The sequence below is a fragment of the Saimiri boliviensis genome, chromosome 3 (assembly GCF_048565385.1).
Source record: "Saimiri boliviensis isolate mSaiBol1 chromosome 3, mSaiBol1.pri, whole genome shotgun sequence".
NCBI classification, from domain to species: Eukaryota; Metazoa; Chordata; class Mammalia; order Primates; family Cebidae; genus Saimiri; species Saimiri boliviensis.
This window is the reverse complement of record NC_133451.1, coordinates 164,966,364-165,037,342: the sequence shown is the minus strand read 5'-3', so window position 1 is coordinate 165,037,342 and position 70,979 is coordinate 164,966,364. Positions and strand designations below refer to the sequence as shown.

The 70,979-nt window shown below is 40.3% G+C and overlaps 1 protein-coding gene across 3 annotated transcripts; it reads left to right on the top strand.

Annotated features, from left to right (window-relative positions):
- The first annotated feature begins 10,883 nt into the window (after nucleotides 1-10,883).
- Nucleotides 10,884-35,684, top strand: SPRY1 (sprouty RTK signaling antagonist 1). 3 transcript variants are annotated; one of them, XM_039479175.2, is made up of 8 exons: nucleotides 10,884-11,410; nucleotides 12,203-12,289; nucleotides 15,585-15,669; nucleotides 24,960-25,192; nucleotides 25,869-26,098; nucleotides 26,277-26,761; nucleotides 27,788-28,059; nucleotides 29,842-35,684. In XM_039479175.2, exon 8 carries the CDS (start codon nucleotides 29,897-29,899, stop codon nucleotides 30,854-30,856), a length of 960 nt encoding a protein of 319 aa, XP_039335109.1. In that variant the 5' UTR covers nucleotides 10,884-11,410; nucleotides 12,203-12,289; nucleotides 15,585-15,669; nucleotides 24,960-25,192; nucleotides 25,869-26,098; nucleotides 26,277-26,761; nucleotides 27,788-28,059; nucleotides 29,842-29,896; the 3' UTR covers nucleotides 30,857-35,684. The 3 variants fall into 3 exon arrangements, with proteins under 3 accessions (XP_039335109.1, XP_039335106.1, XP_039335108.1); XM_039479172.2 differs by having other exon boundaries at nucleotides 25,869-26,761; XM_039479174.2 differs by lacking the exon at nucleotides 27,788-28,059 and having other exon boundaries at nucleotides 25,869-26,761.
- Nucleotides 35,685-70,979: the final 35,295 nt, after the last annotated feature.

Here is a 70,979-nt window from a genome sequence, read left to right as displayed (position 1 = left end):
AATGCAGATTCTTGTGCCTCCACCATCATCATAATCTCTGGGAGTGGGGTGTGTGAATCTCAAACATTCTTATCTCTGCCCTATGGATGTTGGAGAAAATGAATGTAATACTAACAAACCTTCTTAGGAATGATAGTAACTCTCAGCTAAGATTTGCTGAGAGCTCAGTTTATGCTGGGTATTGTCATAGCATGGATCTCGTCTAATTTTTCTAGAGGAGACATTTCTGTAGTACTAAAACCTACATTTAAAAGGAGGTAATAGGCTGGGTGTGGTGGCTCACACCTGTAATCCTAGCAATTTGGGAGGCCAAAGCAGGTGGATCACCTGAGCTCAGGAGTTTGAGACCAACCCGGCCAACCTGGTGAAACTCAGTCTCTACTAAAAATAGAAAAAAATTAGCCAGGCATGGTGGTGTGTACCTGTAGTCTCAGCTACTCAGGAGGTTGAGGCAGGAGAATCACTTGAACCTGGGAAGCAGAGGTTGCAGTGAATCATGCCGCTGCACTACAGCCTGGGTGACAGAGAGAGACTCCATCTCAAAATAAATAAATAAATAACAAAAGGAGGTAATTGCTAAACAAATTTAGGTGCTTTCACATTATTGAGAAATGGAAATAAAACCATGCATGAAGCCTTAGGTGATTTAGTTTAAGTTTAGTTATATGTGTGTATATATATATATATATATATATATATATATATATATATATTTTAAGACCAGGTTTCACCATGTTGGTCAGGCTAGTCTTGAACTCCTGACCTCAGATGATCCACCCGCCTTGGCCTCCAAAGTGCTTGGATTACAGGCGTGAGCCACTAAAGTATATATTAATTGTTCTAAATTTTGGCAAAAGTAAAATGAATGTTTAACTTTTGGCACAAGTAAAATAACAGGTGTTTGTAAATGTGACATTACTAAATAATGTATTAAATTGACTGCAAAATGAAGATCTGTGAAAGTTAGTTGATTAAGGTTAAGAAATGAGAATATAAAATCATCCATTGTTTTTGAATCAAATGAGCAAAAGGAATTAGAAACTATTAACAAATTTCTTTTTTGCTACCCTTGGATAGAATAAACTATTTCATTCTAATGGGCAAAGGTTTATTTCATCTGTCACTTTCTTGGTCACACAGGACTCTCACTCTGCATTTAACAAGTTGAAAGGCCAGACATAGTAGCTCATGCCTGTAATCCCAGCTACTCAGGAGGCTAAGACACGAGGACTGCTTGAGCCTAGGAGGTCAAGGCTGCAGTGAGCCATGTTCACATCACTGCCCTCCAGATTGGGCAACAGTGAGGACCTGTCTCAAGAAAGAAAAAAAGGAAGGGAGCGAGAGAGACAGAAAGAAAGAGAGAAAGAGGAAGGGAGGGAGGGAAGGAGAAAGGGAGGGAGGGAGGGAGGGAGGAAGAAAGGGAGCCTTTCTGTTTAAGTTTAAAGAAAAGAAATAGCATGTATGTTGATATGTTTTGGGTCTGTGTCTCCTCCCAAATCTCATGATGAATCATAATTCTCAGTGTTGGAGGAGGGGACTGGTGCGAGGTGATTGGATCATGGGGGCAGACTTCCCCTTGCTGTTCTCATGATAGTGAGTGAGTTCTCAGGAGATCTGGATGTTTGAAAGCGTGTATCACTTTCCCCTTCACTCTCTCTCTCCTGCCAGCCATGGGAAGATGTGGCTTCACCTTCCGGCTTTCCCTTCACCTTCCACAGTGATTGTGTTTCCTGAGACCTTCCTAGAAGCAGAAGCCTGTACAGCCTGCAGAACCATGAGCCAATTAAAGATCTTTTCTTTATAAATTGTGCAGTCTTAGTATGTTTTTATAGCAGTGTGAGAACACACCAATACATATGTCAATAATTTAGTTTTCTAATTTTGATAAATAATGCCTAAAATTATAAACACAGTGAATATGGAAAAGTTACTATGTGATTGTGTCTCATAGATCAGCAAGGCAGTACACGTGAACATTTTCTATGCATTATAATTTCTATTATAACTTTTTGCTTTTATACCTAAAATTTAGAAATTCTGGTTTAAAAGACTAGAAAGACCACCGTACGAAGACTCGAGAACTGGGTCTCATCCCAGGTTTGATACTGATTAGTTGAGTAACTGTAAGAAAGTTTTATTTTTGCCGAGGAGGGAAATAAGAATTTATTTAACACCTATAATATCTATTTCAGGCAATTTACACATATACCTAATTTAATTCTGAGAAGAAAAGAATGGCATAATTAATCTTTTCATTTTATAAACAAAGCCACGAAGGCTGAGATATGAGTTACTTGCCACAGTCACTCAGGTAGTGGATGCCAGAACTGGGTTCACATCCTGCTCTAGTCTATATGCCCCTAAAGCTATCTCATGTAGACTTTCAGGGATTATGTGTCCTTATCTGTAAAAACCATGAGACTCATGAACTATAACATCCCTTTACCCTGATATAGACTCTCCTCCTTTTTTCTCTTGGCATAGTTTCTTTCTGAAGTAGTTGTGTTATCAATAGTTCATTCCTTTTCGTTGCCATGTAGTATTCCATGTTAAGCATGTACCACAGTTTGTTTAATCAGTTGCCTTTTGAAAGACCTCTGGATTGTTTCCAGCTTTGGATTACTATAAATAAAGAGTTTCTGAACACTCTCATACAAATTTTTGTGTAAAAACAAATATTCATTTCTCTAGGACAGACGCCCGAGAGTATAATTGTTGGGTCACATAGTAGTTGCATGGTTAGGTTTAAGAAAAACTGCTGAACTGTTTTCCAATGGCTGTACCGTTTGACTTTCTCACCAGCAATGCATGAATAATCCAGTTTCTTTGTATCTTTGCTTGCCTTCAGTGCTGTCGCTATTTTTTACTTCAGCCATTACTTTAAGTGAGTAGTAGTGATCTCGTTGTGGTTTTAATTTGCCTTCCCCTAGTGGCTAATGATGCTGCACATTTTCTCGTGTGCCATCTGTGTTCCTTCTCTAGTGAAATGTCAGTTCATGTCTTTTGCTCATTTTCTGATTGGATGGTTTGGTATTTTACTGTTGAGATTTGAGAGTTCTTTATATATTCTAGATACTAGGGTTTTTTTTTTTTGTTTGTTTGTTTGTTTGTTTTGGTCAGAGGAAAATGGTTTGCAAATACTTTCTCCCATTCTATAACTTATCTATTTATGCTCTTATGGACTTTTACAAAGTATAAGTTTTTAATTTTGATAAGGTCCAATTTATCAATAAATCCTTTTGAATCATGCTTTTGGTCTTAAGTCTAATAACTCTTTACCTAGCTGTAGTTCCTAAAGATCTTCTGCTATTTTTTTTTTTTCTAAAAGTCTTGTTTTACATTTAAGTCCATGATCCACGTTCAGCTAATTTTTGGATAAGGCGCGAGGTTTGGGTTTTTTTGTTTTTCACCTTTTATTTTTTGCCTGTGAATGTCTAATCACTTCAGCATCATTTGTTTAAAGGGTTACTCTTCCTCCACTGAATTGCTTTTGCACCTTTATCGAGGTGAGTATATTTTACGTGGGTTTGTTTCTGGGATCTCTATTCTTTCCCAGTGTCTTTCTATTCTTTCCCAGTGTCTATTCTTTCTATGTGTCTATCCCAATGCCTCGCTGTCTTGATTACAGTTGCTATAGAGTAGACATTTATATAAACTAGAGTGATTCCTCTTAGTTTGTAATTCTTTTTAAAGATTTAATCTATTCTAGGACCTGTACCTTTTCACATATATTTTGAAATAAGTTTGCTTATATCTACAAAACATCTTGTTGGAAATATGATAGGAATAATATGAAACCTATAGATCAATTTGAGGAGCATTTTTATCTTTACTATGTTGTGTCTTTAAGTCTGAAAACATAGCATATCTCTCCATTATTTAGGTTTTATTTGATATCTTTCATCAGCATTTTGTAATTTTCAACATACAGATTCTATACATGATTTGTTAAGTGTATACCCAAGCCTTTAATTTCTTTGGAGTAATCTTAAGTGGTATTATGTTTTAAATTTTGCTTTGCACATTACTGTTAGGACATAACAATGCAATTGATTTTGGTGTGTTAATCTTGTGTCCTATCCCGCAACTCTGATTAACTTATTTGTTAGCTCCAGGAATTTATTTGTAGATACCTTAAAAATCACAGACGGGAATCATGTCACCTCAAATAAGGAAAGTTTTAGTTCTTCTTTCTAATCTGCATTTCTAATCTTTCATTTATGTTCTCTTACCTTAATGTAGTGGTTAGAACTTTCAGTACTATGTTGAATAAAAGTAGTGAGAGTGGGCATTCTTGTTTTGTTCCCAATCTTAGAGAGAAAGCATTCAGTTTTCACCATTAATTACAATGTAAACCTTAGGTTTTTTTATAGATGTTCTTTACCAACTTTCTCATCTGTAACTTGCTGAGTGTTTTTGTCTTTTTTTTTTTTAATCACAAATGGGTGTTGGATTTTATCAAATGCTTTTTCTGTATCGATTGATACATTTCGTGATTTTTTTCTTCTTTAGCCTAGATTATATTGATAGATTTTTAAATGTTAAATCAGTCTTGCAGACCTGGAATAAATCCCACTTGTTTCTTGTTTTATTTACAGTATTGATGGTTGTGTGTTTTCTTTTCATCTTCATATTTGGATACCTCTTTTCACTTTTATTTTCTTATTTATAGAACAAGATGATTATATTACTTTCCAATTGCTGCTGTAACAAATTAAAACAAATTTAGTGGCTTAACACTTTTAATATTTTACATTTATAGAGGTTAGAAGTCCAAAATGGATCTTACTGGGCTAAAATCCAGGTGTCAGCATCCTGTATTTCTTCCTGAGGGTTCTAGAGGGGAATCCGTTTTCTTGCCTTCTCTAGCTTCTAGAGGCTTCCCTCGTTCCTTGACTCATGGTCCCTTCTACTTTCAAAGCCAGCAGAGGCTGGTTGAGTCTTTCCTACATTGCATCACCCTGACCTCTTCTGCTGTCCCCCTATTCCATTTTTAAGGATGTTTCTGATTACACTGCACCCTCCCTCCTAACTACAAAACCTAAGATAATCTCCCTATTTTATGGTCAACTGATTAGCAACAGTAATTCCATCTGCAACTCTAATTCTTTCTTGCCATATAACATAACATCTTCACAGGTTCTAGGAGTTAGGACATGGACATCTTTGGGGGTGGAGCATTATTCTGTATACCACATGATGTATGTAAGAGTGTTTTGCAAATTTTAGTGCACTCTTCTAGTATTTATTGAGCATTAACAATGTGCCAGGCACTGTACAAGATGCTAACCTCCGTGGAGTTTTCTCTGCCGCAAATAAGTACTTGTCTTCACTTCAAAAGCTTTTTTCTCCCTGGCAGTAAATCTCACACTTCCTTTCACAAGCAGTACTGGGCTACTTAGAGTTCTTGAAATCTATTAAGGTTTTTCAAATTTGCATGACTTGGACCATGTTGGTTTTTCCCGGATTGTCACTCTCTGGCGCCTTCTGTTTAATCAGGAAAGCCTGCCCCGTCCTCTTTTTCCTCCCTCCAAACCCCTAGCCCTGTGATTCTTATTGCAGATTCTGGTGTCTCCGTTAGGACGCTTTGCACACTGCTAACAATATTTCCACACTGTGCTATAATCTCTGGTTTATTGTACAACATCTCCAGTAGACCAGTAAAGTACATGAAAGTAAGGATTGAGTTTTTATTTTCTTTATAGCCTCAGTGCCTAGTACAATTTCTGGAACAAGCTTGGCACTCAATATTTTGCTGAATATATGAACAGCCCCTTAATCCTAAAGATTTGCATTCAGATTCTCCTGTTCTTTTGTTTCTGCTTCAGGGATTCTGCTCATTTATCCAGCTATCTGCTGTGTGCATAGGGCTAAAACATCACATGTTACCACTTTCCCAAGTTTTTGCTGTTTGCTGGAGAGACCTTCATTCTCATGGAATTTGCCATATAATTTCAGACTCACTGTATGCTAAATATAATTTTAAAAATTTTCCTGCCAAATAAGACCTGTTTAAAATTTAGCTTAACACTGTCTCTACCTTCTATTAGCTCAAAACTTTCTTGCTGCCTTTCTCTTTCTCGAATCACAAATTCAGTCTGTTGCCAAGGCTCATGAATTGCCCTCTCACAAATTTCCTGTTTTATTTCCTCTGGAGTTTCAAGACTTCACCAGAAATTAGAAACGTGTATTCATAAAAATTCTGCTTATTTGATACTTTAGATCGCTTACCAAGATAAAATAATTGTGTACAGAATGTATAATGAGACTTGCAGATGATATTGTCTTTGCAAAATAATTTTTTGCTGCTATTTCAATTTTTTCTTGCTACTACTTCAAACACAAGCAAGATTATATCCGTTTCTTAGTTTTATTATTTGTTTTACTACTATCACAGTTACATTGTTTGATTCTATACCTTTGTGTTGAAGGAAATCAAAATATTTTACCCTAAAATAGATTTCTTTGACATCTTTTGAAATGGCTGCCACATGGCCAGCAGACTGAAGTGGTCTTGCAAAGCTTTCTTTTGCAGGGGGGAGATTTGCATTAGTAGAGAATCTTCGTTAATGCAGCCAGATTTTTCTTTCTAGGCCTTTCCTGGATACAGGGGGGATTAACTAAGAGTCTGACACCTTTAAAACTCTGAAAGAAACCATTTACCATCTGTGTTCTCTGAAGGCTGCTACCTATGAGGCTTCATCTACATAACAAGGCCATCTTCACTAGCCAAGGCTTTTCCTTTCCTCCTTCCATAACCTGTCTTGCCATTAACACCTGTTTTTGGTGATGCTCTGAGCCATCATTCTTTCTGTAACCTCAGGAGGGTATACAAGCTTCTGTACTTCAGTAAACAGTTTGGTCTTCATTCTGAAGCCTCTCATGCATGTTACTACATTTGTTCACCTTTTCTCTTTTCAGTCAACTGACCTCATGGCAGTGATTTTTGGTGAACTGTTAGGGGGCCAGGGGCCTTGGCCCTCCGCAACGTAAAATACCAAGATATAACTATGGAATCTGTGGGTGGTACTAGAGGATATATATCTTTATGTCACTTTGGATTTAGAGAAAATGAAATGAGAAAGAACAATTTTTTTTTTTCTGAAAATAACCCAAGATACTTGACGATAGTTCGCAGGAGGAAATTATATGAAATAGATATTGTAACATGGAGAAAATAATCTGCTATTTCTTCCTGTCTTACTCAGGGTTAAGGAATTTTCATTTTTAAAGGAATTGTTTCTGCATAACTAATAGCTTAAGGAAAATAATTCTCATATTTTAACAAAGAATTTAAGAAAATTCCCTTACAACTCAAACCTAGCTCGGGTGACTTACAAATACAATATGCATACATTTGACAAAATTGCCACTTCCTGTCTTAGTACCAGAAGAAGAAGCAAGATAGCCAGCCAGCCTTGTTGGGAGATGACAAAGAAGGAAATGGGACAAACTCCTGGGTATTAGACAAGCCCTCCCACAGCCCAGCACCACCTGAGTCCCATACATCTATCTCCTTCCCAAACAGGCAAACTGATGTCAAAATAACATAATATGAACTGATTTGTGCAAATGATTGCAACTACTTTATAATTAAACATCTAGGGAATTATATATGTGAAATAGGTATCTCTGTACCTACTAGAGATTTAATTTCATCCTGGATTAAAAGACATTTTGAGCCAAGATTGAAAACAGATGCTCAATCACTTCAGGTTCCGACTGTTGCTTTGTAAGCAAGGGACACTGGATTCTGTGCCTTCAAAATGTTTTCCCCCACCTCATTGTTTTTTGCCAAATACTCATTAAAGAAGAAACACAAAGAACTCCACTGTTAGATTTTTTTCTGGGTTTCTTGAATGTTAGAAATCAACGGGATTAGCAATGTTTGATTGGAAAATTTTCTTAAGCATTTGCTCTTGTGATTTGTCTCCAATCTGGAAGGAAACAGCTGACTTACTAAATCACCATGTTACATCTTATTCTTCTAGCTTGTGAAAATCCCGGGTCTGGAAATTAGACTGTGGTTTGTCTCACTTTCTATCTTTATGTTTTTAACTTTATACAAATGAGAAAATAACGTGTGATGGGAAATTATTAGATATTCCTCCCCTTATTTTGCTTATGGAACAATGAGCCCACGCAAAAAAGACATAAAAATCTATTTGCATGTAAGTGTACTAAAAATTCATGTTACTAGTCTGTTGACTTGATCGTTATAGAAAACAGAAGTGATTTGAATTTCCCCTCTCAGTCCAGGAATTAGAGAGATCCTTTGTTTAATTACACAACATACATGGATTGAGCCTCAGGCACTGTGCTGAGGACTAGGGTATAATGGTGAACACAGCAGATGCATCCTGGAGCCTTATAGTCTAGAAGGAAAGATAGATTTCAAACAAATAATTCTAAATAAATAATTAACTGCAACTGTGCAAGATTTTACAAAGAAGTACAAAGTATCTAAGAATCATATTGAGGGCGGCCTATCACGCAAAGCTTCTGAGGGTAGAAAAACCTTGGCACGTTCTGGAACGTGGAAAACTCCAGTTCACGAGCTGGAAAACTCCAGTGCGGCTGCATCATTAAGAACAGAGACGTGTCTGGAGAGAGAGGCAGGGGCCGGATCACAGTGATCTGTTGGAATTGGATCCCGCAGACAATGAGAAGCAACTGAAGAGTTTTTACGTTAAAGAAAATATAGTGGCCGGGCGCGGTGGCTCAAGCCTGTAATCCCAGCACTTTTGGGAGGCCGAGGCGGGTGGAGCACGAGGTCGAGATATCAAGGCCATCCTGGTCAACATGGAGAAACCCTATCTCTACTAAAAATACAAAAAATTAGCTGGGCATGGTGGCGCGTGCCTGTAATCCCAGCTACTCAGGAGGCTGAGGCAGGAGAATTGCTTGAATCCAGGAGGTGGAGGTGGAGGTTGCGGTGAGCCGAGATCGCGCCATTGCACTCCAGCCTGGGTAACAAGAGCGAAACTCCGTCTCAAAAAAAAAAAAAAAAAAAAGAAAGAAAAGAAAAAAGAAAAAATAGTGATCAGATTTGTGTTTCAGGAAGATCATACCTAACAGCAGTGTATAAACTAGTTTGGCTAAGCATTGATATGACTTGTGGCAATGGTGTTACTGAAGAGCTTGTGAGGGATACAGAAAGTCAAACTGTCATCTCGGTAACTGATGGCCTTTGAGGAGTAACGAGAAGCCTTTGGATTTGAGCAAGTGGGCAGACAGAAAATACTAGAAGAGGAGATTTTAGGGTGTGTGTGAAGAGAGGATATCATGTGTTCTCTTTTGGAGTTACTAAGTTACAGGTGACTGTATAACATCTAAGCAGAATAAGCACTTATTTATAAGGGTCTGATGCTCAAAAGTAAAATCGAGGCTGGAGGTATTTGGTCATCATTATGATAAAGAAGGCACAGGAGTGTTGAGGTCACTTAGGGAGATAGTGTGGTGTGACAGAACAGGATGACCATAGATCCCAGTTTGCCTGGGATGGTCCTAGTCAACACCTATTGCCTCCTCACAATCATTAATCATGTTCCTTGATATAGTTTGGATATGTATCCCCACCAAATCTCATGTTGAAATATAATCCCTAGTGCTGGCATTGGGGTCTGGTGGGAGGTGATTGGATCATGGGGGCAGATCCCTCATGCATGTTTGGTGATAAGTGAGCTCTTGCTCTGAGTTTACATGAGATCTGGTTGTTTTCAAAGTGTGTGGCATTTACATTTTCCTCCTCCCACTCTCTCTCTCTCTCTCTCTTGCTCCTACTTTTGCCATATGATGTGCCTGCTCTCCCTTCACCTTCTGTCATGACTGTAAGCTTCCTGAGGCCTCCCTAGAAGCTGAACAGATGCCAGCACCTTGCTGCCTATAAAGCCTGCAGAACGATAAGCCAACTGAACTTTTCTTTATATTAGTAAATTGCCAGTCTCAGGTATATCTTTATAGCAATGCAAGAACAGCCTAACACAGAAAATTGGTACTGTGAGAAGTGGGGCATTGCCACAAACATGCCTGAAAATGTGAAAGCAGCTTTGGAACTGTGTAACAAGCAGAGGTTGGAAGACGTTAGTAGGCTCAGAAGAAGACAGGAAGCTGAGGGAACATTTGGAATCTCTTAGAGACTGGTTAAGTGATTGTGACCAAAATGCCTTCACCTGCAAACCTCAAATCCCCAAGTGCACCCAGGCACAGACACATGCTCACTTATATCCACAGGCAAAGAAAATTAAGGTAGCAAGGAGGCAAATCTACACTGTATTAATGAAGTTTTCTGTATAAAATTAAATGTAAGGCTTGACTAAGATGCAAATGCATATTAAAAAGTAAAGCCACATGCCCATTTAAAACATTCCCTGACATTTGCTTTTCCTTTATTTTTAATAAACGTTTCACTTGGAAATTTTTTTTTATTAATCAGCATAAATCCCTTGGAGGCAGAAAATGTTTCTTGCTTTACAAATCATATGATATAAGACATTTCAAGGCCAGTGCAATGGCTCTAAATGCTTAAAGATTTTGCTCCTGGTGACAATACGGGAAATTGAAGATGGAGGGAGGACAGTTCTATATTACAGGGGATGCTGAATATTTCATTTCTTTGGTCACATCTTCATAAAGACACCACTAGTAAGTAGTATGGCACAAGAGAAGGAGCATTATACGGTGTACCTTTTAGTCAGAAAAAAAGGTTTCTTATGCATTTGATTGCCACACAGAAAAGTTTTAAAGCACTTCTTAATTTTCTGTGCCTGGTTATCAACACTGACCTATATTTACACTTGACCTTTGTGTGTATGGGGTGGGAGACAAGGTTTCACTCTGTTGCCCAGGCTAGAGTGCTGTGGTGGAATCATGGCTTACTGCAACCTTGACCTTTCCAGGCTCCAGCGATGCTCCCACCTCAGTCTCCTGAATAGCTCTGACTAGAGGCGCACATCTGCAGCTAATTTTTGTAGAGACAGAGTCTTGCTCTGCTGCCCAGGCTGGTCTTGAACTCGGGCTCAAGTGATCTGCCCGCATCTGCCTCCCAAAGTGCTGGGGTTACAGGTGTGAGCCACAGCGTCCAGCCAGGTGAAGAGATTTAATAAGGGGAATATCTCCTTTATTTTTATCTTCATGTGTCCTGATTGAAACTTTCTGATTGTTTTCTGCATTAGGTCCCACAAAAATAGTGTCAAATTCAAAGATAAATCTGAGGCCTTAAGTACAATATTTCAACCACTAATATGCACGTGTGTTATGAGCCCTGACTAGGAATATCTTCAGAAATGTGGGTTGTACTTGGGATCTGCCTCACAAGAAGATTGCATGTGAAATTCTCTGAAGATCCCCTGTGATGCACAAGGCAGAAGAAACGGGTGTACACGAAGAATCAGAAGAACCAAAGCCCCAGGTGTGTGGTCTTTGATGTGAGAGATCTGCCATTCCCAAAGATATTCTTGTTTCTGCTCCGTGTGGCTTAGCAAGCAGGACTTGGAGTGGGGGAACGCTGGCATGACAGTGAAAATCAGTCCCATTATCAGAGGTGAGACCCAGTACCATAAAAATCTGTGCTCTTTCTTCTTAAAATTTGGGACTAGAATATTTAAGTGAACATGATATATTCTTACAGTGGAATATTGAGCATATATTTCAATAATGTTTTAAATATCCATTGTCTTCTCATTCTATAAACACATCAGAAAACATACACAGAAAAAAAAGACATCTACCACCACTTTGCGTCTTCCAAGTTCCACTTCATGTGCAACTAGTTGTAGTTCGTTTTCCAGCCTTAGATATTTGTGTGATTGTCTGCTATGTATTTATAAGAATCCCAGGACGGGCATGGTGACTCATGCCTGTAATCCAAGTACTTTGGGAGGCTGAGGCAGGTGGATCACTTGAGGCTAGGAGTTTGAGACCAGCCTGGGCAACATGGCTAAACTCCGTCTCTACTAAAAATACAAAATTAGCTGGGCATGGTGGCACATGCCTGTAGCCCCAGCTACTCAGCAGGTGGGGGCAGCAGAATGGCTTGAAGCTGGGAGGTGGAGGTTGCAGTGAGCTGTGATCGTGCCATTGCATTCCAGCCTGGGCAACAGAGTGAGAATCCATCTCAAAAAAAAAAAAAAAAAATCCCTCTTCACCTAAACTTACCTTGCAATCTAACCATGACTAAGATACGGCATTTCTTATTTCTCAGTTTTCTCACCCAGATAACCGCAGTGGCTTCCAAGCAACAGAGAGCAATGACCACCTTTGCCCCTTCATCCTCTTTCCTACTGCCAAGGTGAGCTTTCTTCTGTTCCTCCTAGGGCATGCATTTTTATTTATTTTTATTTATTTATTTTGAGATGGAGTCCCGCTCTTGTCTCCCAGGCTGAAGTGCAATGGTGCAATCTCAGCTCACTGTAACCTCTGCTTCCTGGATTCAACCAATTCTCCTGCCTCAGCCTCCCGAGCAGCTGGGATTACAGGCATGTACCACCATGCTCAGCTAATTTTTGTACTATTAATAGAGATGGGGTTTCACCATGTTGGCCAGGTTGGTCTCGAACTCCTGACATCAAGTGATCCGCCCTCCCCGGCCTCCCAAAGTTGGCGGGATTACAGGCGTGAGCCACTGCACCCAACCAGGAGTGCATTTTACCTCTAGAAATGGATTTAAAGCTGTGTTGTGTGCAGTTCCCCCAGTGACCTATCCTTGCTTCCTTCAGTGCAGTTCCATCTTATCTCTTTTATAGTCTAGGTCAGGCGTCCCCAAACTTTTTACACACGGGGCCAGTTCACTGTCCCTCAGACCGTTGGAGGGCCGCCACATACTGTGCTCCTCTCACTGACCACCAATGAAAGAGGTGCCCCTTCCTGAAGTGCGGCGGGGGGGCCGGATAAATGGCCTCAGGGGGCCGCATGCAGCCCGTGGGCCGTAGTTTGGGGACACCTGGTCTAGGTTTTCAAATAGCACTTTTTGAGGGTAGGGGGAAATAGGTCACTGCTAAAGCAAGCTTGAAAACCAATCTACAGAATACTAAACACCTTCTTTACATGGCACATGATCTGATCCCTGCTTCCCTATCTAGCCTTCCGTTTTTCCCTTTTACCTTCTTACTCTCTGAATTCCATATATTCTGTATTTGTCCGTTCTCATGCTACTAATAAAGACAGACCCAAGACTGGGTAATTTATAAAGGAAAGCAGTTAAATTGACTCACAGTTCAGCACAGCTAAGGAGGAAGACTGAGGAAACTTAAAAACATGGCAGAAGGGGAAGCAAACATGTCCTTTTTCACATGGTGGCTGGAAGGAGAAGAGCCAAGCAAAGCAGGAAAAGCCCCTTATAAAACCATCAGATCAGGCCGGGCCCAGTGGCACATGCCTGTAATTCCAGTACTTTGGGATGCTGAGGCAGGTGGATCACAAGGTCAGGAGTTCTAGACCAGCCTGGCCAACATGGTGAAACCTTGTCTCTACTAAAAATACAAAAATTAGCGAGGCATGTCAGGGGGCACCTGTCATCCCAGCTACTCAGGAGGCTGAGGCAGGAGAATTGCTCAGACCTGGGAGGCAACAGTTGCAGTGAGCCGAGATCACGCCACTACACTCCAGCCTGGGTGAAAAAGCAAGACTCTGTCTCAAAACAAAACAAAACAAAACAAAACAAAACAAAACAAAACAAAACAAAAAAACAAACATCAGATCTCATGAAAACTCACTGACTATCACAAGAACAGCATGGGGGTATCCACTCTCTCATGATTCAGTTACCTCCCCCCAGGTCTCTCCCACAACACTTGGGGATTACAATTCAAGATGAGATTTGGGTGGAGACACAGCCAAATCGTGTCGTGTGCCATGACTCTTCTGCCTCTATCCATTTGCACACTCAATTAGCTTTTAGAATGTCCTCCCTCTAGCCCCACCCACCACCAAGGTTGTCTGCCATCCACCAAACCTAAGCTCAGTGTGCCCTTCTCTGTGCAATATTCCCAATTCTCCCAGACAGACTTTGATGCTTATATTTATCAGGCTTATTGCTTATTAAAAAGCAGAAACTGAATCAGGCCATCAAAGAGGATAAAAGAGAGATAGGAATTTCATGAGAATCAACCAAAAGAAACCATATGACTGCACCACCTGAAGCATCAAAGAGCTTTAGAGACCTCAGCCGTAGGCTGGGGGGGATCTGCAGTGGAATGTCCTGTTAATGTCAGAGTAGTTCAGCTATCCTTTTCTGTCAACTTCTCTTTTTTCTACCAAATAACTTCCTTACCCTCTACTCTATATACCTGGTTTCAGGTCCATGTTTTCCCACATGCCGGCTCTGTAATCTTGGGCAAACTACTAAACCACTTTGTGTGTCATCTGTCCAAAGGTGAGATAGGAAAAGCGTTAAGATTATTGAAGAAGAGCATGTTGGCTACTGTATTCCATCAGTTCCCAAATGCACATTTCCGTTCACATTTTAATACCTCTGAAGTCGGGTTGCGTTTTACAATTGCTGTCTGGCAGACAGGAGTCAAGTTGTGAGGTAGTTGTTACTGCCTGCCCATGTGCGAATGTGGTTGTTATTCCTGGCTGCATGACGGAGCAACTGCAGCCTCTCCATGTTTGACTCAGAAAACTATTTAAGGACCATTTGAGGCAGGACTATGAGTCCTGGCTCCTGTCTGAAAACCTTTCATTGACACTTTTTGATAAGATCAAGAACATTCCAGTATCAAAACACAGAATAGGTTTTGGAAAAAATCCAGAGAACAATGATGCAGCACTCTTAAGAACTGCTACATCTTTTAAGAAATGCTGCCCAGAGCTTTTGATGGCCGTAGGATTATCTTGTATAGAAAAACACAAGCATTGATGTCTGAGTTAGAAAGTAATTCAGAAGAATCAGACTTTGAATGTGAAGTAGTTTCAGGGACCCTTATAAATTTATTTTGCTTACATTTTTCTTTTCAGGTGTGCACAAGAATGATATGTAACAAAATCTGTGCATAAATCAGCATTAAAAAGCCATTTTAATAAGATTTAATATAAAACTATAAGTGATAAGGAAGCATTGTGTTATGGATTAATTAGCAGCATTTAAAAAAAATTTCATAGCAGTCCATAAAATGCATCATACAACTGACATCTTAGATCTGATGAAATGTGATATTTTGCTGGGCATGGTGGCTCACACCTGAGATTACAGAGAAGTTTGAGAACAGCCTGACCAACATGGTGAAACCCCGTCTCTACTAAAAATACCAAAATTAGGCAGGTGTGGTGGTGTGCTCCTGTAATTCCAGCTACTCAGGAGGTTGAGGCAGGAGAATTGCTTGAACCCGGGAGGCGGAGGTTGCAGTGAGCCGAGATCGAGCCATTGCACTCCAGCCTGGGTGACAGAGCAAGATTCCATCTCAAAAAAAAAAAAAAAAGAAAAAGAAAAGAAAGAAGGAAATGTGATATTTTGGTTATTGTTTTACCTAAGGATTTTTGTTTAGTCATCACTTTTACGGACCCATGGTCTCTTGTTGCCCTTCTCTTCATGACTTTGAAGATTCTATTTCATAAAATAACTACCTTATTCTCTCCATAATTTTCAGACTGAACCAGCTGTTAGACTGATGGATGTATGAACCAAATGATCTTGCAAGCAAGCGAATTCCATGACTGACTTACCCCATAGAGGTAGACGATGAATTGTAAATTTTAAATGTTTTTTTCAAATTACAATAGCATCCTTACCTTACTTGCTATTAAAAATATTTGATCTCAATTTTCAATAAATGTAGTATTCGATATTTTTCATGGATTAAGGTTTTCTACTATCTATACATTCTCTTGGCTTGGTGAATTTTTCAGCAATCATTTCGATGATCTAATTGATTAAGGCTTTAATAGAACGTAAATACTGCTTGATATCTCTGTGCTATAGCAGCAAAATATAATCAACATTCCATTATTCCTTGAGTTGGCCAGACATAACTATAAAATATTAGTGATCTCTTAGGGCAGGGCATGGTGGCTTGCACCTGTAATCTCAGCACTTTGGGAGTCTGAGGCAGGCAGATCACAAGGTCAGGAGTTCTAGACCAGCCTGGCCAACATGGTGAAACCCCGTCTCTACTAAAAATACAAAAATTAGCCAGACATGCTGGTGGACGCCTATAATCCCAGGTACTCAGGAGGCTGAGGCAGGAGAATAGCATGAACCTGGGTGGTGGAGATTCCGGGGAGCCGAGATTGTGCCACTGTACTCCAGCCTGGGCAATAGAGCGAGACTCCTTCTCAAAAAAAAAGAAAAAAAAAATATATATATATATAGTGATCTCTTATGAACACTTTTCTCCCTGAAAATGCATTTTTTTCTCCTCTTCCTTCAAAATGGAACAGATGTGAATGAAAGAGACTAGCAATACCTCTAACTTTTCTGATGAATTCCTTCTTTTACTCTAAAGATGCATATCATTGAGAAAATTCTGATCCTCAAACTTTTTGGCATCAGAGACTGATTTTGTGGAAGATAATTTTTCCACAGACTGGGGTCAAGGGGGATGGTTTGGGAATGATTCAAGCGCATTACTTTTATTGTGCACTGTATTGCGATTATTATTACATTGTAACATATAATGACACAACTAACCATAATGTAAAATCAGTGGGAGCCCTGAGCTTGTTTTCCTGCAACTAGATGATTCCATCTGGGGGTGATGGGAGACAGCGACAGATCATCAGGCATTAGATTCTCATAAGGAGCAGGAAGCCTTGATCCCTCTTATGTGCAGTTCACAATAGGGTTTGCACTGCTATGAGAATCTAATGCCACAGCTGATCTGACAGGAGGTGGAACTCAGCTGGTAATGTGAGTGATGGGGAGTGGCTATAAATACAGATGAAGCTTCATGTTTGCTCATCGCTCACCTCCTGCTGTGCAGACCAGTTCCACCAGTATAGATCAGTGACCCAGGGGTTGGGGACCCCTGCTTTATATGTTTAACTTCCTTATGTGACCGGTTTTTTCCTGAAGTAAGCCTCTTTAGGTGTATTTTACCATTTTTTAAGGATCTGTTAAAACCTTACAGGCAAGACTTCAATCTGTTGTCATTTCATCATTTGATGGAGGGGCATGGAGTGAATATTCAGACTTACCTTAGATCTGGCCCTTTCCCTCCTTTTCTACTGCCAACATCACCCTGTCCAAGTTCTCCCTGTCACCCACTTGGATTACTATCCTCATCTCTAAGCCAGCTCCCTAACACCAGCCTCTCTTTGCTGCAATCTGCATGGTCGGATGAATCTTCTGAGAAGAGACTCTTTCATAAGGTTAACTCATTGCACTAAAATTTTATTGTCCTTGGGATCAAGCCCAAATCCTCATATTGGCATTAAGGTCCCTCTGTAATTTGTCCTTAGCTTACTTATCCAGTTTTGACAAGAAATCTTCCCTTCCACTCATGCCAGTTTTGCAAACTGACCACAGTCATGATGTCCCTATCACCTATTTGCACCTTCCGGTGTTTCCTTGTGTCATGCACTAAGGGTAAGCTGTCTTTTTCTTTTCCTCTTCTATGAATCCTATTTATTTGAGGATAAGGTTCAAGTTCTTCTTCCTATAATGATTAATACTTTATATTTTATAGCAATATATAATATCTGCTATGTGTTAACATAAATATTTCCCTTTGCTTTTAATTCTCCCTATAGAACCCTTTTAACATTTAACATAGCACATCTTTCATAGCAGATCTTTTTTTTTTTTTTTTTTTGAGATAGAGTCTCACTCGGTCACCCAGGCTAGAGTGCAGTGATGTGATCTCGGCTCACTGCAACCTCCACCTCCCGGGTTCAAGCAATTCTCCTGCCTCAGCCTCCCAAGTGGTTGGCATTACAGGCACCCACCACCACACTCTGTTAATTTTTGTATTTACACTGAGATGGGGTTTCACCATGTTGATCAGGCTGGTCTCGAACTCCTGACAGGTGATCTGCAAGCCTCAGCCTCCCAAAGTGCTGGGATTACAGGTGTGAGTCACCACAGCCAGCCCACAGCAGATCTTTAAACATTTTGAACAGATAACCATTAGCTGCAAAACCTCTTATGACTTTACCTGGAGTCTTTATAATGAGCTACAAGGCTCTAAAGGACATAGCTGTAGCCTTCCTTTCTGACCTCCTCTTTACCTTGTTTCCTCTCCCTAGCTCCATGGGATTTTCCCAAAGCTTTTGCACTGGCCGTTTCTCCTGCTGGATTACTGCTTCCCCAGTTGTGGCTCACTCCCTAACTCATCATGGCTTTGCCCAAATTTTCCTTCCTCAGAGAGACCCTTCTTGGCCACCCTCGCTAAAACAGTCATCACCTCTCAACCCCTATCACCCAGCCAAACTCCATTTTCTCATGGCAGTACTTACCATTACTGTCACAAAATATTTGTTTGTTTATCGCCTGTTTCTTCCTCCTACATGAGAATTCTAGTAAGGAATGAGGACAGGGGCTTTGTCTGTCTTGTTCGTAATGTCTTGTTCATCCTCCCTGGCGTGATGTAGGTGCCTAGTAAATATTTATTAAATAAATGGATAAATTATTGAAAATATGAATAACAAAATTGAATTAGGTTTGATTTTGAAGTGTATTCCACAGGTGCCCATTTGGGATTCAGGAGGGAAAGAGATTTGTGAAAGTAACATGGCCAGCAAAAGAAACAAGCCAAAGTAGAAAACATTCTTGTTATTCTCAGCTGTTAAACTTTTCGTATCACTCATTGTCCTCTTTCTTTTGTGTCTTCCACTAGGAGGCTGGTTGTCTTACTTAATATACGTAAAAATGTAAATTGATACTTAGTTTTTCTTCCCAGACTTTAACTCAGCCTGAGCACTCATCTTACTCCATACACATGGCTCCTATTGATTTATGTGTTAGCAAAGTCCAAATCCATCTTGAAAAGGGAGACATTTTCCAGTATTGAGATTATTTACTGCATATACAATATCCCATATACGATATTGATACACAATATTGAGATATTTCAAATAATGTGATGTAAGCCCAGATGATATTAACAATACAAGGAATGTTTACAAGGACTCGTATTGTAAATATATATTTACAATTATACACTATACATACATTTATACAATAGGAATATAAAGAAAGATTTGTGTAATTGTAGCATTATTGGAATAAGTACCTTTTCTAAGTAACTACGTCAAGTGACCAAACAACTTTATTGATATATTAATTCTTATACATTAGTTAAAACTCAATGTCCCCACTACTTTATCTTCTCTATCAATATTGTAACTTCCTATAGACAGATACGGCCTTTTTATATGTCTTTAGATTCCTCAAAAAGTAGCCAATGTGTATAATGAATTTTTTTTGCAATTTTATTAAAAGCTAACATTCTAAATCATATGGCAGTATTGCAAAAAAAAAAAAAAATAGAAAAGAAAAAAGAATGTAAAGCGGTGATCAATGTGAATACCCAGTTCCTAGACTCAAGTACATTTTGTTTTGATTGAAATTTGAAATGATTTGTTTTTAACAACAGGTGGCGCTTTACAGGTTTTTTTGTTGTTAAGTTAAATGCACTGGCTATATGAAATGTATCTGTGCTATCAATTTTTAAAGTTAATACAAGAGCATTGATTCATATAATACATTGGGAATTCATGGACACTGTATTGCTACTAAACTTGTCATATTTATGAAGCATCAAATTAAGATTCTAAAAGATTACCAAAAGAGTCAGCAGTAAATATACCTTTGGAAAACATATAGAAGGATTATCTGTTTTTTACTTTTCTATTTATTTTCAATGTTTATACATATTATTATCCAATCGCTTTTTAAAATATGCATTTCCTTTTTTACTCAATGATCACAACGAGTTTACAAATTTTATAGAAGGAATTTTTAATATTTATAATGATCTTTATCTTAACTGGAAGTACAATGTTAATGATTGAAAATTTCAGATAAATGATAAGGTGAGCAGGGCTCAGCAGGTATTGTAATCTGAAATTATTAGCAGATAGCTGCTCCAAAATCCCTCCCCCCTCAAGCACACACATGCACACATACAGCAATACTATTATCTAAATCAGAGTTCTAAGGCTCAGAAAAACAAAAGTAAAACGGAATTGCCTCTAAACAGTTAAAAGGCAAATAAAATCATTTTTGCTGTGAAAGATCTAGAAAAAGGGGACCTTAAACATTTCCTCATCATACAGTGTGTCTAAGGTAATGATAACTAATAAATTGTACAGAACTTTAAAGCTTACAAAGCCCTTGCATATAAATGAGTCATTCAGTAGCAGTAGGATTTGGGAAGACTAAGTATTTTTATTAACTTCAGGTTATTGATGAGAAAGCAGGTTCAGGGAAATTAAGTGAAGTTTGCCTAGCTAGAAAGTGGCAAAGTTGGAGCTTCATATCATCTGATCCTACATCTGGTACTCTTTTCACAATACCATGCTATTTTCCTAGTTTTAATATTGGACATGGGGCATTATGATTAAATATGACATATAAGCTAAAGTTATAGACCATGATATACAAGGATAATATACTCAGAACTCAGTTCTTCAATACATGTATCCTATCAATTATTATAGACCACTTGAAATGTTTATATAAATGGACTTATTTGAACTGTGCCACGAAAATTACAAATCAAGGGAAACTCTAAGTATAAACATATTTTTTAAAAACCTCTTTTGAGAAGTTTTGTATGTTTTCTTTCTTTCTTTTTTTTTTTTTTTTTTTTTTTTTGAGCTGGAGTCTTACTCTGTCGCCCAGGTTGGAGTGCAGTGGTGCAGTCTCTGCTCACTGTAACCTCTGCCTCTCAGGTTCAAACAATTCTCCTGTCTCAGCTTCCTGAGTAGCTGGGATTACGGGATTACAGGCGCCCACCACCACACCTGGCTCATTTTTGTATTTTTAGTAGAGACAGTGTTTCGCCATGTTGGCCAGCCTGGTCTCATGCTCCTGACCTCAGGTGATCCACCCACGACAGCCTCCCAAAGTGCTGGGATTGCAAGTGTCAGCTACTGCATCCAGCCTTCTTTTTTCCATATTAGTCATTCTCTGTTCTTAAAGGGCATGGCTATAGTTGTTTTATCAAATAAACATTCTACTTTGTTCCCCTCAAATAAAGGATGAACTGTAGCCTTTGACGTAGGTTATTTCAATAGGAAATAAAGATTATAGTAAGCAAGTCATAAGAGATGCTTTTTTGTTTCGTGTGTGTGTGTGTTAATGAAAACATACTTTTATTTTCTTACTGTACTGTCTTTGGGGGACAGTTACAGATTTAAATTAACTTAGGTTCTTACGTGCTTGTCTCTGAAGATTAAGATAGCAGTAAGTGGTTGTGGGAATGAGAGATTGATAACTTCTGTCAACCAGAATCAAAGATGATACCAGGTGTTCATTATAAGGGTCATTCCACTTCCTGTTTCAAAATACAAATCAGCGGAAGAGATGGCTAATCTTGTTTTCTCAAGTAAATAAAGAACAAATCAAGGCTTAGAGGGGAACATCTGACATCACTGGAAGAGGAAAGAAGACAGGATTTATTTTGCAATTAGCTAGATAAGAATTAGGACTGTTTTGTACTAGGGCAAAAATGTTTCCTTATACAATCTTACCATGTGGGTTTAATTAGTAAAATCTTTGATATATAGTAGGGATGCAGTTTTTCTGAACTCTTGTCACTTTTATTCTCTCCAAAGGAATAGGGCACTTAAGAAATAAAGGGCACCAATTCAGAACACTTCCATGTACATTTTTTTCTTTTCTGACAGCTTGCAGATAAATAGAATCACCTGTGACAAAGTACACAGATGATTTGTTAAATTATAGAGCTAACAGAAACTACAAATCATGCAGTGTAACTTACTCAATGTATTGCTTAATTTGCCCATTTCCAGAATTTGAAACCAATACAGAACATTCGTATTTCAAATAGGGCAGAAGGATGAGAATTACGCTTATGAAAATGAAGAGAATGTTTATGGAAAATTTACAGAATAGGTTGGTCTATTTCTGTCAACTACAAAAGATTGTTTACAAAAGGAAACTGAAAATGAAATGGTCTGTCCTTGCCAGCTTTTCTTGGGAAGTATAGTATTATAGTGACTATTGCCCTAAAAGGGAAGTACAGAGAACTTAGTTTCCATTATCGGTCTTCATTGATTTATTAGATGCTTATAGGCTAATTCGTCAATGTCTGTGATTACTTAGTTTGTGTGTTTGTGTCTCAACAAGATAAAAGATTTTAATACATTTATTTATCATGACTTCACAGAAACAGAAGAATTAATAAGGTATTATTTTTCAAAAGCTTGGAACACATGATTATGCTATTTTTATTTTGGCAAATAAAGTAGATACATGAATAAGTTAAGCCTCCTATAACTGCATTAATTTTTTTTTTTTCTTTTTGAGATGGAGTCCAGCTATGTTGCCCAGGCTGGAGTGCAGTAGTGTGATCGCCGCTCACTGCAACCTCTGCCTCCCAGGTTCAAGCGATTCACTTGCCTCAGCCTCCTGAGTAACTGGGATTACAGGCACATACCACCATGTGTGGCTAATTTTTTTGTACTTTTAGTAGAGACCAGGTTTCGCCATGTTGGCCAGGCTGGTCTCCTGACCTCAAGTAATCTGCTAGCCTTGGCCTCCCAAAGTTCTGGGATTACAGGCTTGAGCCACAGCTGAAATTTTCTTTTAATCACTAAAAGCTGTGAGGAGTTACTGGATTTTTTTCATTTCACTTTATTCTTTTTCAAAAATCAAATTAACACAAGAGATGGCTAATCTCGTTTTTACCTGAAAATTAAGAACAAGTCAGGGCTCACTTTCCATTCCTTATTTAGTGGCATATCTTAATGAACTAAAAATTATTTTAAGATTTTTTCCCATTGATTATTTGCGTAATTTTTCCTTTTTGGAAAAATATCATACTCCAGTTATCCATTTTCAGTCAAGTTACAATGTAATTAAACTTACTAAGTAAAAAACAATGTTATCCATTTTTAGTCAAGTTACAATGTAATTAAACTTACTAAGTAAAAAACAATGTATACTTTAAGCTAAAAAATTTAGAATTTCTACAGTCTTATAGTTGTAAGCAATCAGGAAAGGCAGGTTTCATTCAATGTCTTTTAGATTTAAGGTGACAAGGCTATACTTACTTACATTTATTTATAATGTAATATTAAGAGAAAAACATATTAATGCATTTTAGTGCTAAATGATATGGCAGGTCATTGATCAACTCTGTACAGCATATTTAATTTCTTAATACAACATGACCCAGATGATGGTGTTTTAGATAAAAATCACACGGATTTTATTTATTACTGTAGTTTTAAAATACTTAATCTCATTGAAACTTATTGTAATACATCTCTGGTTGAAATAGAGTGTATTTGCAATAGAAATCTTTCAAATATATTTTGTAGGATTTATGAAGGTAGAATGTTCAGTGCTCCCTCTCCTGGTTTTGTCATATCAGTGAACTGACCTCTTAGCCCACAATTGTGGTAGTAGCTAAGAAGTCAGTTTTGAAGAACCAAATAAGATACTCTGATATGATATTCTATTTTTGATTTGTCTAATCCAGTCACAAGAAACCTATCCATCACTGGTAAAATTTCATTACATCCCAAAATCTAATGAGATCTAGTTAAAAAAAAAATACAATTTTATGCTTTTAAATAGCCTATTTTACTACCATTCCTAATATAAAGAGTGAATATATAACTTTATGTGAATATCAAGTTTTTGGCTTGATTTTTATCCTATGCTATTTTCTGGTGATGCTTTTTTATTGTTATTGATGTTCTTAACAATGCTCTGTATTCTTTAGTGGAATTCCAAACACAACTTTAATTTTTGAAAGTTCTCAGACATTTGAAAATCCAGTGTGTATGTGGGTGTGTGTGTGTATTACATATGTATATACGTTTCAACAGAAGCACTTGCTATTGTAAATAAGGAGGTTAAAAATGTATTTTGAACTAAAAATTTCAATACTCATATTTAAATATGACTTAGATTCTAGAGTTTTGTTTTTGTTGCTTTGTTTTGCCAGACTTTAAGCTACTCCTGATACACAGTACCTGGAAAAATATTTCCTTCCCACTAAGTATAAGTTTGGTTTTTAGGTGGCTTTTAAAAGTTTCTATGGACCTTAAATTCCACATATAGTTATTCTCACTGCAGCATGAAAGGAACAATTTTGATAGCAAATGTCTAAAATCCCATAGTTTGTAAGAAAGCAAGTTTCCCATTTACAGTGTTTTTTCCCCAGTCACATCAGATATTACTAAAAATTATAAAGCTTCGTGATAAATTTTTTCTATTCTAATTGACTTTTAGCGAATTAAAAAATATACAGGTTGGTATTTTTGCAAAATTATACAACTATATTACAAAATAGAAAGAATTTGGTTTCTTCCCCATGTGCTTGATTTGTGGGAAATCATATAACAAGCCAGGTATAGCAATTATTTTTTTAAAAACCCACAACAGAAAATTTCCCTTTTATTATGTATCCTCATATTAAATTTGCAGCAAGACATGCTACCTTTTGAACTTTAGATTTCACATATTCTGAACTGTGTTGTATATAGGAACTGTAATGTTATATAATCATCTTTTTGTGTCAATATACATTTTCCCTCTAGTTGTTCAGAAGTGATGGCTTGGTATACAGCTTTTTTCTTCTTTTATTCTTTACAATTCTTTTCTAATTCAACTTAAGAGTCCACCAATCCTTTTAATTGAGATCGACAACTAAAGATTGCTGACTAAATCTAAATGTATTCCTCTATGACGAACTGCATTTGCAGAATTTCCAGAGGCACTCCCGAAGTTTTAAGAGGATGTTTATTACACGAGTCTGAAGGGCAACGTTTCCAAGTTGGTACACATAAACGAAAGAGGAAACGAATTTAAGGAAATCCTGTTCCAGGTTTTCGGGCAGCCCGAGAGATTGACACATGATATCACCGGAGGCGTGTCCTGGAGTGGAGGTGGAGGTGGAGGCAAGGAGCTGAAATTCTGCGGAGCCCGAGTGAGATCGCTCTGCAAAGCACGCAGTGGTTTGCAGAGTGATATCAGCAGGCAGAGTTCCCTGCCCTGGATAAGGAACAACTACAGTCGCTGTAAATGTGCCTGAAAAGCAATTTCCAATCTTTGCATTAGGTAAGTACCGTTTCCTTCCGTAGACATTTTAGGAAAGATAAGGTGAGAAATGTTGACTTCTGCTAGGAACTGAACATTGCTTTGAACTCGCGTTCGAGCTAAGATTACTCGTTGCATTTCAGAACACCGGTAGCATTCCCACTGCTAAAAGTAATGCTCTTAAAGTAAATGCTACCGCTAAAAGAAAAAGGATCCCTTTCACCTTCCTTTCCTTAACCGACCAGTAGCAAGTTGAAAGTCTGAAACGATCGAATGTGTGGAACACAGGGCCGTTAATGCCTTTATGCGAAGAGGGGCTGGCATTCGGTGTGTGGACCAAATGCGTGTTTGTTGAGGCATTGTTGGTGACCTAATCCCGAGAGAAGCATTGGTTTAAAACCTGAATTTCCCGTCTCTGTGTATTGATTTCTAACGCGCAGAGGCGTTGCTTGCACGTTGTTTGAACTTCTAGGCATTCCAGGGGGCAAGGGCACCTCGGCAAAAACGTGCAGGACTGCATGTTACTTTGGTTCGCGGCTGACACGCCGACTGTGCGCCTGCCTGTCAATCACCGGGAGCAGCAACAGGGAGCACATGGCAACGGGCTGCGGGCGAGCTGGCCAGCGGCCCGCCCCGCGTCCCGGCCCTTGGAAGAAAGGGACATTCACGAGCTTCTATCTCTAATCTTCTGTCGCAGGCATTTCGGCCGTGGAGCTGCAGGCTCGGAGGGCTGGGTGTGAGCGCTGCCCGGGAGAGGCTGACCTGCCAGGCCCGGAGTTCCCAGGGACGCGGTGCCCCCACTTGCCCTACGTGTGAGATCGGCAAAGCGCCTCGGCCTGAGCGGGGAACAAGGGACGACGCCCGCCTCTCTCTCCGAGAAGGATCCCCAAACCTCGCTCCCTTAACCCCTCCCCCCTAAAAACACGGGTAAAAAGATTCCCCTCCCCCTACCCGGCCGCGGCGGCCTCTGCCTGGCAGGCGCGTGCTCCAGGGTCTCGCGCGGGGCTTGCGCGGCTCCGTGACCCGCCCGGCGACGCCGGTTCGAGCCCTGACCCGGGCGCCGCGGAATCTCGAACGCCCGTGACGTGGATTTTTCGTTCGTCAGGAGGCCGCCATCCCTTCCTTCGTTCCCTGCGAGGAGCGACCAGAACCGGAGAAGTACTCTGAGCACACCGTGCCGTCAGCCAGCCCGTCACGCACTCGACTCTCCGCCACTCCCCTGCTGGTTTTTCTGAGACGCGGAGAGCCTTCCCGAAAGGATTTGTAAAAACTGGTTCTTAGAAGGGCTCTGCGGAAGACCTCGTGAGGTGGATGTTACTGCGCCGCCCGGCGAGCGCCAGCCGTGAGAGGTCCGGCCCGGGCCGCGCGCAGCCGCGGGAGAACTGCCCTCCGCAGCCGGAAGGGGGCCGCGGGGAGCGCTCCTGCCGGGAGGCGGCGGGGGCGGGGGAGGCCGCGGGCCCAGGCGCCGCAGCTCCGGCGATGCCGCCTCGCCCTCCCCGCCTCGGTTGATGCGGCGCGGCTACGCCGCCGCCCGCCCCGGGACCTGGGCCGGCTCGCAAGCCTTGGCCCCCAGCCGCCGCTTCGGCCTAGGTGAGTGCGCGGCGGCCGCGCTCGACCCGCGGGGCGGGAGGCGCGCGGGCGGGGCCTGCTCGGCGCGGCAGGTGCGGACTCGGCGGCGCAGCTGCCCTGGCCCGGACTCCGGGAGGGGAGGGGACAGGAGGAAAGAGGAGGGACGACCCTGCGCGGCGCGGCCCCACCCGCCGCCCCCTGCTCCCTGGGAGCCGAGGCTTCTGGAGCAGTCAAGGTTGGGTGGCTGGGTGGGAGACGGTCCGCGGCGGCGGAGGGTAGCGAGACAGGGTCTCCCCGAACCCCAGTTACCCCGAGCGGCGGCGCGGTGGCCCGGGTTGTCCTCTCGGAGAGCCCTTCACCCCCGAGAGGGATTCCAGGCGGCTCTTGGGGTGTCCCCGGGGGCCCTCTGTTTTGGAGTGTGCCTCCGGCATGGGACCGGCAAAGACGGGGTGTGTGTGTGTGTGTGTGTGTATAGGGAAGCGAATCCCCGGAATTCGCCGGTCACCCCTCGATAGAATTAGCCTGTCCCAAAGCTAGCCGCAACTTTCTTGTTTTGAGCGCAGTGCAAAGGCGAGGGAAGGGAGCGGGCACTGCCACTTTAAAAGTGGGGAAGTGGGCCGGGAGCGGTGTCTCACGCCTGTAATCCCAGCACTCTGGGAGGCCGAGGCGGGCGGATCACCTGAGGACAGGAGTTCGAGACCAGCCTGGCCAACTTGACTAAACCCCGTCTCTACTAAAAATATAAAAATTCGCCGGGCGTGGTGCGCGCGCCTGTATTCCCAGCTACTCCACAGACTGAGGCAGGAGAATCGCTTGAAGTCGGGAGGCAGAGGGTGCAGTGAGCCGAGGTCGCGTCACTGCACTCCAGCCTGTGAGACAAAGTGAGACTACGTCTAAAAAAAAAAAAAAAAAAGTGGGGAAGTCCGCCCTCCTGAGTTTATGCTAATCTCAGCCTCCTCCCCTCCTCCTGCCGGAGAGAGGGAGAGAGAACTTGTTTTCATTCATAACTTTTTCCCTTTCCTTCCTCTCCGTCAACTATTTATTCAGTGCGGATTGCAGAGGGCGCAGCTCCACCGTCGTAGCTTGCAATGTGGCCGTCCGTGCGCTGGGTTCTTCTCTCCGGCCCTAAGTGAACCCGGCTTTTCCTTTAAAGTAGAGACACATCCTTGCTTAGGATCATCCAGACCGTGGGCTTGCTTTGGGCGCCCTCATGGACGCTGAAGGCTCTAAATGATTTGTCGGAAACCTTGGTGGGCCACGCAAAAAGTGTGTTGGAAATCCACGGTGATCCTTAGGATGTGATGGGATTGTCCGAAAAGGTACTCTACTTCCATTCGCGTTTTCCTGGGGAAGGCAGTGTGCCGAGCGCGTGTGAGCGTGTTTGGGGTTGGTCCAAGACTGTCACTGCTTGAAAATGGGTTTTCTTCAGATCGGAGGTGGCGAATTTTCTTTGCTTTTAATTTTTTGTCTGGCAGCTTCATTTCCCAGTAGTATGAAGTTCGTTGCAACTATCATTGGAAATGCAAATTAAAGTTGTGTCTGGCGTTTTGGGTTTCACTATTCAAATTCTCTACGGTTTTGCGTTTCGTGTGGAATCTGGCTTAGTACTTTTAGATACCTCTTGCTTTCAAAGCACTGAGTTAAGAAGTTCTTGAAGAGGAGGAATAATTGTGCTGGAGTCAGGGTTCGGTGTTAAGGACCCAGAGACGAAATCCCTGCAGGTTATGAATGTGTTACTGCTCATGCACAGAGAAGGTAGAATAAACTAGAGAAACCTGGAGAGCTGAGTCGTGAAAACAAGGGGAACTCCAAGAAGTTAACATATAAGGCATAGTTTAGAGACATTGGTTTAGGAAGTATAGGAAACGGACTTCTTTCTGTGTTATTCCTTAAATCATGTTTTTTTTGTTGTTGTTGTTTTTTGTTTTTTTGTCTCAGGGTGGTAGTTGAGAATGGACATCTCTTTTTCTTTTCATTCTTGAATTGGATGGATTCTGTAGACTTTAGAAGGAATTTGGGTGAAAAATACTCTAGTTCACCACTGAAAGCAGAAACTTTTTTTTAATCTTTGGTAGTTTGTGAAGAACACATTACAAATAGAAATGATTTACTATTAGTATGGAAATACAACTGCTTATTTTTATCTGGATAGTAGTGTGCTGATTTTATTACAAGAAGCACATTGATTCAGAGTTGGCAGTGCTTTTGAAAATCAAGCACTGTCATGTAAATAGATTTTTAAATTAGAGGAAATACAGATAATTAAAACGGCCAGGATTTCCCTACACTGCATTAAAGGCCTCACACTTATTTGTGCATAAAAGTTATCTTGTTTTGTGTTTGAGCCCTTAAGCTTAAAAAAAAAAAAAAATCCTCTCAGGATTTCAAATGTGAGTACTGTTGTAACATTCACAGGACTACACATTGAGTCGTGTGTGTTTGTAGCTATAAAACACCAAGAATCATTGCAGACCTGATACATTTATTTTTGCATGTCATATAAGGTAGCTTTAAAATTCTGATTTATATAGAAAATTACCTCTTATTTTGAGATTTCATTTTAGTTTAGAGTCTTAATTTTTTAAAATGCCTTAATTTTTTTTCGTCATTAATCTAATGCTTGTAACAGCACACAGCAAAAAGGCTGTAGCACCAAAGCCATTCTCAATTTCTTAAAAGGTAGGCATTTTCCTTTATAGAAACCACCTATGAAGTGATAACTGAACTTTCTTTAGAAGAGAGTTACTCTACTGCTTATACTCAATATTCCCTGTGAAGGCATGCTCCATTTAAATTATTAGATTCACAAACAGGAAGGCATTACTTCCTCTTGATTCTGCTTCTTAAAAGTTGGAAAACCTTGTAATGTTTATGGCATGAGGGCCCTTGCTTAAAGTCTTCCTCTATGATGTGGTCCCCAGCCTCTCCTGGAATTGGACTCTGGCCAGGACCCCAGCATCATTGTAATCCACTGATGAAGGAGGTCATTAATAGGCGGTTTAGGCAATTTGTGACTTGACAGGATTCCCCCCACCCCCACCCCCAAAAATGCTTTCTGTCATTTATTTTCACTGTTTTTTTCATCTCTGATTTTCTTTTAGGATTTCAGATGCATGCCAGGTTTCCACTGATTGCCAGAACTCGAGATCACTACACATGGATCCCCAAAATCAACATGGCAGTGGCAGTTCATTAGTTGTGATCCAGCAGCCTCCTTTGGATAGCCGTCAGAGATTAGACTATGAGAGAGAGATTCAGCCTGCTGCTATTTTGTCCTTAGACCAGATCAAGGCCATAAGAGGCAGCAATGAATACACAGAAGGGCCTTCAGTGGTGAAAAGACCTGCTCCTCGGATAGCACCAAGACAAGAAAAGCATGAAAGGACTCATGAAATCCTACCAATTAATGTGAATAATAACTACGAGCACAGACACACAAGCCACCTGGGACATGCAGTACTCCCAAATAATGCCAGGGGCCCCATTTTGAGCAGATCTACCAGCACTGGAAGTGCAGCCAGCTCTGGGAGCAACAGCAGTGCGTCTTCTGAACAGGGACTATTAGGAAGATCACCACCAACCAGACCAGTCCCTGGTCATAGGTCTGAAAGGGCAATCCGGACCCAGCCCAAGCAGCTGATTGTGGAGGACTTGAAGGGTTCCTTGAAAGAGGACCTGACACAGCACAAGTTCATCTGTGAACAGTGTGGGAAGTGCAAGTGTGGAGAATGCACGGCTCCCAGGACCCTGCCATCCTGTCTGGCCTGTAACCGGCAGTGCCTTTGCTCTGCTGAGAGCATGGTGGAATATGGAACCTGCATGTGCTTAGTCAAGGGCATCTTCTACCACTGCTCCAATGATGACGAAGGGGATTCCTATTCGGATAATCCTTGCTCCTGTTCACAGTCACACTGCTGCTCTAGATACCTGTGTATGGGAGCCATGTCTCTATTTTTACCTTGCTTACTCTGTTATCCTCCTGCTAAAGGATGCCTGAAGCTGTGCAGGGGGTGTTATGACTGGATCCATCGCCCAGGGTGCCGATGTAAGAACTCCAACACTGTCTATTGTAAGCTGGAGAGCTGCCCCTCCCGGGGTCAGGGTAAACCATCATGATTTTTGGAGGTGGGTTGTACCTCCTGAACTTCTAGCTTTCAAGTTGTGGCCGTTAAAAAAAAAAAAATCCTATTAGATACTGGCTTTCTTTTCTTCAGAATTTTTCCCTGTTTCCCACATTCTCTTCCCCTGTTCCCAAGGTCTGACTCATGGATTTTTTTCTCTTCCCTCATGGATGATCTTCAGTTAAGAGTGAACTGGGAAGCTGTACCTGGCTCCCACTTAGGACCAGAGCCTCTGCCATCCACTTGAGAGGGTATTGAGAGCCAGTGGGCTTCTTTGTAGTCTTTTTCTTCTGCAAGCAACTTTCTAAAGTTGTATACATGAACATATACACCCACACCCAGACCACAGAGACTTAGAGCTGTGGTGATTGGGTACCTTGGGAGCAGGGAAATCGGATTTTCAAAAAGCAACCATTTAATTGCTTAAATAAGCTATGTATTAAATCTGTCTCCAGTTAGGGCTCTCTTCTAGCCTTGGCCCCCTACGTAGCATGGGGGATATATTTTTTGCCATAACATAAAAATTTTCCTTTAACCACTGCCCTGTCCTTGTCTTTCAAGGGTCTTTCCCCTCAGTTTTGGCATTGTTTTACTCTGGAGATGCCAACCGTATTTTTTTCTTTTCTTTCGATGTAATTTTAGATTCGCTTGACAATGTCAATCTTCACATTGGAGATACATTGGTTGTACCTTGCCCATCTTCACTCTAGCTTTCGTATTTGTGAAGGACTCAACCGCCTTCCTTCTACACCCCATGCTTCTCAGCAAATTTTTGTTGTCATTGAGGGCATTTGGATAACTCAAGTTGATATTTATAGCTGATCAATCTATAGGTGTCACAGAACTATGCTGCCTAAAGTGATCCTGGCTCCTTAATGGTCCTTTTGGGCCCCCTGGTTAGTTAACAGCTGAGTAATTCTAATCTCTTCTGTGTTTTCATTGCCTTAACCACAAATTGTGGTGCTTTTTGTATATTTTATGTATAAATCACAAAGTTGAATTCTGACTATTTTTAAGACAAAAGTCTGTTAAACTTTTTTATTGTAAAGAATATTTATTATGCGAATCTATTATTTTATGATATTTATTGCAAAGACTGTTGAAATGTACCCATGTCTGAATATAACAAAATATCAATACTTAACGGAGAATAAGGTGACACGAAGAAAGTACATATGTTAACTATAATGCAGAAAATATATTAATTAATGAAACTGTCTCTCGATTTCTTCATTTATTAGCCTGTACTATTATGATTTGCTTATTTGCTTATTTGCTTCGACTTTTTCTTCGCACACACCCATTTTACTTCTTTCCCTATAGTTGTTGAATCTAGACACAGGTGAGCCCAAATTATGAGCTAGAAAATAGGTTGGCGCAAAAGTAACTGTGTTTTTGCCATTAAAAATGGCCAAAAACTGCAATTACTTTTGCACCAACCTAATAGTTTCTGGAAAGTACATGAATCAAAATTATGTAATCCAAACTATTTTTTAACAAATGCTCAAGTGAGTTATTTTATACAGTAAAATTTTTTTGTTACGTTAAGTCACTCCCTGCTTTGTTTTGTAAGCATGAGGTTTTGGGTATATCATAGCTTCTTGAAATGGGGCATATCTACAGGAGAAGTTTTTTTCAATGTTTATCTTAACTCTCAAGTTAATAAAAAGTTAGATTTATCAGCTAGACTTATGAACTTGGTTCTGTAGATATGCTAGGCGTCTCTGGTACTGTCACTTTAATAAGGCATTCTAGAAGTTACCAAGGGAATAATTCACAGTATCAGAGAAATTTCGAGATCATTTCTGTCCCTGCCTTCTCATTTGTTTTACAAGTCTAATGTGACCTGACCAAATTACACTTCAGCATGTCCTGTGCAATAAGAAATCTGAGGGCCTAAAATTTTATGTAGAAAAAGTAAATAATTTAAATCTTATTTTTTAGTCTGGTGAAACCACTGCATAGCTAGAATCTTTGGATCTGATAAATATTTGGTCATTTGAGTCCTCAGAATGCACCATTTTTAAATTTGATAAAATTTTATTCCTGTGAGTCCTCAGTCTCACTAACTCCCTATGACTAAGTGATATGTCCAGTCATTATCTCCATTTGAAAATAATTCTTTGCATTGAGAATAAGATGTTGACATAATCTGAACCCAGGTTATCAAAGCTCTTATCCAGCTTTTTGTTTTGGTCATTATTCATGGATGGTTTGGCTGTTAAAGAGTATGTATTTGTTCTTTGTAAATAGGCTTTGACTTTGTTTTATATAGACAAGGTATAATTGGTAGAAACTTGTTTTAGTGCTTTTCCGTCATGCCGCTAAACCTATTTGTTGGCAATGTGATATTTGATCCATCAAATATTTCCTTTATGCTCTGAAAGGAGGATTTTTAAAAGTGAATAGTTGTGTTTTGGAGGCTACTTCATAATCTGTAGCACTTAAAAATGTGAAATGAGGAAAACTCTCATACTCAAGTTATGATGTTATCACTGGTCCTTTCATACATAGAGAGTATTTCATTGAGATGTGGCTTCTTAATGAAGTGTATAAACACAGACTTCTTCAAAATACTGTGTGGGTTTTTTTCTGGTATTATTCAGACCCTAGTATAATTAGTTGGAGTAAAAGATGTCTTTAGCTGTAATAACCAGAATAAGAAGCAGTAGCTTTTACTCAAAGAAATTTATGACTTTTATGAGAATGAAGTGTGTTGTGGAGTTTTAACTTCTGGCTATATATATGCAGAATACATGAAAAATATTAAGATGGTGGTCTGCTGCTTTGAGGGCTGTATATGAACTCGGGCATAATGGCAAGTCCATGGAGCGATCAGTTAGAGGTTCAGATTTCTAACAGAGGCTTGTCAGGTGGCAAAGCATAAACACTTTGATTCGAAACTTCCTCCTTTGTGATAGTTAAACAGAAATATGAGTGTTTCTTCCTAAGAGCTTATGGATCCTAACCCAATACTGATCCTCATTTAAAGTGCTAAGGCTTTGAAAGCGTCAGCTGAAATTTCTTAACAGTGCTGCTGCCACTTACTTAATGCTGGGCTAACCTTTTTATTCCATACATCTGTCCCTCTTGCCCACCTAGTACAGCCTTGACAGAATGGATGTTTTTGTTACATGGTTCCTTTCCAGTATATTTTCTGACTGCCAATTTTTTCATGTCAAAGAAGCCTTATTTAGATAGTTTAATAGTGAATAAACCAATATAGGATTTTTGTAATTGAGTAGTTTCCTGTTTACAGTTTATAAAATGTAACCTAGCAGAAAAATGAAATGTGAAAAAGTAAACTTTTGTATGTAAAGGGCTAAAGTGAATCTGTAAATATAGGATTATAATTATATGGTTTCCAAAATTCAAACCACAGAATATTTCAATTATTACTAAGAAATAAAAATTAAAGCTAAAAACAGTGGTCTTTAAAGTGAAAAGAAATAAGTTAAAAACTATGTTTTTACTCTAAAATTGATAATGGAACCAGACTCAGGTGATTAATTTCCAAAGGGTTTAATTTTTAAAATGATCTTTTTCCTAAATATTTTCTTTTTTAATGGAGTGATGTATTTCATAGCAGATTTTATATATATACCTCATATAAAAATCCCTTTTGAAATATATTGAAATATTGAAACAAACTGAAAAAGTGTCTAAAAGCAGTTCTACTCCTAAACTCCCCCTATAGATTTTCTTTTTTATTGCAAGAGCATTGGTGATTTTAAATATGTTGAAAACCAAACTTTAAGTCCTTCTTTTAGGCAATTGATGGTTGGAGGGTTGTTTTTTTCATTATTTCACTGATTAGCTATAATCAAAATAGCCATGTGTATACTTACCTGGCAGCTATTGATCCTTATAATAGTCTCTCAGACTATTGCCAAGTCATTTTGCTATTATTCAACACCTCCTAGAGGCATTACTCTGTATACAGTAGAATTCTAGAACTAAAAATATATCTCGAGTTGATCTTTATGTTTCTCAATCATATATGAAAAGAAATAGATAATCTAGTTTAAAACTTAAAAATTCAGAACTGTGTGTCATAGCTCAGACCTATATTAGAAGAATCTCTGGGTGCGGGGAGTATTCTTAATTTTCAAAAAACTTTTTGTATGATTTTATCAGGCAACTTTGAAACTATATAGTTCACTGTCTTCCTTTTGAGGATGTACAAAGACATGGCTTGAGAAGATAAACTGTTCATGTTCTAGCTAGGGTAGAGCCTGAACTTGTTCATCTGACACAGGATTTTCTTCATTTCTCATTCGTTTGCTTTTTGGGACAGGATCTCAATCTGTCACCCTGGTTGGAGTGCAGCAGTGGCATGATCAAGACTCACTGCAGCCTCAACCTCTGTAGGCTAGAGCAATCCTCCCCTGCCGCAGCATGTGAAGTAGCTGGGACCACTAGCAAATGCCACCATGGCCAGTTTATTATTGTTTTTTTGTTTTTGTTTTTGTTTTTGTTTTTGTTTTTTTTCAGTTGTCTCCTTATGTTGCCCAGGCTGCGCTGAAGCTATCCTGCTTAGCCTCCCAAAGTGCTGGGATTACAGGTGCAAGCCATCGCACCTGGCCTCTTCATTTCTCAGCAGCCAACTCAGTCAATGCCTTTCTGCTGCAATTAGCCCTTACTATTTCATCCTCTTTACCAGAAAGCCTTTCCTTCATAATTAATATATTTTACCATAATTTAGGAAATGAAATGCTATTCTGCATATATTGTTTATGCTTAGCTATCAGGAATAAGTAGTAAATGACTTCATTGCCATGATGATTTTTCCATATGTTAATATAAAAATTAACAGTTTGAAAGTGGAGCTTGTGTTTCCTCTGGCTGGGTTTATATGGTAATAATAGAAGAAATGAATTTAATCAGTTTGTAAAAGGAACGGTAACTTGGCATCCAGATTTAAGAACCTGTGTGATGTTACTTCTTATCATTTTTCTGGCTGCAGTAAGATTACAGTGATTAGAAGCTGCTTTAAATTTTTTATTTTGCATTATTAAAGAGATGGATGTCTTGCAGATAGAATCACAGTAGATATGGCAATAATTCTATTGCAGAAACTATCAGAGAAACTGGAACTTTATTGAACTGGATATTTAGGTACAGTCCACTAGAAGCATCGTCACCAATGATGCTTTATTTAGTCCAGGAATCTACTTAGTCTATATACAATAATAAATCATCAAAATTATAATTTGATAAAATCAGAATTGTAGTTTTTGTGATAAAATAATCATAGAATCATAATTTCCTTCCTAGTAGAGCGAAACTTAAAGGTCTTCTAATCCAGTCTTTTTATTTTGGAGATAAGAAGTACAGGTTCAGAGAGGCTGCTTGGCTAAAGTCATGATCTATTTGTGAAAATGAAGAAAATTGTATTAAACACTGCTGGCTGGGCTGGGCTTGGTGGCTCACACCTGTAATCCCTGCACTTTGGGAGGCCAAGGCGGGTGGATCAAGAGGTCAGGAGCTCAAGACCAGCCTGACCAACATGGTGAAACCCTGTCCCCACTAAAAATACAAAAATTAGCCGGGCATGATGGAATCCCAGCTACTTAGGAGGCTGAGGCAAGAGAATCTCTTGAACCCGGGAGGTGGAGGTTGCCCTGAGCAGAGATGGCGCCACAGCACTCCAGCCTGGGCGACAGAGCAAGACTCCGTCTCAAAAATAAAATAAAAATATAAAAATTACTAGCCGGACGTGGTGGCTCACGCCTGTAATCCCAGCACTTTGGCAGGCTGAGGCGGGTGGATCACGAGATTAAGGGTTCGAGACCAGCCTGACCAACATGGTGAAACCCAACATGTACTTAAAAATACAAAAAAAAAAAAATTAGCCAGGCGTGGTGGTGCACACCTATAATCCCATCTAGTTGGGAGGCTGAGGCAGGAGAATTGCTTGAACGCGGGAGGTGGAGGTTGTGTAAGCCGAGCACATACCATTGTACTCCAGCCTGGGCGACAGAGCAAGACTCCGTCTCAAAAAAAAAAAAAATTCAAAAAAAATTAAAAATTATTTGCTGCATTTGCACATGTGGTAAATGGCTGGAAGGAAGGAGAGGTTAATTAAGGGGAGTGGAGGCTAAACAAAGTTTCAGATTGTGTTATAAAATTGAACACATTTGTTAAAATAGAATGGATTAATGATGGTACATGACACAGAAATGAATGCCATGAGAAGGGAGCCAGAAAAAGCTAGCTAAGCAAACAAGGTGCAAGTTTGAGAAAACTCAGTTCCAGTTTGGCTAGCAGTGATTCGCAGCCTTAGCTGCACATTAAAAGCAGCTGAGAGTAAAAGACACCACCATCAGCAACGAACAAAGCCTGTGCCTAGACCCCGCCCTAAGCTGGTTAAATTAGAATCTGTGAGAGTGGGTCTTGGCTTTCCTTTGTTTTAAAAGCACCCCAGATGATTCTACAGCTACTCAAAAGCCTCTGAGTTAGATCATAGGTATGTATAGGGGAATGGCGGGAGATTAAAATAGCAGAGATTAAGATAGGAAGGACAATTTAGAAAAAGAAAGCCATAGGTATTATGGTTCTAATGCAGCTTGCAGGTTAGTTAGGAAGGGAAAGGGGATAGGGTGTGAATGAGAGAAGTATTGCCCATGGGGAATCTATAGGACTTTGTGGTTATTTCTATGTGGCTTTGAGTAGGAGGCAAGAATTGATACTGAGGTTTTGGATGTAGGCAAGTGGGAAAATGATAGTTCTGTTAAAAGAAATGAGTGGGATTTGTTTGGGGCATGTGGGGTGGGAAATGTTATGAGTTCTGTTGGGATAAACAGATAATCGTGAAAAAAAGTCTAGAGTTTAGAAGAGGTTAGTGATAGCCCATCATCCACATACAAGTGATAAGAGGTCCAGAGTGTAGACCCCAAAGGAAAACAATGGAATTAAAAGCAGGCTAGAGACAAACCTTAAGGAACACACCTGCATTTAGGGAGCAGAGAGAGGATATATAGAGCCGGTCAGTAAGAGAGATGGTCGAAGAAGCCTAGGCTTGTTGTTGAGATGGAGTCTTGCTCCAGGCTGGAGTGTAGTGGCGCAATCTCAGCTCACTGCAACCGCCGCCTCCCAGGTTCAAGCGATTCTCCTGCCTCAGCCTCCTGAGCAGCCGGGACTACAGGCACACACCACCATGCCCAGCTAACTTTTGTATTTTTAGTAGAGATGGGGTTTCACCATGTTGGCCAGGATGGTCTCGATTTCCTGACCTCGGGTGATCCGCCCTCCTCGGCCTCCCAAAGTGCTGGGATTACAGACGTGAGCCACTATGCTTGGTGAGGTTGGTATGTTTTAGAATCTAAAAGAGAATGCTTCTAAGGTGGAAATTAGTAATCAAATGTCAAAAGCTGCAGAGGCTCCCAGCTAAATTTAGTGAGTGGTATTCAGGTGAAACTAATGAAAATCAGATAGCGTGGGGTTAGGAAATGAGTGGGAAGTAAGGATATGCAGGGTAACGGCTTCAGGATGTTCACACCAGACATTTTGAGATGACAGGAAAGTAACTGGAGGCAGGCAAACAGCTGAGAGTATTTTTAGAATGACAGAAACTTGAGCCTTTTTGCGGGAAGACAGCATGGGCAGTTGAGAGGGAGAAGAGGAAAGAGCTGGAGGAATACAGTCCTGGAAGAGGGAGGAGATGGAAGAGAAAACACAAAGGGGAGCTTTAACCTTGGCAAGACGGTTCTTCTCCCAGAGTGAAGGAAACAGTAAGAGAGGGAAGAAAAAGATGTAATGGAATTTTGAGAGAGAGGAGAGGAAAGCTGTCAAAACGCACCCTGTTTTTGGTAAATAGAAGGATGGTCTTCCATTGAGAGTTGAGACACATGGCAGACCCAATGGGTTCTTCCGAGCAGAGGTCTAGAGTTGCTAGAGATGGGGGATGCTCGTGGCTCTGACAACGGAGGAGAGCAGGTGAAGCGAAGAGTGGTGAGAGCTCAAGCCCATATGGGAAGGGGAATGTTTTAGAAGCCAATTTTCAGATTTTATTTAGACATTCCCTGCAGCTAGTGGTGGTGGGTTGGTCGAGACAGAGAATAAGTGTTACTTGGAGCCAATAAGAAATGGTGAATTTCACAGAGCTCAGGGATTTTAGGACAGTAGCCTGAGTGTCTGCTAAAATGACTGGCCAGAAAATTGGATGGAGGTTCCAATGAGGGTGAGATATAGGTTTACTGATAGTAGGCAAAAGGAAAAGTGGGACAGCTGAGGACATAGCAGCAGTTCCAAGTCAAGATCCTAGAAGGTGGGCCTTTTTGTTCTGAAACAGGGACTCTGTTGCCAGGGCTGGAGTGCAGTGGCACCGTCATAGCTCACTGCAGACTTGAACTCCTGGCTCAGATGACCCTGTCACTTCAATCTCCTGAGTAGCTAGGACCCCGGGCACGCACCACTACACCCAGCTAATTAAAAAACAAGTTTTTTGTGTGCGTACAGACAGGGCCTCACTATGTTGCCCAGGCCGGTCTCATTCCTCCTGCCTTGGCTTCCCAAAGTGCTGGGATTACAGGCATAAGCCACTGCACCTGGCCAGGTGGGCCATTTTTAAATGCTGAGGAAACCTGGAGTTTCTCTGCGTGGAGAGGTAGCTCAGATGTTGAGAGTTAGAGATATATGGAGCTAAGGATGAAGATAAGGAGAAAATGGAGGTCAGTGTGTTAGAAGAGTTGTTAATATAGGTATTAAAATACTAGAAGTTAGCTGGGAGGTGATCTGTAATCCCAACACTTTGGGAACATCACTTGAGCTCATGAATTTGAGACCAGCCTGGTAAATTAGAAGATCCCCAAAAGAAACTCATCCTTTCTTTTTTCTTTTCTTTTTTTTTTTTTTTTTTTTTGAGACACAGTTTCACTCCGTGGCCTATACTGGAGTGCAGTCGTGCGATCTCAGTCCACTGCAACCTCCACCTCCAGGGCTAAAGAGGTTCTCCTGCCTCAGCCTTCTGAGTAGCTGGGATTACAGATGCCTGCCACCATGCCTGGGTAATTTTTGTATTTTTGGTAGAGCCAGGGTTTCACCATGTTGGCCAGGCTGGCCTCGAACTCCTGACCTCAGGTGATCCACCTGCCTTGGCCTCCCAAAGTACTGGGATTACAGGCGTGAGCCACCGGGTGGGGCCAGAAATTCATTATTTCTTATTGGTCACAGGTAACACTTATTCTCTGCCTTAATTGCGCCCCACAACCAGCTGCAGAGAATGTGTAGATAAAATTTTTAAAAGCATCCATTGGCTTCTAAAACATCTACGTACATAAAATTAGGCAGGCCTGGGGGCATGCGCCTGTAGTCCCTGCTACTCAGTAGGCTGAGGTGGGAGGATCCCTTTGAGCCCAGGAGGTCGAGGCTGTGGTGAGCCATGTTCACACAACTGCACTCCAGCCCAAGTGACAGAGCAAGACCCTGTCTCAAAAAGAAAATGCTAGAATGATAGGTGGTGAAAAAAATATCTAGAAGCTGTTTATTTTGGGGAGGAATATTTTTAGGTGCTCGAATTTCTTTCTAAACTAATGGATTACAAGTTAAGAGTTGATAAAAATGTAAGATTTCTTAATAAGGAATAATTTTAATAAGATATGAACTAGTAGAGTAGAATTTATTGTAAATGGGATGTGCTCCATTTATAGCACAAACGGTCTATTAACAAAATCTGTTATTGAATAAAGAAAATTATCTTCATGAAAATGGATTGACCTGTCAATTCAGTCAAAATAATACACACAGCCAAAAGACCTTCTGCTTTCCACATTCCCTTCTTTCAGCTTTTGTGCACTCCAGAGGCACTTGAGGAAGCAAAGAGATTGGCTCCAAGATCTTAGTCTTGCCGACTTCACAGAGTTTGCATGTTGCAGCTTTGCGGTGGAAGCTGTGAGTAAATTTGATTCCCTAACAGAAGTGCATTTTATTCTTCTGGGCCACCCAGAATCTGCCTATTACTCTAAATGTAGAGAGGCCTATCTTTGTAAAGAAAACTATTGGTGTCAGAGTTATTTACCGAGCATGTGAAATTTTAACTTGTCACTTTGTGGTTTGTAAACCTGCGCTTGGAATTGCCTGTATTTTCCCCTTTGTGTCTGTCTTTTTAGGTTTTACCCTTTAGTACTAGAAACAATTCAATTGGAAGATAAAAAAGGATGAAACCAACGTTTATCAGTTTTAACATTTTGCTATCTAGTACCTGGAATAGTGATTATACAATAGAGTAAGAACTCAACAAATCTTTGTTGTAGCTTCAGAATAAGGAAAAATGTTGAGATTAATGACCATTTGCAGGATCTTCTGCTACCGTTTCTAATGTCTACAATATTGGCAATTTTTGAGAAAAAGTAAGAGCTTGGTTTTGTCAACCATACATTTATCGATTTAACAACCATATCTTTGAATAGTAATTCATAACTTTTTAGCAATGTGAATGATGCTATGACTGGAGGTAAACCTGGCCATGGAAATGCTCTGGGAGGAGGCAGCCAAATCTGTCTTTGCAAATCAAAGAAAGCTTCATAGAAAAGCCTTGAAAGCTGCATCTTATGCGTCAGGTAGACAAGTGAGAGAAAAGCATTCTGGAAAAGTACAAAGGCATGTTAAGTGGGAATGATTGTAGCATGATGAGAACATTGCTAGTAATTTAGTATGTCTGGAGTGCAAGATGCCTGTGGGAAAAAGGGGAGCCAGTCATGAAAAGTGGAAATGTCATGTTAAAAAGTTTAGGCTCTATCCTGTGGGTGACAGAGAGTCACTGACAGATGATAATCAAGAGAATGGCGTGATCGGATTAGTTTCAGAAAGATACTTAGCAGCTCTGGATGGTGCTGATGGACTGGAAGGCAAGAGGAAGAGCAGCTGGATAAATAATATAGGGGCCAAGGTGATTAATGTGACAGGGACAGTGGAGACTGAAAGGAGGTTGTGAGCTTGAGCTGATTGGTTGTAGAAGGTGCAGAAGGAGGAGTCTTAGCCACTTGGCACTGGGTTAACTCATCTCTGGTAATGGAAGGCAGAGACATTTGTGTAAATGGATTATAGAAGGAGACCAAAATTTTCCCCACTGAGCAGTCTACTAATTGTGTAGATTTAATAATCTTTTCCTCCTCAGCCCACATCTTTCCGGGAATGGTTGATGAGTAATGAAGTAGACAGAAGGGAGGAAGCAAGAAGACAGGAAAGAAGCAAAGGCTTTGCAGATCAAACAAACTACATTTTTCATTCTTTCACCTCAGCCTCCCAGAGTTCATTGTATACAGCTTCACTGTATACACTTTTCAGTGAATCATGTATCTGAACCTTGTTGTCAGAAACACCAAGTTCTAGAACTTTAAAATTCACCAAGCCTGGTGGGGCATGGTGGCTTATACCTGTCATCCCAGCACCTTGGGAGACCGAGGTGGGCAGATCACTTGAGGTCAGGAGTTCAAGGCCAGCCTGGCCAACATAGCAAAACCCTGTCTCTACTAAAAATAAAAAAAAAATTAGCTGGACCTGGATCCCAGCTACCCAGGAGGTTGAGGCAGGAAGATCACTGGAACCTGGGAGGTGGAGGTTGCAGCGAAGCGAGATCCTGTCACTGCACTCCAGTCTGGGAGACAGAGTGAGACTCCATCTCAAAAAAATAAAAATAAAATAAAATTCACTAAGCCAGCCTTTTTCTCTTAACTGCTAAAACTGTTTCTTCCACTACTCCCCCACTCCACCCACCTGACCCAGTCATTACATTTTGAATCACTGGAGTATCATGAAGAACAATGTTTGCAACTTAAGAGTCGTGGTTTTCCTTATTCCCTATCTTTTTCTCTGCTTGCTGGTAAAAGTCAGAAACGGTGGCTGCGATGCTAGAGAAAGGAAGGAAGGTGGCTGGGGAATAGGTACATTAGGCGAGTGGGAATTAGCATTAGAATAGTTCGAAGCCATTCAACATCAAACCTGGGACGGACCTTAGAGTTCCTTATCTCCCTTCCTTTGTTTTAAGGTAAAGAGAGTTGACCCCAGAAAGGTGGAATGACACACTCCAGGATAAGCAGCTAGTAGGAAGTAGAACCAACTGAATGAGAAAAGACCTGAACAATACTTTTAAAGGCCTGCACTATTTTCATTACGTGCACCTTGTCTATACTTGAAGTTTGGTAGTTTAATTTACAATTCCTAAAGAGAATATAGCATAATGATAGGCTGATACGATAAAATCTATATTCTTACAGAAGCTACACAAATGAGGGACAAAATAGTTTTGGGTTTAGAATTGGTCATTTTTTCTCTTTTAATTTGAAATACTTGTAAATAATAGTATTGGAGTTTAAATTTTTTCTCTATTTTATAGATGGTATGTATGAGGCACATGTAGAGACTTGGAAAATTGTTTTTAAGGTAATCTTTATAAAATAGTATAACTTGGATTTGAGGAAGCTGACATTGCTTGGCTTCCAAAGTTTAGTAAAAAAAAGTCAAGTGTGAGAGTCCACATTGCTTCACACTCTGTGTAAATAATGGGATATGGTGCCCTGCGGTTCCTTCATTTCTTAAATAAAGATTTTAATAGGGGAAGAAGGATCTCTTAATCCTTAGGGAAAATATGCTTCGTGTGGATTGTAAAATCTGGCAAATTTTAGAAAGAAGAAAAGCAGGCAGTACTCTTGGAAGAAAATAGTCTGCTCGAACTTGCCTTTTTTTGCAAAAAACAAAACCCAACATTCTTTCATAAAGCATTTTTTTAAAAGTATTTGCCCTTGAGCATTTTTTTCTACTCACCCATGCTTATCTTTCAAAACAAACATTTATTTCTTTCTACTATAGAGTGCGAGGAAGTTCCTTTGAGGTTATGCCCTACAAACATATCCAAGCAGTAACTGTCACCTCCTTCCTATGGCACAACAAATGACTAACTCAACGGCAGGCAGTGCGGAGCATAGAGCAGCGATTTAACGATGGGGGCTGGTCAGATGTTACCTATGGGATAGGTTCCCAAGGGGAAAAAAACACACAACTGTATTTTTGTGTGCGAATAAAATTTGGGTCCTTTTGACCCAATGGAAAATGTGTGTCTGCCGGTGGCTGCCTACTTGGAATATGATGATTTACACTTGGAAACATTTGTGTCATTTATCATCTGATGTTACTGGTCTACAGCATGACTGCATAACAAATAACCATATTAAAAATTAATCTTTTCCAGTTCATCAGACTGTGTGTCTTTTTGACACCCCAAGTTTTCTTTTGCCTCTTGCCCTGCTCTCTCTTCCTACAGTCACTCTTATAACTCTAGGATTAAGTTAAAACTCACGCACTTCGTATTAGCGGCTCTGCTTTCAGACTCCCACCCTGCCCTTTCACCCGCTTCCTACTTTTCCGAAACATAAATCTTCTGTTCAGTGGAATTGGTTCACTCTGTCTCTGCAACACACCTTCAACTCCAGACCTGAGAGATTACCTTTGCCTTTTAAATCCTATTCTTTGTAACAAGGTTTAAATCGACTTTTCTGACTGAATCATGGCAAAATAGATCTCTCCCAGAAATTCTTCAGTAACAACATTCTATAAACTGATCATTACTTTTAATGTTGATTTTCAGTGTTTATGTCTTGTCTCCCTTCCATATTGTAATTCTTTCAGACTGGATTTGCCATTGTAGATTTACCTGTACTTCTAAGGTGCTTTGTCCATAGTAGGCACTCAATAAATATTCATTGATATTTTCCCTGCGTTTTACAATCGAGTCATAAAAGCCCACGTTTGGCTTTTGTTTTTCTGGCCAGGGGGCCATTTACTGCATTCATAAAATACATATTCTGACATGATGTGTATCCTGCCTAAAGTCATCTTTGTCTAGCAAATACTAGTAAATAGAATTCCAAAAAAGATATGTAATTATCTGCTGCAGAGAATTTTAGTAATATCATTTATCATGTTAAGGTTTCCAGGACAGAGTAATTTTAAGAACTGTAGCGGTAAAACCTCTGGCACTGGAGGAGACAGACATTCAAGGCTGTGGAATCGGCTCACCTCTCACCAGATACATACAGTAATGCAACCTTTCTATAACATCCCCAGTAGATAGGCCTGACATGGAAATGCCTGGAATCATCTCCCCATTTTACTAATCTATTTTTAGTTATTCATAATGCAAACCACTTGGTCTTCTCTGTTAAGTGTCCAAAGTAACCTTAAAAGTAATTAAATTTAGTTGACTTGGAGCTTGGAAAATGCCAGCTTCTTAGATGCTAATGCTCTTTCTCCTGGATACTAAATTATCGTTTACTCTTCTTGTTGAACTTGGCATAGGCATGAAACCCCTCAAATATATATTCTTTTTTTTTTTTTTTCAAATGTACTATGGCTGTAAATACTTTGGAATGGTCTTGGGGATAGATCTAGAATATTATGTAATCAGTCACTCAAAGCACTCTTAGTAAATACAGTACTATCCCTGATTGTATATTGCACACGACGTTTTCTGTAAGTACCTACCTAGGTTTAGTAACATTTTGGGCTTTTGACATACTTATAAAGAGGGGCCAAGTTATTAGCTTAGTTTTGCAGATAAGAAAATCTACACAGGGAGGATTATGATTTTCACATTGATTGATACAGTTAGGACTAGAACCTAACCTCCCTGATTCTGTTAGTTCATTCTGCTCTCACTATGTAAGATCAAATAGATGGACCACACCAGCTGAGGCATCAGGGTTTGGCTCGTGACTTGCTGTGATGGAATATCCAGTTGAAAAACAAACAATCCTTATTTTCATACTTGAATTTTACAGGAAGTTGTTTTAAATTGTTCTGTTTTATATGAAAGATAATCTGGCCAATTTCTTAATTGCATTCAACTCCTGTGGTTTAGAAACGTTGTTGTGTTTACAGGGAATATTTAAAGCGCAAATACACAAAAGTAAACTTAAATTGCCTTACATTTTTATTATTTTAGTACTCTAGTTTGTTATAACTCAGCTATCTACAGTGAACAGTTGACCCTCTCATTAAATTATCTCCTCCAACCCCATCTCTGCTGACATTATTAAACAGGAAGGATTCTATTTATGTCATCTCATTTTGGGGAAAATTGGGAAGACTACGTAGAAATCTAAACGATGTGTGTTACTCTCAGAGCTAGGAAACTAGAGCCAGGTCTCATGGCACTCTAATTAAAAACTTTTATTTCTGCAGATTTATTCTGTGGTCCTTACTGAACAGATCTGCCTTGGGTTTCTGCTGGTGAGTTTTTCAGCAGGAATGCAGGCTTTGTTTCTTTGAATAGTTGAGTGCAGATTAGTGGTATGCCAATTTCCTGTGGCCTTTCAGAGCTGCAATTTGAGCCCTGTTTGCTCCTGGCCCTTGCACAATTGAAAACAATGGGTGACTTCTTTTAGGTTTCACTTCAGGGCTCTTAGAAACAGGGGAAGTGGCTAAAGCCCTACTTTACAGGTAATTAACAATAGATAATGTTTGCTCTGCATTTTTTAGAGCCGATAAAAGGTAGAAGAACATATTCAGCTTCTGATTTAGACACTGTGCAGTGGTTTTATGGATACAATAGCTGTCTTAGCATTAGCAAGGTGGCATAGACTATCATAAATATCTGACAGCACAAAACTTTTAAAAAGTAGAAGAAAAAAGAGTATTGTTAAAACACAAATGGAACCAAGAAATCACTCCCTGGAGATGCTAGAGAAACAGTGTCATTTTAAACCACGCATTTTGACTCAGGCTGCAAATCTATATGTTTTATGATGCGAACAGTTTTCATAACTTGTTGACATTTATTCAAGATAACCTTTTGTGTTTTACTCATAATTCAACTCCAGAATTTTCTTGTTTGTTAAATAACTTCAGCTTAGAAAGGTTTTATTTCCCAACACATTTAATCATTAGCCACAGATATTCTTATGAAATGGTTTTAGATGCCTAACATGTAGAAAACAATGTATTATTGCCCTTTTATTGTGTCTTGGGTAGTGATAGAGTATTTATCTTAATACTTGGCAAAAAATTTTTTTAGATCTAAAAGTATTTTAGATCTCTGAAGTATGTTGTGTCCACTTGTGACAAGGTAGGTGTGTAGCAGTACTGACTGACTGATTCAATCTTCAACAGATACTAAGCACCTACTCTGCCCCACATCCTGGCCCTGGCACTAGGGGTGGAAAGATGATGGAGGCCTTGTCCTTAAGGAGATTATGACAATCGCTTTCCCACATTCTTTAGAAAAAGGAAAAAATCTCAATTTTAACACATCTACAATTGAAATGTGTAGGCAGCACTCTTGATAAAAAACATAAAGACTAGGCTGGGCGCGGTGGCTCACACCTGTCATCCCAGCACTTTGGGAGGCCAAGAAGGGCAGATCATGAGGTCAGGAGATCCAGACTGTTCTGGCCAATGTGGTGAAACCCCATCTCTACTAAAAGTACAAAAATTAGCTTGGTGTGGTGGCACATACCTGTAGTTTCAGCTACTCAGGAGGCTGAGGCTGGAGTATCACTTGAACCCGAGAAGCAGAGGTTGCAGTGAGCCAAGATTGCACCGCTGCATTCCAGCCTGGTCACAGAGCGACACTCTGGCTCAAAAAAAAAAAAAAAAGTAAAGACTAGGTCATATCTGATACCCCAAGTAACTTATATTTAGAGTGAACAAAGCCTAAACCAGAAGTTAGTGGCTTTTTGTTCCAAGCTACTTCTAACTAGCAAAATGAAATGTCACCTTTCTCATCTGCTCTTGAGTAACGATGAACATAGAGAAGTTGCTTTAGTAGGGAATTTATTTATATGTCGTTTAAAACCAGAGCAGCTTTTTCTAAGTGTGTTTAGATACTCTCAAGAACAGTGTTTTAAGTACAGAGGTGTACAAAGGTGAAGGAGCCCTACATCAATTAATTAGTCAGTCCAGACTTGCTGAGCGCCTGGCACGCTCAGCGCTGTGCCAGTGGTGTGGGTTTAGGAGAGAAGTATAAGCTCTTGATCTCCGCTAAGAGCTGGATCAGGAGACTGACCTGGCAACCGGAAATGGGAAAGCATTTAAATCCTCTTTTCTGCTGATAAAAGTAACGTGTTTATTGTAACACTGTTTTTGAAAATGTAGAAAAGTATGATGAAGAACTTAAAATCACACATAATCCCACTACATGTTTCTTAGTTACAGAGGGGCGTTAACAATCATTTGGTTACATTATTTACTTGTCTCCTAGTGTCTTTGACTTTTTTTTTTTTTTTTTTTTTGCTGAGACAGAGTCTAGCTCTTGATCTCATCTCACTGCAACTTCCACCTCCTGGGTTCAAGCAATTTTCCTTTTTCAGCCTCCTGTGTAACTAGGGTTACAGGCATGTGCCACCACACCCAGCTAATTTTTATATTTTTAGTAGAGATGAGGTTTCACCATGTTGACCAGGCATGTCTCAAACTCCTGACTTTGTGATCCACTCTCCTTGTCCTCCCAAAGTGCCAGGATTACAGGCATGAGCCACCGCACCTGGCCGTGTCTTGTACTTTCTAAAATAAAAATTTAGGAGAAACACTCCTCTACTTTTATTTCTTACGATCTTTTAAAACTCACTGAATCTTTTAGAATTGAGTATTTTAGTGATCTTCCAGAAAACAGTCACTCTGAAAACCAGAATTTGTGTTTTGTTTCATTTACTTCTCTCCTTTCTATCTTCTTAATAAAGTGAAGTTCTTTTCAGAGATTTGAAAAAGAGAAAAACCCAACTGGTCCATATCAGCTTTCTAGTACTTATCCAGCTAAGCAAATTTATTGGAGGAAAACTAACATTGATGATAAGCAAAAGAGAACTAAGGAAATTTGGATTGCCAGTGAAAATGTCAAAGTTCAGTGGCAAGAATATGTGGTTTTTATTTAAAAGACGCTGTAACTATTTAATATTGTCAAAGATTCAACAAAATAATCTTGTAAAGAAAAACTTTGGCCAGGCACGGTAGCTCACATCTGTAATCCCAACATGTTGGGAGGCCGAGGCGGGTGGATCACAAGGTCAGAAGTTCAAGACCACCCTGGCCAAGATGGTGAAACCCCATCTCTACTAAAAATACAAAAGTTAGCTGGGCATGGTGGCAGGCGCCTGTAATCTCAGCTACTCATGAAGCTGAGGCAGAAGAATTGCTTGAACCCAGGCGACAGAAGTTGCAGTGAGCTGAGATGGTGCCACTGCACTCCAGCCTGGGCGATAGAGTGAGACTATCTCAAAAAAAAAAAAAAAAAAAAAAGGACCAAAAAAAAAAAAAAACTGAAAAAAAAAAATGTGAACCTGGTTTTGCTGTGAGAGCCAAGTGGCTGTTCCATCCCTCCCTGGCCCCGCTGTGCTACCACTTTTTATGTTAACTACATTAATCATGCTAATAATTTCCTTTAAGAAACTTTGACTCTAAAAACTGATACTCATCATTTTACCCAAGGTGACTGGCTTGGAATTACGTAACCAACTTTATCATCACTGTCATTAAAAGCAGCATATATTTCATTCCGGTTGTACAGGAAGCGATTGCTTAAAGTATCTATTTAAAATATGACTTAATGTTTAGATAGTGAACTTGTATGTTTATTATGTCAAAGCCTCAGAGAAGTATTCTGTTCTCCTTAAGTGCTCTAAATGGCTGCTCAGTTACATACAGTTGTGATTGGCTCTATGTACATCCACATAATTATTAATTTTAAAATAATGTTCAAATATCAGTAGAATGCTCAAGTTCTATTATTCTCTTGTTCATGGGTTAAAGGAACTCTTTAGTTGTGAGTAGTGTCTTCAGTGCACATCATTCCTGTACTAGAATGATGACATCTTTCATCTTTTCCGATGAAAGAACTCATTTGCTAAAACAACTGATGTACTCAGGAAGAAATGACGCCCTTTTATTTAATTAACCTTTTACTCCTAGATAGGTAGGTGTTCCGCCAAAATTAAGGTATTTTAAAACAGCAATGAGCTCACTTAATTTCTCTATTTTAAACAGAGTGCTTTTGATGGTTTACTAGACACGACATCACAGTTTCCTGTTTCATATTTGAATTAAGCAGGGTTGGAGAAAACCATTTTCCCTAAGTTTTGAAACTCTAGGGACAAAAAACCCCTGACAAGAAGCTTCAGAAGCATAGTGGCTTTTAAAAATTATATAAGGAAATTAAAACCACAATACTGATGAACCAAACAAATACACACTCTCCCTCCCACCTGCCCCCTAAAAGAAGGGGAAAAGCTAAAATAGGAGAAATTGAATGATGGAGATCATTAATTAAGCCTGTCACTCACTTATAAGGGTTCTCAGCATTAAAAAAAAAAAAAAACGTTCCTTCCTAATCACAACCAACGTAGCACTTTGTGTCTTGGCAAAATTGTTTTTCATGTTCTCAATTGAGAAAGGGAAATTTAAGGTACAGTTAAATTTTAAGGCTCAATAAATTACTTGTAGTTAGAACTTAGTGGTGATAGTGGAGGTGGGATGGGGATGTTTAACAATGTGGTAAATAAAGAAAAAATACGGAATCTTTCTTGCAATTATTAGGAAATTTTAAAAAAGAGATTTGATACTACCTATAACTTGTGTGTATGCTTACGTATTATTTTATTACTTTTTAAAAAAGCAACAAGCAACTGCTCTACAGAAAAGAAGACACTTCGGAGACCGATGTAAACCACTGATTTTTTTAAGAGTTACGAAGTCAGTTCCTGGAGAGGAAGTGATAAATATGTGACTATTAAACTGAAATGATAAATTACAATAATATTTAAAGATGGAAAATAAGAATTTTAAATAAGCAATTTAACAGATCTGTTTTATAAGCTCGATCTATATACACCCATAATAAGAAGTTAGGGTGCACTAAATTCAGAGAAACAAACTGAAGTATCTGAGCCTTTGGAAGAACAAATGGTCATTTCTTGAGGTGGGTGGAGGGAGCAAACATAGCTGGGGGCTGGGTGGAAGGTGGGGAGGGGAGGGAAGGTGGAGACTGTGGGTCAAGCTCCTGGTGTATGGTGGAGAACAAGACAGTCATGGAATTTACAGTAAATTCTTCTCTTTTCTTCTAACTACATAGGCAGAAACCCCTTTTTGAAACATTAGTATTTTTAGTACTAGTACCCTCTTAGTTCTATATTCCAGATATTGCTCCCTTAAGAGAGGAAAGAGATTTTTCCCTTGTGAGACTTGTTCTATGAAACTCAAAAAGTCTGGTCATTTCCCATTTTCCATACAGGAGCCCAGGTAGCACCAAGTAGCGCAGCTGTCTGTCAGCTGGGGTCCCTGTCATGTCAGTTCTTAGTGCCAAGACATGACATTTAAACTCCTTGCTTATTTTGTGATTGAGTCCTCCTCAATAAAAGGCTGCTGGGATTGTTTCTGTAATCTCCATTCTCTGAACTTAATACTCATTCCTAAATTACTTTACTTAGGGTTTGTTTTTCTCACTGTATTGAAACCTCCCCCAAAAGCTTGAGGTCTCTTTTTTCTATCCTTTCACCAGAATTATAGCTCACTATCCACTGAGCTTATTATACCCAGGAGTAGCTGGACATTGTTCTAAGAACTTTACATGAATTATTTTATTTGGTCTTCTCAAAAATCCTATGAGGTCACAAGCATTATTATTCTCTTTTCTGGATGAGGAAACTCAGGCTCTGTGAAGTGAAATAATTAGCCCGGGTTCTCTGGGAGAAACCAGGATGTTAGTTGTGGTTAGTTGACTGCAAAGCCTGTGCATAATTTGAGTTTACAAACTACCTCTGATTGCTGCAGCCACGAATTTCTAAGAGAGTGGCCATTGCTACTTTTCTACCAAAATAGAAATAAAGAAATAAAGACCAACTCTCAATGAAAAAGAGAATTATTATATCTTTTATTTAAAAAGGGACTTAACATTTTTCCTTTTTCCCAACCTCAAAACAATATAGATGTGTTTTGTACTTCTACTTCTTTCGGTTGGGGATGGAGATGGTGGGTGGGTGGAAAGGTATAAGTTTTAAAGTCTCTTTTATTAATACAAATGAATAATGTATTAACTTGATTGACACAAAATTATACTATGTTTAATAAGATTCTAAAGTTGAGTTGAGCCATCCAGCCTTGATGGGGAGATGGGAGAGTAGGTAGGTCAGTGCCACCACACCTGACTAATTTGTTATTTCCTGTAGAGACAAGTCTTGCATTTGTTGTGTAGGCTGATCTTAAACCTCTTGTCTCATGTGGTCCTTTTGCCTCAGCTTCCCAAACTGCTAAGATTACAGGCTTGAGCCATTGCATCTGGCTGCCTTTGCTTTTACTAATGGCTAACCCCAACTCTAGGGAATTATCTAAGATCATGCAAATAGTTGGCTAGTCAGTAAATAACACTGACATTCATTTTCTGGGCCAGGCACAGTGGCTCATGCCTGTAATCTCAGCACTTTGGGAGGCTGAGGTAGGTGGATCGCCTGAGGTCAGGAGTTCGAGACCAGCCTGGCCAATATGGTGAAACCCTGTCTCTACTGAAAATACAAAAGTTAGCTGGGCGTGGTGGTATGCACCTGTAATCCCAGCTACTCAGGAGTCTGAAGCAGGAGAATCGCTCGAACCTGGGAGGCAGAAGTTGCGGTAAGCCGAGATCATGCCACTGCACTCCAGCCTGGGTGACAGAAAGAGACTCTGTCTCAAAAAATATATATATATGTGTATATATATATATATATATATATATATATATATATAGAGAGAGAGAGAGAGAGAGAGAGACTTAGGTTAGTAGGGGGAGTGGAGTCAAGATGGCTCCACGATGTTATCACTGCTCTTTCACATGTGGCACTTTCTCCTCACTTCAGTTGGATTTGATAATTTAGTTCAACACATTAATGAAGTTTCTGCTAGAGTTCTGGTGATACAGCAGTGAACAGGTAGCTACAGTCCTTTCCCTTACAGAGCTGATGCTCTAAGTAGAGACATAGACAATTATAAACAAGCAATGATAAAACGCAATAGTTAGTGCCATAGTGCTGTGAAAGTAATGTGTGATATGAGCATGCTAAAACAGATGAACAGTTTTTTTCTGGGAGGCTTGTTTTTTCAATGACATATGGAAAAATATTTGTATTAGTCTATTTTCACACTGCCAATAAAGACATACCTGAGACCGGGCAATTTACAAAAAGAAAGAGATTTAATGGACTCAGTTCTATGCGGCTGGGGAGGCCTCGTAGCCATGGAAGAACGTGAAAGGCATGTCTCACATGGTGGCAGACAAGAGAAGAGAACTTGTGCTGGGAAATACCCCTTTATAAAACCATCAGATCTCATGAGAGAATTACTACCACGAGAATAGCATGGAAAAAACCCAAGTCTGTGATTCAATTACCTCCCACCAAGTCCCTCCCACAACACATGAGAATTGTGGGAGCTACAGTTCAGTGTGGATAGGGACACAGCCAAACCATATCAATAATTTTATATTCCATGTGGAAGCTATTTGGGAAGTCCCTACCCTTCCTTTTCCGTAAGGCATTATATAAGTCTATTCTTTTGCTGCTATAAAGAAGTGTCAGAGGCTGGCTAATTTATAAAGAAAAAGATTTATTTTGGCTCATAGTTCTGCAGGCTGTACAGGAAGTGTGCTGGCATCTGCTTCTAGTGTGGGCCTCAGAAAGCTTACACTCACGGTGGAAGGTGAAGGGGAGCCAGTGAGCCACATGTTGAGAGCAGGAGCAAGAGTGAGAAGCAGAGGTCCTCTTGAACAGCCAGAACTTAGCATGAACTGAGAGCTCCCTCATCACCAAGGCATGGTGCTAAGCTATTCTTGAGGGTTCCACCCCATGACTCAATCACCTCCCACCAGGCCCCACCTCCGACACTGGGAGTCACATTTCAACAAGAGATTTGGAAGGAACGAACATCCAAGCCCTGTAAGGCATACGTCTAGGTCTCTTCCAGGGAGGGGAGATCCGGAGGATCATAGTCTTTACTATTTCTTCATCTGGATCTCTAGAATTTAAGCTGTGCCTTTTCTGTCCATCCAAACCCTCTTGATTTTTCTTTAAGAAATTACTTACAATTCTGTCAGTTTTAACCTTTCTTGCATTCTAATAGGCTTCGGGAGTTATCCTTCCCCACACTCTCTTTTCTATTCTTTCAAAAGGTTTTAGATAGGAGGGACGGTAGGTACCTGTGCTCAGTCCACATCTTGATCTCACCTTCCACATAAGGTTTAGCCTAGTCCTGCTCCACCTACTCAGTGCAAAGTTCTTTCTCCAGAGACCTCTTGTCACTCCCCTATCAGAATCTAAGTTGCTTTACTTATTTCCTCCCAGTTAATTGACACCATAATATAAGATTGAGTTTTTATTGAGGTCTGTTAATATTTGTGAAGAATTTCAGGAAGACCTTCTCAATTTTTTGAGTTAGTTCCATTCACTTAGCAAATCTAATATCATATTTTTTTGCCAACATCCATACATGATTGATGGATTTTAAATATTATCCTAACACTTGTTGCTGATATTTTATACATGCATCCTCTGGGCTTTTACCTCGTGCAACATGTTATTTCAGTGCACTGTTTTTGTGCCTTAATAAAATAACTAAATATTTTTGTTCCTGATTTGTCTGACCTCTCCTTTCCCTAGGCATTAACCTTCTCAGTGAGAGGCCTTAAAGTCACGTCCTAGCAAATGTGCAGAATCAGAAGGGCCTTCTCTCCTCTTCCTACAAAATGCCCTGCTGCTGCTGCTTTCATTTCATCTTCAAACTACACTGTCCAGTAGCACCCTACCTCTTCAGAGAGCCCGTGAAGAAAACAGTTGGTTCACATCAACAGCAGGGTAAAGCTTATCTACTGCCTAGCAACTATTGCTAGCTAAAATGCTGTTTCACTTTAAAGTCTACCAGCTAGACTGAAAGTTAATTTGCATATAATAGCTCAAAATTTCCATTTACCATGCTGGCAGATTTTGTCTTCTGCCTTAAAATGGGCTTTACTACTTTTATTTTAAAGCGTAATAAAGTTTTATTTTCATTATTCATTGCCATACGTGACAGTTCCACCCGATGACCCATCACCTCCCACCAGATCCCACCTCCATCATTGGGAGTCACATTTCAACATGAGCTTTGGAGGAGACAAACATCCAAACCCTGTAAGGCATATGTCTAGGTCTCTTCCTGGGTATGGCAAGTGAAAATGTAAGGGGCATTTAGGATTCTCTTTTTTGGTGGTGACTCTTTTTTTGTTTTCTAGGTATTTTTTCACAGAAATCAATAGTTGCTATTTGATGTTTAAATATTTGCTTTTGTCTTATGAAGAACTGGTGCCAGGGATTGACTTTATTTAAACACTATCTCTATTATAAAAAAGCATTTTTGCACAGTTAAAAAGCATATTGAGAGAGTTATTACTAAAACAGAAATAGGGATCAGGATGAAAAGCAAAAAATATAATAGCATGGTTGCAAATATCTCTAAAATTAATAAATTTGTTGTGTTTGAGCTTCCAATATGATCCAAAATTTTCACTAGACTAGAAGAAAAGTGAAAATATTGTAGAATGAGGTTCTTAGCATTTTTAAAAATCATGGGGTGCTCTCATGGAAGATGATTTTTGCCCCAGCACTAAAATCTTAAGGATGATTCTCACTCAGAACTTATGTAGAGGGTACTGAATATTGGGCATGGACAGCATCCTCAAAAATGGTAGATAATTCATATGGCTTATAGTAAACCAATAAGAAGCCAAAGATATAAAGCCAAAGTATATTTTTGTGAAAAGGACAGAGTTTTTTTACGGGAACTTACAAGTGCTTAAACTTAGTGGCCCAAGTATCATCATCTTCTGGTGGTCTTAGTCTTCCATAACTCAGCTTATGGTATGTGTTATGGACTGAACTATGTCCTCACGATGTTCAGATATCGAGGTCCTAATCTCAGTGTGACTATATTTGGAAATTGGGACCTATATGGAGATAATCAATGTTAAATGAAGCTGTGATGGTAGGGCTATAATCTGATGGGACTGGTGTCCTTATAAGAAGAGGAAAAGACACAAGAACTCTTTCTGTCTCTCTCTCTCTCTCTCTCTTTCTCTCTCTCTCTGATTCTCTCTCTCTCTCTCTCTCTCTCTCTCTCTCTCTCTCTGATTCTCTCTCTCTCTCTCTCTCTCTCAGCACAAGCACAGAGGAAAGGCCATGTGAGGACACAGTGACACAGTGAGAAGGTGGCCATTTGCCATCCAGGAAGAGAGGCCTCACCAGAACCCAACCCTGATGGCATCTTGATCTTGAATGTTTAGCCTCCAGAACTGTGAGAAAATAAATTTCTGTTGTTTAAGCTTCCTAGTTTGGGTTGTTTTGTTAAGGTGATTCTAGCAGAATAGTACAATATGGCCTTTAGAATTAGTTAGATAAATGATCATCCTTCAAGGTTTATCATAAGGATTTCTCGACCTGCAAGTGCTTCAGAGACTTAACTGCATGTAGACGTGGGTAGTGGCTTCACATCATGCATCCATCTGGCTGCGCCTCTGCTTTCCTAATGACACAGGATTCTTTTGATGTCTCTTTGCCAGCTGAATATCTCATGGCCAGCGGTGCCTCTGCCCAGGCTTCGCTTGAGCACGCTGGTCTGGCACCTCCCACAGTCTGGCAGGCTGCGCTCCGCCCCCCCCCCCCCCCCCCCCGCAACCCATGCTACCAGCCCACAGCCCGTGCCTGCCATGGCTCTGCCCCCGGCCCACAGCTGGTCCGGGGGTGCCACAACCGGCTTCCATATTGGGCACTGGCGTCTGGACGAGGGATCTGTGGCGACGCCTGACAACTCAGCGATGCCAGCAACTGCGGAGCTGCACGGGGTGTTACAGCTTCTGCTCACGGAGCCCAGTCCAAAGGTCTGAGCCCCCAGGAGGTGTCTGACCTCCTGGGTGGACACTCAGTTGGTCCCAGAGCCTGTTCAGCAAACGGGGACACGTGGCGCCCAGCCGTGTTCTTCACTCCCGTAGCTTGGCCAGAAGGGGCGCGTGTTACAGCTCTTTTCACACCCGCTGTTGGCCAGGTCCTGGGTTCCTGTCCTGCGACCCAGAGGAGTGAGGCACGTGGACAATGAAGAGTGAGCAAGGGAGAGAAGAATTTTACTGGCGATAGAAAAGCTCTGAACAGCCAGTGGGAACCTGAAGTGGGTAGCCCTCTGTATGAGCTGGGCCAAAAGCAGGCAGCCGTCTGTGAGGCTGAGTCCAGGTTTTCGTTTCTGTTTTTGTGGGTTTTTTTCGGAGTTTCGCTCCGTCTTCAGGCTGTAGTGCAGGGGCACCATCTCGGCTCACACAACCTCCACCTGCCGGGTTCAAGTGATTTTCCTGCCTCAGCCTCCTGAGTAGCTGGGATTACAGGCACGTGCCACCACACCCAGATATTTTTTGTATTTTCAGTAGAGACAGGGTTTCACCATATTGGCCAAAATGGTCTCGATTTGCTGACCTCATGATCAGCCTGCCTCAGCCTCCCAAAGTGGTGGGATTATAGGCGTGAGCCACCGCGCCCTCCAAGTCCAGGGTTTTTATGGACTCAGAACAGGGGAGTGTGTGCTGATTGGTCCATGGGCAGGCCTGGAAAAGGCACCATTCGATTGGCTAAAAGGCGTTGAGGAAGTTCTCACACTGGTCCTGGACTCCACCTGGGACTGGCAGCTGTTTTCCAGCTTCAGGCTGTCTTTGGCATCAAGGTCGGGTTGGAATCTGTCTGTCTCCTGCCTCTATCACTAAGAGCTTACCAGTCCTCCAGACACTCCTGACTTCCAAAGCAAATGGCGATGCCTTTAGTCAGCGTCGTAATGTGTGCTGTAGGTTAGTCTTAGTTTTCCAACTAGCCTATAAACTCCTTCCTGTAAGCGGCTCTGGGCCATATGTAACTACTCTTCACCTTGCTAAATATCACATTTGACTATTTAGCAGGAGATAAAGCCATCAGATTATTGAACTGTATGTCTTCTGTATTGCTCAAGTACTAAGATGATGAATAATTTATTTTTCCTCTCATATTTTTATCAATGTAAGTAGTTAGACCAAAGAGATGAAAGTAGGTAAAAGAAGCTCATAGTTAAGAGGTTATGGCTTTAGCAGGCTTCTTTTGGTCACCTTACTTCTTCTCTCATCTTTTTTTTTTTTTTTTTTTGAGATGGAGTTTCGCTCTTGTTACCCAGGCTGGAGTGCAATGGCGTGATCTCGGCTCACCGCAACCTCCGCCTCCTGGGTTCAGGCAATTCTCCTGCCTCAGCCTCCTGAGTAGCTGGGATTACAGGCACGTGCCACCATGCCCAGCTAATTTTTTGTATTTTTAGTAGAGACGGGGTTTCACCGTGTTGACCAGGATGGTCTCGATCTCCTGACCTCGTGATCCACCCGCCTCAGCCTCCCAAAGTGCTGGGATTACAGGCTTGAGCCACCGCGCCCGGCTCTCATCTTTTAACTAATAGGTTAAAGGAAATAAGAATAACCAATATATAATAGATCTTTTACACTATGTTTTAAATAAATCTTATAACTTGTTGCCTTTACTATTTTATATTACAAATATTGATATTGGGGAAAATGTCCCCAAATGTACCTCACTCAAATAGAATAATTTGGCTTAAACTCAGGAGTTTGAAACCAGACTAGGCAACAAAGTGAGACCCTTATCTTACATTATTGATAAAAAATCAAAAAATTAGCTGAGCGTGGTGGCATGTGTCTGTGTTTACAGCTACTCAGAAGGCTGAGGCAGGAGGATCGCTTGAGGGAAAAAAAAAAGAAAAAGAAAATGAAAAAGAATTTGAATTAAAATATAAGCACACTTGGAACTAAAACTGTTAAATCTGGCAATGTTTTTAGACAAACTCAAGAATTTTGGGGGAAAAATTCATGTCATGGTGTGTTTTGACATTTTAGATACTGCATTATAAACTTTAGGAATGTTAGGTATGGCCCTTTTTATACAGTAGCTATTTTCAATGTGCAGGTTATAAATATTTGGTCTGAGAGGTAAAAATGGAAGACTTAGATGTGGAGAAATAGGAACACTTTTACACTGTTGGTGGGAGTGTAAATTAGTTCAACCATTGTGGAAGACAGTGTGGTGGTTCCTGAAGGACCTAGAAATAGAAATCCCATTTGACCCAGCAATCCCATTACTGGGTATATATCCAAAGGATTATAAATCGTTCTATTATAAAGACACATGCACACCTATGTTCATTGCAGCATTGTTTACAATAGCAAAGACCTGGAACCAACCCAAATGCCCATCGATGATAGACTGGACAGGGAAAATGTGGCACATATACACCATGGAATACTATGCAGCCATATAAAACGATGAGTTTGTGTCCTTTGTAGGGACTTGGATGAATCTGGAAACCATAATTCTCAGCAAACTGACACAAGAACAGAAAATCAAACACCGCATGTTCTCACTCACAGGCAGATGTTGAACAATGAGAACACACGGACACAGGGAGGGGAGCATCACACACGGGGGTCTGTTGGGGGGGACTAGGGGTGGGACAGTGGGGATAGGGAGGTTGGGGAGGGATAATATGGGGAAAATGCCAGATATAGGTGATGGGGATGGACGCAGCAAACCACATTGCCATGTAGGTACCTATGTAACAATCCTGCATGTTCTGTACATGTACCCCAGAACCTAAAGTGCAATAAAATATATGTGTATACACATACACACACACACACACACACACACACACACACACACACACAATAAATGGAGACATGGAAGTAGAAAAAAAAAAAGAAAAGAAAAATGGAAGACTTAGAAATAAAAGATTATGCCTTATATCTCATGGTGGCCAAGGGCACGTTGATTATCTAATCAAAATTTTTATTTGAAAAATTCGTTTTTGCCATAAGAGGTTTGGGTTTAAGTATTTGTGTAGTAGTACAATATTTTGCATGTTAAACATCTAGGGCAGTGTCAACTGAATACATAGAAAACATAACAAAAGGCTTTAGGCTTTTTTTTTTTTTTTTTTTTTTTTGAGACGGAGTTTCGCTCTTGTTACCCAGGCTGGAGTGCAATGGCGCGATCTCGGCTCACCGCAACCTCCGCCTCCTGGGTTCAGGCAATTCTCCTGCCTCAGCCTCCTGAGTAGCTGGGATTACAGGCACGCACCACCATGCCCAGCTATTTTTTTTGTATTTTTAGTAGAGACGGGGTTTCACCATGTTGACCAAGATGGTCTCGATCTCTTGACCTTGTGATCCACCCGCCTCGGCCTCCCAAAGTGCTGGGATTACAGGCTTGAGCCACCGCGCCCGGCCGGCTTTAGGCTTTTTATACCAGAAGTCAGTTATCAGTGAGATGGGTGGGAGAAGGAAAGAAAAAGGTGCTTAGATAAACCCCTAAAAAGTTCATTGATTGTTAATATGCTTTTCACTTTATAGCAAAATGCATTTTGTTGTTTTAAACATATTTGTAATCTATTTAGCTGTTCTGCATTGACTTCACTTAGTTTGATTTAACAGGTTTGTCAATGCCTCACTAGGTTGATTGAGACAGATAAAATGTAAACCAGAAAATAACGATATGCTTGCCTTGTCTTACGGAATGAGAGCAACAGGACCGGGCCATGCCGAAATCATGCTTCTTTCTCTAGACTCATTATAAGTTGTCAAGTGGCATGATGCAATGTGAATGTCCGGACAAGTATCCCTTTTGTTGTTTTCAAGGGGGTTAGGTCCTGGATTTGTTCCTTTGCAAACTCTTTACAGTTTACATAGCTGGGGAGACTCAAAGCCTTGGCAGCAGCACAGGTTTTATCTGTGAGTTTGCTCTCTTAGAATGGCAGGCAGTTAGTATATGTATCAACTGTGTTCTTTTTGCCTGTGGTTACTACATTTTACCACTCGTTTCTTTTAATGACATGAGAAAATAATAATTTAGATGACTATTGGCCTTTTGGAAAGAGAAACAAGAAAAAAGCTCCCCTGGATCTCTCCTGCTCTCCTGATCTTCCCTTTAACACACTGGTCTCCTGTTGAGAATGTGCAGTCACTGATTGGATTACATTTTTAAGTATTTGGGCATTTGCTACTGAAAATACCAGGTGAGGAGTGATAATGTCACACATCTTCCTGATGACTGCATAACAAGTAAAGAAAACACGCATGTTCTCCAGGCTTCTTCTGGGTCGTTTTATTTTGGACAAATTGCTTTGCCCATCAGTACTTTGATCAATAGGAAAATTAGAGTTGTCTTGTGGAGAAATTGAGGAAATCATTAAGTATTAATAAGGATTACTGCACTGACTATGACAGAATTCTTTGTTTTAGTAGCTACTTTGTAAGCCAATTTGTGACCTTTTAGAGTCAAGAAATTCTTCATCTGGTTGATATTTCTTCAGAATGTGGAGTTAAGAAATCCAATAGTGTAATCCCAGCACTTTGGGAGGCCGAGGCGGGTGGATCACGAGGTCGAAAGATCGAGACCATCCTGGTCAACATGGTGAAACCCCGTCTCTACTAAAAAAAATACAAAAAAACTAGCTGGGCGTGGTGGTGCATGCCTGTAATCCCAGCTACTCAGGAGGCTGAGGCAGGAGAATTGCCTGAGCCCAGGAGGCGGAGGTTGCGGTGAGCCGAGATTGCGCCATTGCACTCCAGCCTGGGTAACAAGAGCGAAACTCCGTCTCAAAAAAAAAAAAAAAAAAAAAAAAAAAAAAAAAAAAAAAAAAAGAAATCCAATAGCCAATAAACCCTAAGCCAAATAAATTCACTTTGTCAATATTCAAAAAAAAGTCTTCTCATTTCCTATTATATCTATAATCCAAAACTCACAGTTTAAAACCTGGTGATGGCCAGGCATGGTGGCTCATGCCTGTAATCCCAGCACTTTGGGAGGCTGAGGTGTGTGGAGCACTTGAGGTCAGGAGTTCAAGACCAGCTTAAAAACCGTTTTTAAGAATACAAAAATTAGCTGGACGTCGTGGCATGTGCCTGTTGTCCCAGCTACTTGGGAGGCTGAGGCAGGAGAATCACTTGAATATGGGAGGTGGAGGTTGTAGTGAGCCAAGATCGTGCCGCTGTATTCCAGCCTGGGTGACAGAGTAAGACTCTGTCTCAAAAAACAAAAACAAACAAACAAAAACACCTGGTGATAATCTCGATATAGTTCATTTTTATCAAATATGTTTCAATAACCATATTAAAAACTTTTAATGCCTTAACCATCTTTGATTCTACTACAAAGTTGAAAACTTCTTGAATAAATGTTCTGAAGCATCTGGATTTCAGATAGAGATTGACTTGCAACTTTCCTAAACAGTTTTGGGAATCCAAAAGAGAACAAATCCTTGAACACCTATACTAACCACTATTTGGACTTGAGTCAATCCACTCTTTTTCCTATAAAATACACCATAAGAGTCTTATTTTACTTAAAGTAGTTATCTAGGTATCTGTTACTCAGCAACTAGAAGCAGGATGAAGGGTGAAAGAAAAGGGAGGATTTTGTGGAGGCAGACTCCTTGGAGTAAAGGAGTTCAGCAGTTTCAAGCACCAAAAGTGTTCCTGAAATTACTGGTGTACTATGACATAGTATGATATTTATTTTAGTAATAATGATCTTGAATTTACAAAAAATACTTGTTTTGTATTTTATCGTAAGAAGAATACTATATATTCTAGATAAAACTGAAAGAATAAAAGATATAGTACTTGGGAGAGTAAATTCCAGTTATTTGGAAAATTCTATGTGTAGAAACTTATGACATTATTAATAAATGAACTACTGAATTAATTAGTTCTAAATAATATAAAATGTATATTTCTTAGGTAAATGTTTATTTCTCTGCTCAGATATCTAATGTGGTTTCTGTTAATCTTGTGCATAAAATCTAGCTTTCCAGGCTAGGTGTGGTGGCTTATGTCTATAATCCCAGCGCTCTGGGAGGCCAAGGCGGGCAGATCACCTGAGGTTGGGAGTTTGAGACCCGCCTGATCAACATGGAGAAACCTTGTCTCTACTAAAAATACAAAATTAGCTGGGCATGGTGGCACATGCTTGTAATCCCAGCTACCTGGGAGGCTGAGGCAGGAGAATCACTTGAACTTGGGAGGCAGAGGTTGCCGTAAGCCAAGATCTTGCCATTGCACTCCAGCCTGGGCAACAAGAGAGAAACATACAGACAACAAACATACATCTTAAAAACATACAGACAAACAAACAAAAAGTCTTGCTTGCTGTTTCCTGAGTTTGCTGTAATAAGATGTCTACTTGGTTCATATCTGTTCTCCCAGTGGCTGTGTTATTCTCCTCTCTCTTTAATGTAGGCTTTTTTATAAGGGGTCTTCTTACCTTCCTAGCCTAGCCATGGTGGTTGGTCCAAGGGAGGGGGCATACGACCAAGGATAGTGTAATCAGAATCTTTTCCTACGACTTTTTTCAAACAGGATCAAAGGAAGAGCTTTTCCCTGTTTAGTTGTGAAAATGTAAGGAAGTCTGCCTGGAATCCCATTAGCTATATCTCTAGCAATCACAGAAACTACAATGCAGAAATGATAAGCTAGATTGAAATAAATGGAAGTCCTTGATTTGCTTTAATAAGCCAATAAATTCTCTGACCTATTTCAGTTTGTGGTTCCATTTCTTGCCTTCAAGAATCCTAGTTAATCAATTTCCTGTCAGGCATTTTACATGATTTCTTTTATTTATAGGCTGGATTATGAATGTCATTATCCTGATACCATAGTTGAAGAATTTAGTCTAAGGTCACATGGCTAAGTGGCAGAAATAGTAGTTAAAGCCAACTTCACTGACTTTAAGCTTATCCTCTTTTTTTTTCTTCTTTTTAACAAAATCTTACTGCAATTTTTTGTGTTAAAATATACATAAAACTTAACCATGTGAATCATTTTTAAGTGTACAGTCCACTGGCATTAAGTACATTCACACTGTTGTGCAACTGATTTCCAGAACTTCTTCATCATCTGAAATGAAAACTTGTATCCATCAAACAATAACTCCCATTCCTTTCCTTTCCAGATCCTAGTAACCATGGTCCTACTTTCTAATAATTTGACTACTCTAAGTATGTTATATAAGTAGAAACATAAATTTGTACTTTGGTTTCTGGCTTGTTTCATTTAGCATTATGTTTTAAAGTGCATCCATGTCATGCCACGTGTGAGTATTTCCTTCCTTTTGAAGGCTGAATAATATTCCATTGTATGTATTTATTACATTTTCTTTATGCATTCATTCACTGATAGACATTTGGGTTGTTTCCACCTTTTGGCTATTGAGAATAATGCTGATATGAACATGGTTGAATGAACGTTCTTTTCAAGTTCCCTGTCATCAGTTCTTTTGCGTGTGTACTCAGAAGTGAAACTGTTGGATTATACAGTAAGTCTATGTCTAATTTTTTTGAGGAATCTCTATACAGTTTTCTATAGTGGTTGCACCATTTTACGTTCTTACCAACACTGCAAGGGTTCCAATTTCTTTACATCCTCACAAACACTTGTTATTTTCTTAGGTTTTTTTTTTTTTTATTGTTAATAGTAGCCATCCTGATGGGTGTGAAGTGGTGACTCTTTTCGGTTATGATTTCCATTTGAAGCTCATAACCTTTGTGTGTGGCAGTTCCTTGCTCCCTGAACTGTCCTCATCTATTATATCTCTTTAGTTCAAAACATCAAATATGATTGAGCAGACTTAGAATTTGCCATTCCACCTTTAAACTTGCTTGGCTGGAAGATACCGATATGTTCTCTACTCTCTACCAAAGCATACGTCTTCCCTTCTTTTATTTACTTATTTATTTATTCATTTTTTGAGATGGAATCTTGCTCTGTTGCCCAGGCCAGACTGCAGTGATGTGATCTCTGCTCACTGCAACCTCTACCTCCTGGGTTCAAGCGATTCTCCTGCCTCAGCCTCCTGAGTAGCTGGGACTACAGGCGTCGGCCACCATGCCCAGCTAATATTTTGTATTTTTAGTAGAGACAAAGTTTCACCATACTGACCAGGCGGGTCTCAAACTCCTGACCTTGTGATCCACCTGCCTCGGCCTCCCAAAGTGCTGAGATTAAAGGCATGAGCCACCATGCCTGGCTACCCTTCTTTTAAATTCTGTTTGAAATTCATCTAAGCATTAAAGTCTTCGCAAACTAACCCAACCAAATCTAGAGAACATTTTATTCCAGTATCCCTTAAGCATGAAGGAACAGTTAGTATTGGGCTGATGTATATATTCTTTTGCATGTTTTCCAAGTGGGTTTATCCTACCCACTTTCATTATAAACACCTTGAGGAAACAGATCTTAAGTACCTCTCTGTAGCAGTCCCGTTATACCTATTGTCCAGTGATCAATCTGTAGTAGACATTTAATAATAAAAGTTGTTAACATTTATAATGTCATTTTATTATATTTCTCTCCTAATATTTTCTGATGCTTATGTGGATGTCAAAAAGCAAGTTCTAGTTTCCTTATCTCCATTTCTGCTTCCTACTTACATGAAATTTCCTCCGTAGAACAGTTTCTTAATGTGTTCTACTGGGACAAAGGTTTAGCGGTCCTCAGAGAAATAGACATTTAAGTGTTCTAGTTCCTTTCTAGCAGTGCTGCTGGATTTGTCGGCAGATATTTATTCCAAATTCCAATTTTCAGACACAGCCGTTTAAAAAAAAAAGATACTTATATTTGGAAACATGAATATCATACTGTGGCCCACCCTGAACATTCCCAGATCAGCTGGTGTGTTAGCCATGCTATACTTCTCTCCCTCCACCCCCTCAAAAAAAAAAAAAAAAGAAAAAGGTCTGAAGATGATCGGGCTCCCTATTCTGTGGATTTTGAATTACTGTAATTAGGATCTCATGTTTGCAGCCACACAGCCAGCTGTGATCTCTCAGCCCGGGCACTTTCTATTTCAGTTGGTCATTACTCAATAGTAAAAAAACAAACAAACAAAAAATTTTAAATGACAGATAGGAGAATTGAGGCCATAGTCTACTTGGTACTGACTCTTCTGTGGGTGGGGAGGCTGGGGAAACAGGGTACACTATCTGTAATTCTAGCTTTCCACAGACCAAAGCAACTAGGCTGAATACAATAGGCCCTTTAATTTCCTTGCACCCATTCAACGGTGCTTCAATAAGAACAAGTGAAAAGACTCTGGAAGCCAGAAGATTGGTGATGGGGGAAGGGAGTGGCGAAGCAGAAGTAACTCCTGGGAGGATGGACGATGTTAGCACAGTGGTATCACCAAAACACCAAAACGCAATTTTACATTTCTTAAAGAACTGTGTGTGGGTGTGTTTCAACTTAAGGTTAACTTCAAATAATAAACACCAGTTGCTGGATCGTCTATTTAGTGCTTATCAAGAGAGTTTATTTACTGATCCGCTGAGACCCCAAGCCGCGCGTCCTCTGGTTAACATTGGCTGAGACAAGTCCTTCTATTTGAGAAAAGATTTCTCCCCGCCTTCCCTCTCTCCCTGATTTTTCTAGGCCTGGGAAAGCTGGTTTTATATTATTCAAAAGTGCGAATCGCGCAGCCCAGAGTCACTGTCCCCTTTAAAGGGGGCTTTCTCTCTTGTCTTAAAAAACAGACCTCGGAAGGAGCCAGATGGTTCCCGTCTGCTGCCTTGAGTCAATGCACTTCCTCCCACAGACGGGAGCCCTTTTGCCCTTCTTCCTCCCCAGCTCCTCCCCACTCTCTACCCCCCACCACTGGGCCTCTCTGTTTTGTCGCTAGAAATAATCTTTTATTGCCCAGTTGTTCGGAAGTGACCTTTTGCCCTTGATTAGATAGCACCAGGCTCCATCACCGGATTGCTTTTGAGCGGGCAGTTGCTTTTTTGTGTGGGCTGATCCGGTGTCAGGGAGAACAATGCAAGGCTTTGCAAAATTTTAGTATAGCTCAGGCCTCATGTGGAATAGGTGGGGGCGGGGGCATGTGGGGTTGAAGAAAGCAGCCCAGTGGATCCTAGTTGCAAAAATACATTTTCTTTAGTAAACTGAAAAACAAATGGCATATTTTGAAATTCATGTGTACATTTTTAACTCATTCCTTAATAACCATGGACTTCAGAGGAATAGAAGATTCCTCCAGGGTTTCAGTATATATTATTTAAGCATACAAATATACTATTAAACTAACTTGAATGCATAGTCTTACATTAGAATATCAATCAAATGGACTATTGAGTTTCTCACAGCAAATTTCCAGGTCTCAATTATTTTAAGTAACAAGTACAATACACCACATAACAAAGAATGAGCTTAATCATTGAAAGCTAACTCATTTTTTAATTTTAAAAAAATTAGGGAAAAATATTCATGACTTTACATGCTTCCTAGATAAAATGGAATTTTTGACTTTGTATCTTTCATAATAGTCCTCAAATTCTTTGGATTTAAAATTCTCAGGAATATCTACCAGAACTAGTAGAGTGGGTAAATTTGAAATTTTTGTTTTAACACCTTCAGTTTCACTCAGGAGGTGAATATTCTGCTACACAGGCATAGCAGCATTTTGGGATTCTTTTAAAAGTTTGTTAAAGCATCTCAACTTTTGGTGAGGTGCGATGGCTCACACCTGTAATTTCAACACTTTGGGAGGCCAAGGTGGGAAGATGGCTTGAGTTCAGGAGTTTGAAACCAGCCTGGGTAACCTTGTCTCCACAAAAAATAAAAAATTAGCTGGGCATGGTGACACTAGTCCCAGCTACTTGCTTGGGAGGAGGATTGCTTGAGCCTGGGAGGTTGAGGGTGCAGTGAGCAGTGTTTGGTGCCACTGCACTCCAGCCTAGGCACCAAAATGAGACCTAGTCTCAAAATAAAGTAAAAGAAAAATTGGAAGTTTCTTAGTTCTCTGAGGGGAAAAATGTCTACAGACCATGGAACCCTAAATTTTTGTTGTAGGTAAATTTTTTTTTTTTTTTTTTTTTGAGACTGAGTTTCGCTCTTGTTACCCAGGCTGGAGTGCAATGGCGCGACCTCGGCTCACCGCAACCCCCGCCTCCTGGGCTCAGGCAATTCTCCTGCCTCAGCCTCCTAAGTAGCTGGGATTACAGGCACGCGCCACCATGCCCAGCTAGTTTTTTGGATTTTTTTTTTTTTTAGTAGAGACGGGGTTTCACCATGTTGACCAGGATGGTCTCGATCTCTCGACCTCGTGATCCACCCGCCTCGGCCTCCCAAAGTGCTGGGATTACAGGCTTGAGCCACCGCGCCCGGCCCACTTTTTTTTTTTCTTCCAAAGAAGGGGGTCTTCCGCTGTGAGACTGTTTCGAGAACTGGTCAGGCTGCATGGGTGACAAAGGAGGACACTAGAAGTTTCCTTCGGGGCTTTTGGGTGGGTAGCAATGAACATATTGACTCTGTTGATCTATGTAGCTTACAGACAATAGGAGAGTGGGTCATAGCAGTGCCTCTTTCCCCTTTCCCCTTTCATTTGCTTACCTTTCCTTTCCTTTTTTTGAGAGAGGATCTTGCCCTGTCACCCAGGCTGGAATGTTGCAGTGGCCTGATTTCAGCCCACTACAGCCTCAGCCTCCCCAGCTCAAGCGATCCTCCCACCTCAGCTTCCCAGGTAGTTGGGCCTACAGGCATACACCACCACGCCTGACTAATTTTATTTTTTGTAGAGACGAGTTCTCACTATGTTGCCCAGGCTGGTCTTGAACTCCGGAGCTCAAGTAATCCTCCTGCCTCAGTCTCCCAAAGTGCAGGGATTATAGGCATGAGCTACTGAGCCCAACTTTATTTTCCTTAAACTCCTTTTTTTTCTGAAAATGATTCTCTTGTCATTTTATGGGAGTATAGAATAGTAAATTCTTTATGAGAAGAATTTAGCTTACATATAAACGAAAAAAGAGTAGAGTTAGGACTCCAGAGATCAAGTTTCTTCTGTTGATCATTTCCAAAAGGGGCTAAAAATATTCTCCTAATTTACTTGGTTGTTAAAGCAGTTAGTCAAATGTATTATATCATGTTTCTGGCAACCACCACCACCACCACCAACAAAAAGACAACAAACAAGCAAACAAAAAAATAGTTGTAATGTTCAAGTCAACAAACATTTATTAGCTTATTAGCATATTAGTATAGCAATGCTATAAAAAGTTTAAATATATGTTAAAAATGAAAATATATTCTTTTCTTGTCATTCCTAGGAAGCTAATTTTCTACATACTTAAGACAACAATGTCTACTTTTTACTTTTTTTTTTTTTAAAGACAGAACTTCACTCTCGGTGCCCAGGCTGGAGTACAATGGTGTGATCTCGGCTCACTGCAACCTCTGCCTCCTGGGTTCGAGCAATTCTGCCTCAACCTCCCACGTAGCTGGGATTATAGGCATGTTCCATCATGCCTGGATAATTTTGTATTTTTAGTATAGATGGGATTTCTCCATGTTGGTCAGGCTGGTCTCGAACTCCTGACCTCAGGTGATCCACCCGCCTCGGCCTCCCAAAGTGCTGGAATTAAAGGCATGAGCCACTGTGCCCGGCCTACTTTTCACTTTTATAGGGAATGATATGTAAAAGCAAACATAAAATTATTCTTTCTCTGAAAAAAGTAATACACTAGTAAATTATTGATAAGGTTAATCTTTTTTATTTTTTTTGATAAGGTTAATCTTAAAGAGAGCACAGAGGCATGGTAATAAAAGGTCACAAAACCAATTTGCTGATTATTATGCATATAATCACAAAGAGCAGTTAAAGTAAGCTAAAGTAGATTTTTTTTTTTTAATTTGTCTTTTGGAGACAGAGTCTCAGTCTGTTCCCCAGGCTAGAATGAGGTTGTGTGATCCTGGCTCACTGCCACCTCTGCCTCCCAGGTTCAAGCAATTCTCCTTGCCTCAACCCCCGGAGTAGCTGGGATTACAGGTATGTGCCACCATGCCTGGATAATTTTTGTGTTTTTGGTAGAGAAAGGGTTTCAACGTGTTGGCCAGGCCGGTCTCGAACTCCTGGCCTCAAGAGATCTGCTTGCCTCGACATTCCGATGTGGTGAAATTACAGGCATGAGCTACAGCGCCTGGTCAGATTCTTTTTATTAGGAAGAAAATTAAAATATTTTTTTTCTTTCTTTCTTTTTTTTTTTTTTTGAGATGGAGTCTCACTCTGTCACCCAGGCTGGAGTGCAGTGGCACGATCTGGCTCACCGCAACCTCTGCCTCCCTGGTTCTTGCAATTCTGCTGCCTCAGCCTCCTGAGTAGCTGGGACTACAGGGGCATGCGGCCACACCTGGCTAATTTTTTGTATTTTAGTAGAGACAGGGTTTCACCGTGTTGCCCAGGCTGGTCTCGAACTCCTGAGCTCAGGCAATCCGCCCACCTCAGCCTTCCAAAGTGCTGGGATTACAGGTGAGAGCCACCGTGCCTGGTCATTAAAATGTTTTCCTAAAAATTTATGGAAAGTAGGTTAGGTGCGGTGGCTCACACCTGTAATCCCAGCACTTTGAGAGACCGAGACGGGTGGATCACCGGAGGTCAGGAGTTTGAGACCAGCCTGACCAACATGGCAAAACCCTGTATCTACTAAAAATATAAAATTAGCTGGGCATGGTGGCGTGTGACTGCAATCCCAGCTACTTGGGAGGCTGAGGCAGGAGAATCGCTTGAACTTGGGAGGTGGAGGTTGCAGTGAGCCACGATCACTCCATCGTACACCAGACTGGGCAACGGGAGTGAAACTCCATCTCAAAACCAAAAATAAATAAATAAATAAAAATAAAGCCTTCGTAAACTATCATATGGCAATGGCTGTCTTCAGTCAGTTAACTGGGCATTTGTTTTGTCATTAAATAAACAAGGAATTTGTTAAATTATTGTATTTGTCAATATTTCCTAATATTTTATTTCACCCATTCCACCCTCAAATTTGAGTTTAATTCCCTTGACTGAAATGGGGCTCTCTGAAGTTCTTGAAATTCTTTTGCTGACACAATCCCAGATCTCTTGGTCTTCAGACATGTGACTCTGGTCTTAGGAGCTCCAGGGTCTCTGTGCCTCTTTATGTAACTCAGCTCACACATTCACAGGGGTCTTTCTTGACCACTGTGTCCTCTATCACCTGTTAATGCTGATGACTTCCAGCCCTGGTCCTTGTCTTCTGTCCTTTTTCTTTGCTACCCCTCCTTT

Coding starts and splice junctions, on each gene's coding strand:
- SPRY1 (XM_039479175.2), top strand. CDS start 29,897: ATGGATCCCCAAAATCAACATGGCAGTGGCAGTTCATTAGTTGTGATC.